Source organism: Chionomys nivalis, chromosome 7 (assembly GCF_950005125.1).
Source record: "Chionomys nivalis chromosome 7, mChiNiv1.1, whole genome shotgun sequence".
NCBI classification, from domain to species: Eukaryota; Metazoa; Chordata; class Mammalia; order Rodentia; family Cricetidae; genus Chionomys; species Chionomys nivalis.
This window is the reverse complement of record NC_080092.1, coordinates 13,542,218-13,609,486: the sequence shown is the minus strand read 5'-3', so window position 1 is coordinate 13,609,486 and position 67,269 is coordinate 13,542,218. Positions and strand designations below refer to the sequence as shown.

Here is a 67,269-nt window from a genome sequence, read left to right as displayed (position 1 = left end):
GCCTGGTACAGCAGGAAGAGCAGAGTCCTGACGGTCATCTAAACACTGGTGACCCTGAAGACACTACAGGAAGTGGATGTGAATGAAGCCAGTTACAAGAGACCACATGTGTGACATCATTTCAGCAAAATGCCCAGAACAGGCAAACCCATAGACCGAAAGTTGGTCTCGGGTGTTGGGGAGAAAGTTTCTGATCAGGGTGGTAACCGTCTTCAGAAATTGATGCTGCACATTGTGATGTCTTTTGGTTTGTTTATTTTTTTGAGGCAGGGTTTCTCTATGTAACAGCCCTGGTTGTCCTGGAACTCGCTCTGTAGATCAGGCTGGTCTCGAACTCACAGAGATTCACCACCTTCTGCCTTCCCTGTGCTGGGATTAAAGGCATGTGATGCCACGTCTGGCCTTGTGATATCATTAATGTCACCAAAATGTCCATTAGAATGTTTACAATCAGGCTGAGGAGATGACCGTAAAAACAAAAGGAATTATGTTTGACCCCAGTACTAATGTAAAAACTGGGCACAGTGGCATGTGCCTGCAATCCCAGCACTGGGAAGGTAGAGTCAGGGGTTCCTGTGGCTTACAGGCCAGCCAGTAAGTAAAGGCACTGGTTGGCAAGCCTGATAACACAAGTTCAATCCCCAGGAGCCATATGGTGGAACAGAAAACCAACCCTGACCATCACAGGTACCGCACAGCACCAATGCACGCATACATGTATATGTACACACACAGATAAATGCAATTTCACAAAAGAAAACAAAAACCAATGTACTAAAACCCACCAAATTCTACACTTTTTTTCTTTCCTTTCCTAAACAGAGACAGTCACTGAGTAGCCCAGTCTGACTTCAAACTCTTGATCTCCTATTTAGCTTTCTAAACACTGGGGTTACAGGAGAACACCACCACTCATAGTGAATTGTACCCTTTAAATGGGGCAATTGTATCTTTGTGAGTTTGTATCTTAATAAAGCTATTAAAGACAGGATGGTAGCCGGGCGGTGGTGGCACACGCCTTTAATCCCAGCACTCGGGAGGCAGAGGCAGGTGGATCTCTGGGAGTTCGAGGCCAGCCTGGTCTACAAGAGCTAGTTCCAGGACAGGCACCAAAGTGACACAGAGAAACTCTGTCTTGAAAAACCCCCAAAAATAAAAATAAAAAAATAAAGACAGGGTGGAAATACAGCCAGGTATAATGATTTGAGACAGGATGATCCATTTTTAAAAAATTATTTATGAGCTAGGAGATGGTGGCACACACCTTTAATCCCAGTATTTGGAAGGTAGAGGGAGGTGGTTCTCTGAGTCCAAGGACAGCCTGGTCTACAGACTGAGTTCCAGGACAGCCAGAACTACACAGAGAAACCCTGTTTCAAAAAACAAACAAAAAAATAATTATGTATGAGGCAGGAGAGATGGGTGAACTGTTAAGAGCACTGGCTGCTCTCGCAGAGGACCTGAGCTGGGTTCCTATCACCCACACGGCAACTCAAAACTATCTATAACTCCAGTTCTTGGGAAGCCCATGGCCTCTTCTGACCTCTGTGGATACATAAAGGCAAAATACTCATATACATAAAATAAAAATAAATGAATCTTAGAATAAATGTATCTTGTGTGTGCAAGCATGTATGTGTGTCAAGCCAGGCATTTGCCAGTATGAAGGGTGTTAGCACATGGACGTCAGAGAGCAACTTTGTAGCATTGCTTCTTGTCTTCCCATTCTATGTGGCTTCCAGGAACTGAACTCTGGTTGTCAAGCTGGCAACCTGCTGAGTCATTTTGCCAACCCAATTGCTTCAAGGTTGAGGCCAGCTTGGGTCGCATAGTGAACACAGGCTAGCTAGGACTACCCTGTAAGACTCTTATAAACAAACAAACAACAAAAGAGTGGAGATTGAAAACTCAGTGACCTCAGCTTCTGGAGTGGCCTTGAATCCAGGACATTCAGTCTCAAGCTTACCCATCTGTCTGTCACTTACAAGAGACCAACAGAGTTAAGTTGAAGAGTTTTGTTTTATTTCACTACCTGAGGATGAATTTGGGTTCTTGCATGCTGGGCATGTGATCTCATCAGCTTTGGGGCTAGTTTCTGGTTCGTAAAGTAGGATCACAGTTTCTGATTCTCTTTCTCTCTCCGTCTTAAACACACACACACACACACACACACACACACACGAGGTTATTCTTCTGCTGGGGGCTCACCATCCCCTCAGACATCTTTCATGAACTCATTTCCCTGTGGCACTAGCTCTGTGTAGATGTCAGGCCCCTGGGTCCCCAAGCTCCTATTTTGCAAATTGTTTCATCATCATCATTAGTTGGTATTTGCCATGTGCTTCCCCTGTGCAGGTCCCTAAGCCAGACTCTGCGAGCTGTAGGGTTTACAGACATCAGGGAGGGGAAAAGAGGACATAGGGGCCAACCAGGGACACTGTGAGAAACCAGCTGGGCCTCAGCTGCTGGGACACTGTGCCACAGGGTGGCATTCCTTTCCTTGGACATCCCTGGCTGCCCTGGGTACTCAAGGACCTCATTTGTCCACAGGTACCAACTTGCCACCCAATTGGGGGAAGCAGCCACGTCCTGCTGGCCGTGTGGTGCACACTGAGGCTCGCCCATATGTTGACCGCGGCCAGGCAGATTTGTCAAAGCCTCCGTTTATTAGAATCATTGTACAGCTTATATATCCTCTGGATGAGGAGTTTGTCTTGGGATGGGGGCAGGGGAATGGGATCTTGCCTTGTGGTCCACGCTGGTTATGTAGGCCAAGAGGTTACGATCGGTCAGGTCACGATTCCTCGGCCAGGAGTTCACAGGTTGACACACCTAGTTCTCTGGATAATTAGAGTGTGAGGTGGTTCCGCTAACAGCTAGCTCTCTATTGACAGTTAATTGGGTGCGGGATATGCTCTGCCAATAAAACAATTCTCAATACAATTGGGAAGTGGAGCCCTCTGCAAACTCCTCAGGGCGATGATCCCTATAATAATTTTTTTTTTGGGGGGGAAATGGCTCCTGACACCCATAGCCTAGTCTTTTCCCTGAACTGTGTCAGTTTCACCACCTGTAAAGACGTACCATGTGCCAGTACCCCGAGGCTGCTGTGACGGGTGGCCACGACAGGGTGCTTAGAGCAACGGAAGTTTATTTTCACAGCTCTGGACATGAAAAGTCTGACATCCGGGCTCTGCAGTGCATCCCACCCTCCCCAGGCTGTGGAGCAGAGGTTTTCCTGCCCCGTCCATCTTTCAGGGGTTCCAGGTGGCCAGAGCTTTTGAACACACAGCTCCAGCCCTTGTTTCCACGTGATCACCTCTATGTGTCTCTGAGCTTCTCCTGCCAAACTCCCGTCGCTAGACTTGGGGTCCAGCTTAGCCAAAGATCACCGTGAGACCTTTGATGTCACCGTAACTTGTGGGAACAGATGGCGAACTGGTTTTCCTCAACCTGACAGAAACCAGAGTTACCTGAGAAGAGGGCTCCCCACAGAAGGGTTACCTCCATCAGACGGGCCTGTGGGTTATTTTCTTTATTAATGATTGATGTGGGAAGGCCCGGGCAACTGTGGGCAGTTTCCACTCCTGGCCAGTTAGTCCTGGGTTGTATAAGAAAACAGGCTGAACAAGCCTTGGAAAGAGAACGAGTCAGTAGCACTCATCCACGGTCTCTGCTCCAGTGTCCCCAGGCCTCTGCCCTGAGCTCTTGCTCTGGCTCCCGCGGGTGATGGACTTTAACCTGTAAGGCGCAACAATCCCTTTTCTCCTGAGTTGCTTTTGGTCATGGTGTCTTATCACAGCTATAGAAAAGCAAGCTAGTATGGATGGGAAACAGGGGAGAGCCTAGAGCTGGCCCAGAGTCAGTGTGACTGACTCTGTAATGTGGGTATAAAAGGACCCTGGGGTGGGGCAGGGCTGAGTGGTACAGCCAGAGGTAATCTTAGCACTCTGGTGGCCGAGAAGAAAGGACTGTGAGGTCAGCTTGAGCTACTTAGTCTCAAAAATAAAAATGGGTTAGATAATAGCTCAAGTTGACAGCGCTTCCCAACTGGTATAAAACCTGGGTTTCAATCCCTAGTGCTGCCTAACCTAGACATCTTTCAGCTGCCGTCTTAGCGCTTGGGAGGTGGAGGCAGGGAGGTCAGAAGTTCAAGGCCATGCTCAGCTACTTAGCAAGATTGAGGCCAGACAGGGCTATAATACATGAGACCCTGCCTCAAAGTGAGTGAGTAAATAAATGAAGGGGCTGTGGGGAGAGAGCTGCCGGAAGAGAGATTTCAGCCCTGTGTTCTCCAACAGTCCTTCCTATGCTGGGTTTAAAGATACTGCGCTACAAAATTCAGAAAGGAGAAGTGGGGTTCCCCCTCCTTCAAGCTGCACTTGCCTGTGCTCCCCCAGGCTCAGAGGATACACAGGTGTTTACTGCCACTCTGAGGCCCTGGAGGGATGGGAGGGTGCCTATGCCCACGGAGCCTCCTCAACAAGGTTCTCACTCCCATCTGTCAGGGGCATCATCCAGCTAATGAGTCCAGGTCCCGAGAGCAGCTAGGCAAATAGGTGGGAGGGGTGGAGGACGCCATATCCCATGTGGGCCTAATGCTGGACTGGAGGTTGCCTGCACCTGGGTCAGACCAGTCCAAGTTCAGGGTGGGTGTGTGGCCCTGGACAGCTTTGTGACCTTGGGCCTCTCACCTGCTCTATGAGCTGGCACTCACTATTTTGGTGTGTGTGTGTGTGTGTGTGTGTGTGTGTGTGTGTATCTGATGTGGTTTGGATCTTAAATGTGCCTTTAGGTCCATGTGTAAAGACCTGGCTCCATGGAGCTACGAGAGGCTCCTTCAGGGAATGCTGTCCAGTCGGCAGGGGTAGGGTATGTAGGGGAGTTAGTTGCTCTTGAGGGCCTCTCCCTCGCTCTGCTTCCCAGATGCTATGCGGTGCATACCATGTGATTTTACACACACACACACACACACACACACACACACACACACACACTAGGCCTGAAGGTGACAGGGCCAAGTGATGGTGAACTGAAACCTCCAATACTCGACTCCCTCCCTCCCTCCCTCCCTCTCTCCCTCCCTCCCTCTATCTCTGCTTCCCTCCCTCCCTCCCTCCCTCCCTCCCTCCCTCTCTCCCTCCCTCCCTCTCTTCCTTCCTTCCTTCTGTTTTTTTCTTTAAGAAAAGATTTCATGCAGCTCAAACTAGCCTCAAACTCACTGTAGCTGAGGCTAGCCTTGAACTTGCGACACTACTGCCTTTACCTCTGCGTGCCGAGGCTACAGACTAGCACCATCACCCCCAGTTTATACAGGCCTCAGACAGAACACAGGGTTCCATGCTTCCAACAACGGAGCTGTAGCCCCAGCCTTTTTTCTCTACCTCTTAAATGTGCATGAGCACCCTTGGAAGATGGAGTCTGATCCTCTGGAGTTGGAGTACAGGCAGTTGTGAACAGCCCGATGTGGGTGCTGGGAACTGAGCTCTGGGCCTCTGAGAGAGCAGCAAGCTCCTTTAACCTCCGAGCCATCCCTTCAGCCCCTCTTTTTTCCCTTTTCTTCTGTGTTCTTTACCTCCCTCTTCCTCTTTTTAGTTTATTATTATTATTTCAGGATTTTGTCACAGTGCCAAAGCTGATTGTGACAGTGGCCAGCTGAGATCTCCTCACATTCAGGAAGTTGTGGGTGAATCGGCCTAGGTCCCCGACAGGTATGGGGTCACCACTCTTGTGTGTAGCTGGACATAAGGCCAACATGTTTCATCCTGTCTCTGATGACTTGAATTGTAGGAACTTCCCCATGGGAAAGGCCCCACTGGGGTGCTGGGCTCCTTGCGAGGGGTGGGCTCCCCACCACAAGTGTGTGCTGTATTGTGGGCTCAGGTGGCATCTCTCTCAATATAGAGATAAAGTGGCCTTTTGTAGGAAGACTTTGCAACAGTGCTGGTGGCACTGAGCCTGGACTGCCGTGGCCTTGTGCTCATCCTGTGGAAACCCCACCTACCTCATTAAAGCCCAGCGTGAAGTAAGACTCAGTGACAGAGGCTGAACCGATGAGATTTATTTGTTGAAGGCAACTACTGTTGGGCAATGAGCACATCATTAGGGCATAATCAACTCATGGTTTTGTCCTTCTGGGGCCACTACATCTTGTCAACAGGTGGGATCCCAGCAACAGCCCCGGGGGAGCCCGCACGGGCAGCAATTAGTGGCTAATGAGAGGCCTGAGTGGCTGTTCAACCGGAGCAGTGGTCTGAATGGGATGTGAGCTGGGTGGGCTGTCACGGTGGCGTGTGGACCCTGACCTCAAGTCTCCTTCCAGCTGAAGTGTCTGATGAGGGACAATGGTGGCTGGGGCCTGTGTGTTATTCATGCTTAAGGTTCTTTCGTTGTTATTTTTACATTTATTTATTTCTATTTAAAATGTCTGTTGACTCATTTTCCTATTTATTCATTTGTCTTTATCCACAAAGACATGGAGGTCAGAAGATGATTTTCGATATTGGTTCTTGCTCCACCATGTGAGTTCCAAGGATCAAACACATTCAGATTATGGTTTTCCCTCCTTCTCCCCTCCCTGCTCTTTCCCTATATGGATCCAAACCCTTTCTGTCTCTCCTTAGAAAACAGTCATCTAGTAGGGCGGTGGTGGCGCACGCCTTTAACCTGGAAACTAGCTTCTATCAATAACCACTTACAAATAAAAAAAAAATTAGTTCTCTCCAAAGGAGTCTTACTGGGGAAACAAGCACATTTGAGAGTCAGTCTCATGTGCAAAGACCCAACCTCATCTTTGGAGGTTCTTTGCCTCATAACGGTAAATTGGGGCTTTTTTTTCTTACTTTACAGGTCCCTTGCATATATATTATAGCTTCCAGTCTTGTGTTTTTCTGGAATTTCTGTGGGTGCAAATTGTGTGTGTGTGCAAATGTGTGTGTGTGTTTCTTGTGATTTTTCTTCGGCTCTTTTTCTTGGTTGTCATTTTGTCCTTTTCTGATGTTTGTTCTTGTTTTAATTTTTTTAGGGGGGTCTGATATGGGTGTTTTTGTTTGGTGTTTGGTTTTGTTTCTCAAGACAGTGTTTCTTTGTGTAGTCCTGGCTGTCCTGAAACTCGCTCTATAGACCAGACTGATTTCAAACTCACATAGATCCACTTGTCTCTGCCTCCCGAGTGCTGGGATTACAGGCTCGTACCACTCGACTCAGGCCTCTTGGGTTCATAAACAGAACTCACATTAAGCCCACATTCTTTTTGTTTTTGTTTTTCTAGGCAGGGTTTCTCTGTATAACAGCCTTAGTTGTCCTGGAACTAGCTCTGCAGACCAGGCTGGCCTCGAACTCACTGAAACCCACCTGCCTCTACCTCCCGAGTGCTGGGATTAAAGGCGTGTGCCACCACCGCCTGGCAAGCCCGAGTTCTTGAGCACACAAATGGTGCCTTTTCTGGAAGATGCTCTATGAATGCTGTGGAATGGGATGATGTCGCTTGGGTTGTGTGCAGCTCATCCCTACTGCAGAACTGGGAGGGCAGAGAGTGCCTGGGTTCCTTTTAGCATCATATCTTCTGCACACACTGAGCAGGCTGTGTGGGCCATTGGGAGGGGCACAGGGGACACCTCTGGTACCCACAGTAGCTGATACATCATAGGCCTGCTGGGAGAGTTGCCATGACCTTTCCTTCCGACAATGTATAGTAGGCAGGAGGCCCTGTGGAGGTTTCAGCCACCCTGTCAGCCCCATCTACGACCACATGACTCCTCTGCCTCCCCTGTCCCTGAAGAGGTGTGGCCTCATACCTGGGCACTACTGAGAGTATATAGCAGTAACCTCTGAGGGCACCAGCAGGTCATAGGAGGGCTCTATATTGTCCCCCCCCCCCCGTTGTTTCCCTGCATCTGGACACTCTGTGGCCCCACCTGGATTGTTACTGGATAGCCTGGACCCTTCATTTACCCCTTAATTTCTCAAGGTTCTTTTTGCTGGGACTCAAGGCCTCAACTATGTGAGCCTCAGTGTTATCAGGGCAGGATGGGAAGTGGAGGGAGAGGGTAAGGGGAACCCCACTCTTCTTGTTAATCAAGACAGTCCACCTTGGTCCACATGTCTGTTCTTGGACCCTGAGAGCAGAGAAGAGACAATGGAGGTCATATTCGGTATGCAATAACCAGATGGGAAGCACTCCCTGTGACCCCAAAAGTCAACACAGCAGCTCATCCCTGAAAGAAGGGGATGCCTCCATGGTGCTGGCATGTTCCAGGAACTCCTCAGTAGACAAGAAGACCCCAGAGGCCACCTGAGGCCCACTGCAGGCCAGTAGGACATTCCTGCCACTGTCTTTTCTAATTAATTAATTTATTTATTTTACATACTAACCACAGTTCCCCCCTTCCTCCTTCCTTCTTCTTCCCTCCTACCCCTCCTCCCAATCCACTCCTCCTCCATCTCCATTCAGAAGGGTCAGGCCTCCCATGGGAGTCCACAAAGCATAGCATTATTAAGCCGAGGCAGGACCAAGTTCCTCCATCCTCCATCAAGGTTGGGCAAGTCAACCTACCAAAGGGAATAGGCTCCAAAGAGCCAACTCAAGCACCAGGAACAGGTCCTGGTCTCACTGCCAGGGGCCCCACAAAAGAACCAAGCCACACAGCCGTCACCCAGATACAGTGGGCCTGGGTCGGTCCCATGATGGCTCCCAGCTGTCGGTCCAGAGTTCGTGAACTCGCACAAGCTCAGGTCAGCTGTCTCTATGGGTTTCCTTGTCATGGTCTTGACCCCCCTTGCTCATATAATCCCACCTCCTTCTCTTATTTATTTATTTATTTATTTATTTATTTATTTATTATGTATACAATATTCTGTCTGCAGGCCAGAAGAGGGCACCAGACCTCATTACAGATGGTTGTGACCCACCATGTGGTTGCTGGGATTTGAACTCAGGACCTTTGGAAGAGCAGGCAATGCTCTTAACCGCTGAGCCATCTCTCCAGCCCCCCACCTCCTTCTCTTTAACTGGACTCCTAGAGTGCTTGGCTGTGAATTTCTGCATCTGCCTCCATCAGTTACTGGATGAAGGCTCTACGATGACAATTAGGGTAGTCGTCAATTTGATCACAGGGGAAGGCCAGTTCAGGCATCCTCTCCACTTAGCTGGAGTCATCCTTGTGGGTTCCTGAGAGTTTCCCTGGCACCAGGTTTCTCCCTAACCCCATAATGACCCCCTCTATCAAGATCTTTTTAATTATTCTCCCCCTGCATCCCACCCCCAACTCAACCATCCTGATCCCTCATGTTCCCATCCCCCATCCCTTTCCCTTTATCCCTCCCCTTGCCCCCAGTTTACCCAGGCATCTCATCTATTTCCTCTTCCCAGGGAGATCCATGCATCCCTCTTAGGGTCCTCCTTGTTACTCAGCTTCCCCGGGGCTGAGGTTTGTGGGCTGGGTATCCACTTATGAGTGAGTATATACCATGTTTGTCTTTCTGAGTCTGGGTTACCTCACTTAGGATGTTTCATTTTTCTAGTTTTATTCATTTGCCTACAAATTTCATGATGTCATTTTTTTCCCCAATTAGTAATACTCCATTGTGTAGATATATCACATTTTCTTTATCCATTCTTTGGTTAAGGGGCATCTAGGTTGTTTCAGGGTTCTGGCTATTACAAATAATGCTTCTATGAACATAGCTGGACAAGTGTCCTTTTGGGGAATTCTCCTCCAACTGCTGGTGGGAGCGCAAACTTGTACAGCCACTTTGGAAATCGGTATGGTGATTTCTCAGAAAATTGGGAATCAATTTACCTCAAGACCCAGCGATACCACTCTTGGGCATATCCATGAAAGATGCTCAATCATATCACAGGGCACTTGCTCAGCTATGCTCATAGCATCATTATCCATCATATCCTGCCACTTTTGGAGGACAGTATTGAGAGACCAAGGTATCCAAGCCCAGAATGTGTTCTGCCGCTGCACGCCTGCTGCTGCGCCCTGGAGTCTCCATGGAATCCTTAGATTAGCTCGGATGCACCCAAACCAGCAAAGCAGAATCATCAGCTTGTCTACATCCTCAGATGGGCTAGAGATCACCTGCCAAGGAAGAGGTGAAAAACCATGTAAAAAACCAGTGAGCAAAATAAATGATCTCCAAGCCATTTTATGTCATCAGACAGAGAAGGGCACTTGTGCCCAGGCTGGCAGTTCTCATGCTTTTTCAGGGAACCTTTGTCCTGTGGGCAGAGCTCATGGATCCCCAACCAGAGGGGAAAGAGAGTCAACAGTACCCCACTGTGGGCAGGAGCTGGGAACTGCCCTGTCTGCATCTTCTACGTGTCAAAACATTCCATATTCTTTGCATTTGTATGTGCAAATTTTTTGCTATTGTTTTTTGTTTTTGTTTGTGTGTGTGCGTGCGCGCGCGCGTTTTGAGACAGGGTTTCTATGTGCAGCCCTGGCTGTCCTGGAATTCACTCTGTAGACCAGGTTGACCTCCAACTCATAGAGATCCTCCTGCTTCTGCCTCCTGAGTCTGGGATTAAAGGTGTGCACTACCACTGTCCAACCGTATATGTGAAAATTTTAATTTAAAGTTCTGTGTCTACCAGGCAAAGCCCTGCCCATAAACCTACCAGTTGTGTAACCTTCTGTCAAGAGCTACCTGGTGCCTTCGGGTCTGTTTGCGTCTCTTGCTCAGGTCCTGTTAAATACTGGGCTTTGGCCATTCAGATGGTGAGAACATTTCTCCTATTTGATACCTGTCACTGTTGCCAGTTTATCTACCAAATAACCACATTGGTGAGATTTCAATATGTTGTTTCTGCTGGGGGCCTTCCGTTCTTTCTCTATTCCTTCTCTCCTTTTAATTCCTGAGTTTCATCATGCATGCCTTACAGCCCCACATCTGCGCTGTGCTGAGGTTTGAACCCGGCACCTTGCACATGCTAGACCTGAGCTCTCCCACTGAGGCACCCACCTTCAATGCAGTTGGTACCTGTTTTGCTTATAATGTAAGCCAGGGTCTTGTCTCATTTTTCTTTCCATTTGCCCAATTGGACTTTCCCTCCACAGCTTTGGAGGTCCCCTTCCTGCTGGACGATGTCTCCACATATATGTTTAATCTCTGGTTGGTCCCATCATCTGTTCCTGTCTTAGTCACTGTGGCTCTGCCTTGTAATATCTGGTAGCTTGCTTCTTTTTAGAATATGAATTGAATATTATTTATTCACCATGTGCGTGTGTGCACGCGCGCGTGTGTACATGTAAGTAAGTGTGCACTAGTGTACTTGCACGTGCCTGGGGAGACCAGAAGATGGTGTTGGATCTCCTAGAGCTGGCAGAGTTACAGGTGGTTGTAAGCCACCATGTGGTTGCTGGGAACTGAACTCAGACCCTCTGGAAGAGCAGCCAGTGCTCTCAACCACTGTGCTTCAGGAATGCTTTTTATGTGATAAAGCACTGCTTGGTGGTGTTAAGCACTTTCATTATGTCATGTGATCAGCTCCACCATCCGTTTCCAGAAAATTGTCGTTATCCCACACAGAAACTCTGGACCCAGTAAGCAACAAACCCCCTCCCCCCCTTCATTATTCTCCAGCCTCCAATAACTGATGGAGGAGGGTCTATGTGTTACTTTCATTGGTTAATAAAGAAACTGCCTTGGCCCTGATAGGACAGAAAATTAGGTAGGCCGAGTAGACAAAAAAAAAATGCTGGAAAAAAGAAGCAGATTCAAGCAGTCGCCATAGCTCTCCTCTCTGAGATGGATGCAGGTTAAGAATATTCCCGGTAAGACACCACCTCGTGGTGCTACACTCATTAGAAATGAGTTAATCAAGATGTGAGAGTTAACCAGTAAGAGGCTAGAGCTAATGGGCCAAGGCAGTGTTTAAAAGAATACAAGTGCCGGGCGGTGGTGGCGCACGCCTTTAATCCCAGCACTTGGGAGACAGAGGCAGGTGGATCTCTGTGAGTTCGAGACCAGCGTGGTCTACAAGAGCTAGTTCCAGGACAGGCTCCAAAGCTACAGAGAAACCCTGTCTCGAAAAACAAAACAAAAAAAAAAAAAACAAAACAAACAAAAAAAAGAATACAAGTTGTGTGTTGTTATTTCGGGTATAAAGCTAGCCGTGTGGGAGCTGGGCAGGAGCACAGCCCGCCCGCTCATACTACAAGTAACTTCTGCTGGATTGGTTGTCTCTGGATTATCCATTTTATTTAAGTAGGATCATGGGACATTTGTGCTCTGTGACAGGTGATTTTCTCTGAGCACAATGTTTCTAAGGCATCCACACTGTAGCACGTATAATGTCAGTCATTCTCAGGGCTCAGTAATGGCCTTTTGTATATTGCAGTTGCTTCCCCATGGTGATGGGCGCTCAAATGGTTTCCACATTCAGTGAGAGACAATTCATATGCTGCACAATCCACTCTTTCAGAGTGCTCAACTCGGTGTTATTAATCATGTTGATACTTTCAAATAAGTATATCTCTATCTATTTAACCTATCTATCTATTCATCCATCTATCTATCTGTCACCTACATCTAGCTATCTCTCATTTGTTTGCTTAAGATCGGGGCTCACTATATATCCCTGGATAGCCCCCAAATCACTATGTGACTCAGACTGTGCTTAAACTCACAGAGATCCTCCTGCCTCTACCTTCCATGTGCTAGGATTAAAGGGGTGCACCACCACCCAGCTACTTTCTCCCTCTTCTTGAGGCAGCACCTTAGACCATTGATTTCAGACTTTCCTTTTTGAAATAGGATCTCATGTAGCCCAGGCTAGCCTTGAACTTGCTATGTAGTTGAAGATAGCCTTGAAGTGATCCTCTTGTCTCTACCCCCTAATTGCTAGATTACAGGTGTACACCACCATGAAACTCTTTTTTATAACTTTTATTACTTTATATCGTGTGTGTGTGTGTGTGTGTGTGTTGGGGGGTCATACATGGATTTTGTGTGGAGGTCAGAGGACAACTTTTAGGAGTCAGCTCTCTCCTTCTACCACATGGTTATGGGGCTAAACTCAGGTTTTCAGGTGTGGTGATACACATCTTTAACTGGGAGGCAGAGGCAGCTGGAGCTCTATGAGTTCGAGGCCAGTCTCGTCTACATAGCAAGTTTCAGGCCACAGCCACATAGTAAGACCCTATCTCAAAAACAAAACAAAATAAACAAAATGAAAAACCAGTTTTCCACCAATCTTATTAATGTAATTAGCAGATAAATAATTACATATATTTGAGATATACGTAAGATTTATTTATCAGTTTTGTTTTTTGTTTTTGTTTTTGTTTTTTTGTTTTTTTTTGATTTTTGAGACAGGGTTTCTCTGTAGCTTTGGAGCCTGTCCTGGAACTAGCTCTTCTAGACCAGGCTGGCCTCGAACTCACGGAGATCCGCCTGCCTCTGCCTCCCGAGTGCTGGGATTAAAGGTGTGTGCCACCACTGCCCGGCTATTTATTAGCTTTTGAGTCAGGGTTTCTGTACCTAATCCTGGCTGCCCTGGAACTCACTATATAGACCAGGTTGGCCTCAAACTCATGGAGACTTGTCTGCCTCTGTCTCCCAAGTGCTGGAATGGAAGGTGTGCACCACCATGCTTGGCCACTATATTCTTTTTTTTTTTTTTTTTTTTTTTTTTTTTTTTTTTTTGATACCGGGCCTCTTAGTGTAGTCTTGGCTGTCCTAGAACTATCTTTGTAGATCAGATTGGCCTCAAACTCAGAGATTTACCTGTTTCTACTTCCTAAGTGCTAGGATTAAAGGTGTGAGTTGTCACATCTGGCTTGAGTGATATTTTTAAAGGTTTATTTAAAATAATGTGTATGTGCATGTAATGCCTGTGGAGGCCAGAGATGTTGGGTCACCCTGGGGCTGGAGCTGCAGGTGGTGGTGAACCACCTGGCATGGGTGCTGAAACCAGAAGCAGTCTGTGTTCCTAACCACCGAGCAATCTCTCCAGCTCCTTGAATAAATGTTTTTAAAAATGTATCTATTTGTTGATTTCATATGTATGTTTTGCCCACATGTGTACCTTGTGCATGCCATGTGCACACAGAGGTCAGAAAAGGGTGCTGGATCCCCTGGAACTAGAGTTACAGATGATGGTGAGCCATTATGTGGGTGCTGGGAATTGAACCCAGAACTTCTCCAAGAGCAACCAGTTCTCTAAACCGCTGGGCCATCTCCTCAGCCCTCATAAATATTTTTAACACATATATTTTTTAATGGGTGTCCATCTGGCTGGGGAGATGGCTCAGTGGGTAGAGCACTTGGTGTGTAAGCATGAAGGCCTGAGTACCTGGGAAAGCTGGATGCAGTAATACGACTGTGTAATCCCGGTTCTCCTGTATCGGGGCAGGAGGTGGGGACAGGAGGAAGTTTATGGGCCAGCTGGTCTGGCATGGAAACTGTGAACAACAAAGAGACCCCGTTTCAAGCAAGGGGAAAGGCAGGGACCAATCCCTGAGGTTGTCTGCTGTTCACACGTGTGAACACACATCAGCCACAGGCTGAACTAGGAGATGCATAGAGAGCGTGGTCAGTGTAGCATTCCAATCCCAGTCCACAGTGACCATGGGCCAGCTCAGAGTCTCGCCTGTCACCTCAGACACCGACCATTCTTTGAGTTGAGAACAGTTACAGGCTTCTCTGCTCTTTTGAAATCTATAGTTAACTGCTGTCAATCACAGTTACTACAGGGTGCTACAGATCCATCCTTCCAAGTCATTCCCCTGCCCCATTCTCTCCCTCTACCCTCCCCTCCCCTCCTCTTCCTTCCCCCACCCTCCAACCCCGTTCATGGTCATACAGCTTTAGCTGTAGGAAACAACTCGCAGTTGTGTGATGAAATCTAATCCCCCCTCCTGCTTCCTCTTCCCCTACCCAGTACCCACTTGAATAAGCACACGGTATCAACTTACATCAAACAACTTAAAATATTTTATTTTTAATTATGTGTATGTGTCTCAGTGTGGTATTTACACATGAGTTCAGGTTCAAAAAACAACAAAACAAAACAACAACAACAAAAGTTAAAAAAAACCAAAGAGGATCATATTGATGTTCGTGAAAACTATCCCTGAATGTAGTTTAATTGGCACACAGTTGTGTTACCGGTAAGGTTTTATGACTCTGCTTCCGCAACCATGGATTGGAGCCGACGGGATGGGCTCCCTGGTTTTCTTGGCTCCCTGATGCCTGCTGCAGATCACAGCAGCTGCAGAAACACAGCCACATGTTCTCCATGGTGACATCTATGCTCTTTTATTGCTGGGACTCATCGTGTGTGAAGGGGAACCTGACTTTTTGGTGGGCTGGACTGGCAGCGTTGGTCAGAAGTGAGCCTTTGCCCAGCACACAGCAGGCCCCAGGGTTCCATCCGCAGGGACACAAGCAAAAATCAGATGGCGAAGCGCTGTGTGTAGGGTGTAAGGACACTGCAGCTGCTGCTGTCATCAGAGGAAATGTTCCCGCTCCACCGGAAAGCTAGTCAGAAAAATTAGAAAATTTAAAAATAGGACATATTACCATATTAGAATATCTTCACAGAAATAAAAATAAAAAAAAAAGAAAGAAAGAAAGCAAGAAAATGAGGCTACAACCCAATGACATTTATTTGTAAGTCAAGCAAGAAAAGTTAGATTGCAACATTTGAGGAGGTAAATTCAGAACAAATAGTCTTGTTTACGAATATTTACATAAGAGCAGCTGCTCTCAGAGAGAAGGATGCTGGGATCAGCTTCAATAGTTCATTATAAGAAGCTGGGGAGCCAACTTGGAGAAGGTTTTTACAAGTGTGGGGCCCTAAGTTTGAACCCCAGAATCCATATGATCCCAGCACTGGGGAGGCAGAGACAGCCAGCTGAAAAGTGGGCTCCAAGTCAGTGAGAAAACTTGTTCAAAAACAACAACGAAACTAAAAAGGTGGGTCAGCAAGATGGCTCAGCTGGAAAAGGGGTGCAATGAAGACCCGAATGCAATCCCTGGGAGCTCGAGGCTGAAGGAGAAAGCCATACAAGCTGTCCTCTCTCACACATGTACTGCAGACCATGCACACACATGCACAAGCGCACGCGCGCGCACACACACACACAGGCACATGCACACACACACATACACACGCATACACATACAGTCAATTATAAAATAAGCAAGTCTACGTCCATGATCCCAGAACTCAGAATGCTGAAGTAGGAGGGCCACGAGTTCAAGGCCAGGATGAGGGCTACAAAATCAGATACTATTTCCAGAAACAAAGAAACAGACATAAAGTAAACTCAGCATGAGTTTTAAAGCGATTTTTCTTGGCCCATAGGAATCCACAGACATCATGAGACCACTCAGTCCATTTACTGGAAGAGTCATTCATTGTCTCTAGGCTGAGCTGAGAGGTGAGTGGGAAAGAGCCTCTTTGTCCAGTCTGATGTCTGATGAGGAGTGACGACACAGGCAAGAACTGCCCCAGAGCGGGGGGGGGTGGGGGGGGGGGGGGGGGGGGGGGGTCTTCTGTGCTGTGTGGGAGGAGAAAAGACTGAGGGAGACCAAGCTGGGAGTCGGGAGGTGACAGGGTGCCCCTTTGTTTCTGGCTGCCGTTGTCCAGCAGGTTCCCTATGGGAAGTGTTTGAGGGCCCCTGGGTTGTGGAAGTCAACTGAGCATTTCACCTTCACCAGTTCTGAGACCTTTTGTCCGCAGTAGATAGGGCATAATACCCTGACTCGCCCTCCCAGGGAGCAGCTTCACAAAGGGCCAGGTGTGCTGCGTTCTGCCACCGAGGAGCAGGGGAATCTCCAAACAGGAAGGGCCTCCTCAGCTGTGTTATCCAATACTGAATGGTCTTGGGTGTTGACAACTTCAAACTCAGTTTACTGTGTAGTTCGGGCTGTCACTAAACTCACGGCAGTTCTGCCTCCAGCTTCCTGGTGCTGGGGTCTCAAGCGGGAGCCGCCACACCCAGCTTGCGGTGTTCCTTAATGAATTTAGTGTAAAATTACAAGGGAAAATGTACTTCCTCGAGAAGCAGGTACTAATTGTGTGAATTCCTTCTCTAGGGAGATGTAAACATATTTACTCCTTCCTGATAAGGCCTGAAGGGACTCTGGCTGGCCTGGGCATGGAGAAGTGGCTCTGGCAGGCCTTGTCTTTCTCCCTATTCCCTCTGCCTTGCTAAAACCCTTAGATTACATTCCTAAAGTTAGCTGCCAGCACTGTTCCCTTATTTGGCCACTTCCTCCTCCTGAGGCCCTACCAAGGTCCAGCTATCAAAGTATCGAAGTGCAGCCATCAAAAACCCTCTTTAGCTCACCTAACAAATATGCCCAATTAAAATAAACACCTCATGCTAACAGAGGGTTTCCCCTTTTACCTATATAAACTGCCATTTCCCTATGGGCCATGTCTGTGTCCTCTCTATCCACAGGCGGTCCTTGGTTCCACTCTAGGGTAATACCCTTTCCCCCTCTCCCTTGTTCCTTTCCCTTCTCCCTCATCCTCTATCTCCTGTCTTTGTCTACTATTCCCTGCCTTCTGTCCCTCTGCAGTAAATAAATCTCCTTTGTGCTGAGAACCTGGTCTTGGGGTACTGAACCAAGTCCCTTACAAGCTTCCAACCACAAACCAAGTACCATTCTACTATAGATTACATTTTTTTTTCTCTGTGTAGCCCTGACTGGCCTGGAACTCACTCTGTAGATCAGGCTGACCTCAAACTCAGAGATCCATCTGCCTCTGCCTCCCGAGGGCTGGGGCAGCTTTATTAGGCTTTCTTAGAGAACGGAGGAGAGGTTAGGGCAGAAGTTTGGGTGGTCCTAGAGCAGCTACACCCAGCCAGGCTGTAGTGATGGAGCTGGTGTGCTGTTCCCACCACCACCACCACCACCACCATTAACCCATATTAGTCTGAGGCCACATGCAGTGGGAGCAGAACTGCATATAAGGGGAGGGGCAGCCAGATACTCAGGTGAGGTCCAATGTCACTTCTCACACTCTCCTTCTATGAGGGAATGTCAACAGTACACAAGCCCAATTATGATTTCTGTTTGCATGCAGGAACTGCAAATCTGATGACAGTGGCAGATGCTTTATTACTTAGAGGTGTTCTATAACATGGAAACACGTACCGTGAGAGTGTGCACAGAGCAAGTGTGCACTGTGGAAAGCATATCATGTAGTCGCCATCAGTTCAGCAGCCAACAGTGTTGGAATCACAAAGAACATGTTTTATGTCCATCCTGTGTGGTCAAGATTAAAACAAGCGGCGACTTCCATTCCCATGCACACTGCGGCAGGCCTTTCATTTAGGTTCAAACAGGTTCCTCAAGGAGCTGCAAAAGGGTGTCTTCACCACCAACGTGAACATGGGAGAGATGCAAACCTGGGAGAGGCGCATCCCAGTGATGCAGCATGAACTCCCATCACAGATCAGCAAGAGCAAATAGGACGTTTGGAACACATTTGATGACAAAAAACAATAACTTATGCATTATTATTACACTTATCTATGTACTGTGCATATATGTGCCAGCATGTGCATGGAACCTTCTGGAACCAGGGTCTATTTTTTTCCTCCATGTCATTAGGTTTGGTGACAGAAGTTCTTACCCAAGGAGCCATCTCTTTGACCTAAGTAACAAGGACTTTGATATAGGGAACACTTGTAAATCCCAGCGTTTAGGAGTTGGAGGCAGGAGAATCAGAGAATCTTTGGCTATTCACCACACAAACTTGAGGCCCGGCTATGTTACTTGAGGTTCTGTCTCAAAAAATAAAAACAAGAAGCTAAGTGTGATTGAGTAAAACCCTTAACCCCAGGACTTGGGAGGCAGAGGCAGGTGAATTTCTGTGAGTATGAGGCTAGCCTGGTTTACAGAGTGCGTGTCAGGCCAGTCAGGGCTATGTCAGACCCTGTCTGAATAACAGTGTCGCAAGGTGGCTCAGCAGGTAAAGGTCGGATGCCCAAGCTGAGTTTGATCCTAGGTCCGCACGGTAGAAGGAGAGAACTGACTCTCCGATATGACTGTGATTTTAGAAAAATCAAAACAAAACAATAAAACAACCAACATAATTCTTCCTATATTTTGAATTTTAGCAGTAAACAATATGGACATTGTTTCCCACCTTGTGACACAAGTCTGCTCTGGCATTTTTTAGTTGTTACATCTCTGTTGATTCTGTAAGCTGATTCTTCTCCCTGGCAGCCTTGCTGAATTATGGGCAGATTAGGGTTGGGTCCAAGTGCACAGAATAGAAACCCACTCCTGGAAAAAGGTCAGAGGTGGAGCTGTGCAAACTCAGCTCTGCAAACAGAAGGTTTTCTGTAGGAAGGTTTTTGTTTGTGTGTGTGTTGGGGGATCCAGGGCCTCTTGTGAGCATGCTGCACCAGTGGGCCACAGTCTGGCTCTCTCTGTCCATATTAAAAACAGGACAGACTCCATGCTGGGAATTGGCCATTGCTAATTATTGGAAGGGTTGGAGGAGAAGTGAAGAAGTCTTTTAGTTTCAAGGTCACTCCCCGCCCAAGTGGGAGCTGAGGGCTGAGAAGGGCACGGTGGTGTGCACAATGGCTCTGCCTCTGGGTGCCTACCAGGTGGGTTGAGCTCAGTCATCGCAGCTCCATGGACCTAGTGCTGCATTGGGTCTGTGTTTCAAAACCTCTCACCTGCCCCCTGCTTGGCTACCGTGATGTCTGCAGCGTGGCTTGAATCTGGAAGCGCTAAAGGAGCTATGGCCTGGCTGAATTCCGCTCCCAGCTCCTAGAGATGAGTACGGTGTTCTTCTGGGAGGCTATAATCTGTCTTGCCCTGTAGTTCCAACATGCGCTTCTCAGTGTTGCCCCTCACGCCCCAAAAATGGGATAGTAAGAAGAAAGCCCCAATCTGGCTGTTGCCCATAGGTGAAGTCTGAGAGCGCTCCTCTTTCCCCGGGAAACTCAGGCCCAACCCGAGGCTGTCTGGAGCTCTGTACAGGATCCGCACCCACACATTCCCAGGGCATGAGAAGCCTCACTCCTAGATGCCTGTGCCAGGACTCATTTGTTCCTTGCACAGCCAGAAAGGCTGCACGATCTGTCCACACCCACTTCCTAGATGAGGAAACTGAGTCAGAGGAGACCAGCTCAGTACTGTTATCATGGGTAGGGTCGGTGACTGGGGACCTCAGGGGTCTGGGGGCTGTGGTGGGTGCTGGAACTCTGAGCTCAGGCAAACTGAGCTGTAGGCAAAGAAAAGAGCTCAGCCAGCTCCCTCCTGGTCAGCTGCCTTTCCCTCCCTGAACACAGACCATTGGCATTTGCCAGGAATGTAGACTGGCCCACACCCTGCTGCCCCAGTATGCCATACCACACTCTGGCTGACCCCATTCCAGCCTTTGGAGACCTGGACGAGGGACCGCTCTCCCTACTTTCCCTTCCCCCAGGACCTGTAAATCTTGAGCCTACAATGGTGCTATATTGACTGCACAGTCATGGCAAGAACCAAAACTTCTCCCCAGCCAGATTTTTCCTAGGGTGCCAGGGGTAAGGCACTCAAGGAACTCCACATTGAGGGTCAAGCTGCACATGGGTCACACAGGGGTCATGGGGATGCCTACAGTATGAACGAGTCTCCTGTGAGTGACTCCCGGACCATTTCCCATTAGGCAACCCTTTGCTGGCTACCTGGGATGGGAACTCCAGTTCAGCTGGGGCCTTTCATTAACAGTGTGTTGGGACTTTCAATCCCAGGGTCCAGACCCTTAAGGGGCTCACAATGGTCTTAAGGTGGTCACAGGGAGCCTATGCTAACTCAGGGGTCAGGAGTTACACATAGCCAGAGTGCATTGTGGGTAGGGTGAACATTCATCAATGCCACTTGGCACCTCTGGCCCAGCTGGCCAAGGGTCAGGACAGGAATGTCCCAGGTTCTAGGAACTCTCAGGAGAGGGGCCAGACAGTCTCACCCACCATGGGTGTCCTTCTTTGCTGCCCAAGGGAGGGTGGCAAGGACCCACTTCTCCTCCTACCCTCTAGGTTTATTTCTGCCTTCTGCCCCTGGCATGCTGTGTAACACGTTCTGGCCTCAGGACATCTCTGTGCTTTAAACAGAGCCGGCAGCCCTGTGTTGAATGGAGACCCATCCCTGGTTTTGGTCCCACCCACCCTCACCCAAGTCTGACCTTTGCAAGGAATGTGATCTGACATTCAGGGCTGGACCTGGACTGGGCTGGAGGGAGGCCGTGCAGGATGCTGTAGTGATAGCTGGGCAGGTTGTCTTGAGACTCCTCACCTGCCCCATTCTGGAGGGAGCATGGGCATTGCCTTGCTGTATCCTCAACCGCCTCTCCTCATACACCATTCGGAGGAGCTTGTGGTCTGCTCAGAGCCACCTGGGGAATAAAGGGAAATGTTTCCTGGCAACAAGGGAAAGCCAGGGGCAGTTTTTTTCTAGGGCTAGGTCCCATCTTAGAGTCCTGGACGGAGCCTGAGCAAGGCCTAGCAGAGTTGATGCTCAGCAGGTGTGTGTGTGGGGGGGGTTAATGAACAATTGATGCCGATCATGGATGGTGAGGGCTGGGACGCATCTCAACGAATCTCCTGTGTTTCCCATCCCTGGACTCCATAACACAATGCCGATGAAACTATTGTGGGTTTTTCTGTGTCACAGTAAGATGTGTCTTTGGCCCGGCTGAATGGGCACCACCTATGCAGAAACTTGGATCCTTTGTGACTGTAGGACAATGGCCCCCATCTGCCCTTCTTAGGGTGTGGGTGTGAAAGATGCAGATTCCAGGGCCCACAGCTGCCTGCAGAGGCTAGACTCTTAAGGAGCCCCTGCTCGGGATGACAGGTAGGCAGGTCCTGACTCACGTAGGGCTAGGCTGTAAGGTGCGTAGTCTCCTGGGTTGAGGGGAGACACTGAGACTTGTTTCTTGTCAGGGCTCCCCCAAGCTACATATCATCTTCTGGACCACAGCCTGTTCTACCTGCTCTGGGATGTCGCAGCTATGGGGCCTCCTGACCTGTAGGGCTGGGGCTCCCCAGACATTCCCTAGTGCTGGGCTGGCCAAGCAGCTTAAACATGGGAGCACGAGGCAAATTCAGCTAGAATACAGCCCTACACACATCCAGGAAGACATTCTCCGAGAAACAGCTCCCACCCTCCCTGTTCACAGGGCCCCTGAACCCCACTCCAGAGGAGACACTTGCATCTGGTGCCTACTTATCCACCTGCTGCCCTAACCATATCAGCTTGAAAAGTGTTCCAAGAAGCCACGAGACCCCACGGGATTGACACAGAAGAGACGTTGCCTTCCCACACAGCACTGTCTACCTGATGGGGCCCTGCATTTGTGCAGAGCACAGATGCCTTCAACCTCACACCCCATGGAAAAGGGTGGCTCAACATAAGCCCCAGTCTGAGCCACTCAGTCTCCCAGTACAAACGGGGGTACCAGTGACAACCTGAGCAGGAGACATCCCTGCCTCCTGATACTACCCTTACAGTTCTTCCCTGCTCTGTGGGGCTCTGAGGGTAGGCTCAGCTGTCCACTGGGCCTCATAGCCGGGGTGCCTGGCTGACTCAGACCCAGGGCCCCTCCCTGTAGGAGGGCTGATTTTCCTAGGGGCGGGCCTGGCAAGCGGTCAGTGTGGAGAGTCTGCCTGGGAGACACTACTGCAGGTGCCCACAGAGGTTGGACAGGTGCTTTCCCAGGCCCAAAGGCTTCTCATTGTTCCCAAACAGAGTTGGGTGAAGGCTGGCACAGTTGGGAACCTCAAAACTCTTGTTATCTACAGACCATGATGTTGCCAAGAGCTCGGCCCCTGCTGGGGTCCTGTGGGAGCCCCATCTGCTGCGAAAGTCTTCTACTGCTTCTCCTCAGTCTTGGTGAGTAACGGGGTAGGCTGCTCACCAGAGAAAGGTAAGGGAGCCCAGGCCTTCATGGGCAGGGACCTTGGGAGAGGCTCTACCTTCCCTGTGCTTTCTCCTTGGGCCATTGCTGGTGGCCTGAGTTCCAGGAGGGTTAGGGACTGAGATCAATGAAACAGCTGGAAGGTGGTGTCACACCCCTGACAGGGAAGACCCCCGGCCCTGGGGGGTGCAGGAATATGACATAATGGGGTGCAGGGGCCTTAACTCTCTTCTTTCTACACCCACTGGGGTATACAGAGGGCTGGGACCAGGGAACAGCCCGGTTTTGCCCTGCCTCTCCTCTAGCCTTGCGCCCTCTGCCCACAGGGTGGATGCCACTTTTGCAGGTTCAGACTACAAAGACGGGCCAGGTAAGGTCCTCTGGAGGGCACAGGGGGATTTTCTAGTCTTGGGGCTGTGGATGTTGTTTTCTTCACACATGGATACATTCATCTCTGAGCATTCAAAGACGGCCTTTGATCATGGCTGACCGAGAGAGCAGCAGCATCTTGGCTGCAGCTGGGCCCCGAAAGGAGCAGAGTTGGGAAGCAGTGAGGCCCTTGGGAGTTAAGTCACAGGCCCCAGAGGTAGCCATACTCAGGTAGTACCTGAACCTTGAAAGAGTTGAGACCAAACCGAGAGGCAAGGAAGCGCCTATGTGCTTGGGGAAATGTCAGCCTCGCCCTGTCTCCTAGGAGGCTGCATTCCACTGTGCCAAACTGACCAGCACCCCTGACTTTGCCAGGTGGGTTCAGCTGTTTTTTGGGGCCTCGGGAGGCCTTGTTGACTGAATAAGTACATGCCAGGAGCCCAAATGTTCATCCTTTAATGTCCTCTGTGTCTCTACCCACCTCCATCCCCACCTGGCTGGCTCAGGGCTGGGGGAGGAACTGTGCTCCAGGGCATAAGCACTCTGCCCTCCAGGCTGTTACTAGTCCCAGGGAGGGCCATGAGAACCCCAGGGTCCTGAAGGGAGGGGTCTCCGGGCAGGGAAGCACTCCGAGAGGGGCAGTGTCGGGTGCAGACCCCCGTCCCCGTCCCCAGTCTTCCCGCAGGCGTCTTTCTTGGCCTCACGTGTCGTGAAGTATCTGGTCTGAGCATGGAGCATGCCCAGGGGCTGGCTATGGCTGTGAGGAAGAAGAATGTCACATTGCGAGTGAATCAGGTTGGTCCCCCCTAGGGTCCTCGGGTGAGGTGCGGGAGACCAGACACTGTGGCTGGAAAGTTGGTGGTTAGTTTCTTTGGCACCGCCGCTCCCTTTCATCCCCACCCAGGATCTCATCCTGGTTGGTGGTTTCCCTCAGGGCTCTTCTTGCGGCCTAAGTTGACCACTAGGTGTGTGTGTCTCTCTACTGGTGGGGTTCAGCTCTCTGGGTGTCTGAAGGCCTCCCCCCACCCCTCCCCGGGCCTGCTACCCTTTCTCCAGTCTGAGATGACCTTGCTGTCCCTCTCCTGGAGGCCTTGCCTCCTCTTTCAAGGTTCTTTCCTCAAACATGGCCAATGGTGTCAGGACTCAGGCGGGGGAGAGGGAGGCCAGCCTGACTATGGATTCCAGACAAGGCAAGCCTGTCCCTGACTCTCGACGCAGCGGGGTGTTCGCCACAGGCTGCGTGAACAGGGTCAGGGTACAGTGTGTGGCCCATAGGATGGAATAGAACTGGGGTGCCCCAGGCCATCCTTGAGGGCTGTGGCCCAGAACATTCTGAGCTGCATGCCCTGGTCTCCTGGCAGCTGCGCTGTCTGGCACGTCGCCTTCCTAAGCACCTCACCAATGAGGAACTGGATGCCCTCCCGCTGGACCTGCTGCTCTTCCTCAAGTAGGTCTCAAACTGGGGACTTGGTCTTATCTTCCACCCTCTCAACCCCCGCCTTGCCCTGGGCAACAGTGTGCAGTGATTGGGTGGCTTTGCCAGGGAGGCATGCAATGAAGTGTGTGCGTGCATACGTGTGTGTGTTTGTGTGTGTGTGTGTGTGTGCGCGCGCGCGCGCATCTGGGCATCAGAAGACAATCATAGAAACTGAGTATGGTTTAGCCAAGGGTGGGACTGTATTGTGCTGAAGCTGTGAGTTTTCTTCTTTCTTTCTTTTCTTTCTTTTTCTTTTGGTTTTTTGAGACAGTAATTCGCATACTCCCTCTCCACAGTCCAGCCATGTTTCCAGGGCAACAGGCCTGTGCCCATTTCTTCTCCCTCATCTCTAAAGCCAATGTAGATATGCTTCCACAGAGATCTCTGGAGCGCCAGAGGCTGCTGCCCGCAGCTCTGAAATGCCGGGTATGGAATGGTACCATCTACTGGAGGTAGAGACAAAACATGGAGTGGGCTCGGTGGTCCCCCTAAGGTACTGAAGCCGCTGTGTGTGCAGGGCATGTATAGCTTTCAAGTGAGCGAGGCAGACGCGCAGGCTCTCGGAGGCCTGGTCTGTGACCTGCCTGCGAAATTTGTGGTCAATTCTTCGGAAGTCCTTCTCCCCTTGCTGGCAGGCTGCCGAGGACCCCTGAACGTGGGCCAGGAAGAGGCAGTCAAGGAGGCTCTGAGGAGTGGAAGACCCCCGTATGGGTGAGTGGGAATGGTTAGCATATGGGCAGATACATGTGAGGATATCCATAGCCAGAATGGGTTGCCTAGGGCCGCGTGTCCCCTGCTGTATCCTGTCAGGTCTCGTTCCCTAGGAGGCTGCACTCCATGACCTCTCAGCAGAGGCATTGTCTGGTCCAGTTTTTGTCTCCTGATCTCTGTCTGGGGCCACATTCTGGGTCCCTGAGCTGGGCCTCTGTTTCTGGACAGCCCCCCATCGAGGTGGTCAGTCTCCACTCTGGAAGCTCTGCAGGGCCTGCTGACAGTGTTGGATGAGTCCATCACCCATAGGATCCCTGAGGTAAGGTCCAGCTCCCTGAGCTGTCACAGAAGCTGCTGGGCTTTTCCGTTCAACCTACTGTGCTTCGTTTTCAGGACGTCGTAGCTGAATGGCTGCAACACATCTCCCGGGACCCCTCCTGCCTGGAGTCTAAGCTGACTGCCAAGCTCCCAAGGTTCAGGCGGGACACAGAAAGTGAGTCCAGAGTCATGTCTCTTGGGTAGCAGCCTGAGATATGACACTAGGGATACGGGGTCCATTTGCTCCTACCAGTTACCCTTCCAGGCTCCTCAGCTTGGTCAGTCACAGCTTCCCAGGGTGAATAGAATTGCACCATTTTGTCAGTGGGTAAACTGAGGCCACTGTGTCATGGTAGGTGTGGGAGGAGGGAGAGTTGAGAGGAGCATACAGCCTCTGACTCTTGCCCGCCCCTCCAGAGAAAGCCTGCCCTCCAGGGAGGGAGCCCCACGAGGTGGATGAAAACCTCATCTTCTACCAGAATTGGGAGCTAGAGGCCTGTGTTGATGGCACCATGCTGGCCACCCAGATGGACCTTGTGAATGAGATTCCCTTCACCTACGAGCAGCTCAACATCTTCAAGCGCAAACTGGACAAAGTAACTCCTAACGGGCTTATTCCTGTCTGCTGTGCCCGGGATTGCTTTCCCAAGGGCCCCAGGAGTTGTTCTGGCCCTCATGATCCTGTTTCCATAGACCTACCCACAAGGCTATCCTGAGTCCCTGATCCAGCAGCTGGGTCACTTCTTCCGGTACATCAGCCCCGAAGACATCCGCCAGTGGAATGTGACCTCATCAGAGACAGTGAAAACGCTGCTCAAGGTCACCAAAGGACAAAAGATGGATGATCAGGTACCCCAGAAGACATGTAGTTGGACAAGGGGACGCATCTTTTCTTGCCTCAAGGAGTCTCAGTGACTTCTTCCCACAGGTGATCGCCCTGGTTGCCTGCTATCTCCGGGGAGGAGGCAGACTAGATGAGGACATGGTAACGGTCCTGAATGGCATCCCTTTAGCCTACTTATGTGAATTCCACCCCAAGGACCTGCACTCTGTACCCTCCAGTGTTCTGTGGTGAGTTCCTGTGTGTTCCGTAGGGCAGTGGATACCTGAGCCTCCTTAATCACTGCCGTGTCCCACAATGTTCCCTAGGATGGCCGAGCCCCAAAATCTGGACAAGTGCAGCCAGAGGCATCTGAGTGTCCTCTATGCAAAGGCCTCCTTGGCCTTCCAGAATGTGAGCGGGCAGGAATACTTTGAGAAGATCAGGACATTCCTGGGTGAGTCAAGGCACATGTGGGTGGGTACGACAGGACCCACAGACCCCACAGTGATATCCAAGTCCTACCTTCTCCCCGCCCCACCCAGGACTTCCTAGGTACACGAGGGATCTGACACTGATGACTTTGGCTCTCCTATCCATTCTAACTCCAGTGCTCCAGACAGATGGTTGTTGAGCATAGAAGGGCCTGGGCATCAGAAGACAATCATAGAAACTGAGTATGGTTTAGTCAAGGGTGGGACTGTATTGTGCTGAACCTGTGAGTTTTCTTTCTTTTTTTTTTTTTTTTTTTTTTTTGGTTTTTTGAGACAGGGTTTCTCTGTGTTACAGTCCTAGCTGTTCTGGAACTAGCTCTTGTAGATCAGGCTGGCCTCTAACTCAGAGATCTGTCTGCCTCTGCCTCCCGATTGCTGGGATTAAAGGTGTGCACCACCACCGCCTGGCTGTTTTTGTTTTTTTGAGACAGGGTTTTTCTGTGTAACAATCCTGGCTGTCCTGGAACTCACTTTGTAGACCAGGCTGGCCTCGAACTCACTGAGATCCACCTGCCTCTGCCTCCCAAGTACTAGGACTAAAAGTGTGCACCACCACCCTCCAGCTCTACTGCAAGCTTTCAAACTGGGGCCCTGATACCTGCAGGTGGGGCCTCTGTGGAGGACCTGAGGACCCTCAGTCAGCAGAATGTGAGCATGGACTTAGCCACTTTCAAGATGCTGCAGGTGGATGCCCTGGTGGTAAGCGGAGAGGGGAACTCATGAGGGAGGGGCTCAAGAGAGGCACTACAGAAAGTGGCCAGGTCTCCTGAGAGGAGCTTGTGGGTGGGTGGTGGTCATTTGTTGGGTAGAGCCTCATGAGGGCCTAGTGTTAAAGCAGGAGTATAGGAGAGATGAGAAACAGGACTTCATGAGAAGGAATTGGTCCTTATGAGGGAGGAGTTTGGACAGGCTCAGCTGGAAGAGATGTGGCCTCACAAGGGGCCCCTTGTATATAAGGGTTGAGGTATTATGGGCTGCAGTTTTCTCACAGTTGACCCTCCAACCTTCTGGGGACCTAAGAGACCCTGATGGCCATGCCATACTCTGACAGGGGCTGACTGTGGATGAGGTACAGAAACTTCTAGGGCCACACATTGAGGGCCTGAAGACCGAGCAAGATAAAAGTCCTGTCCGGGACTGGCTCTCCCGGCAGCAGCAGGAAGACCTGGACAGGTTGGGTTTGGGACTTCAGGCTGGCATCCCCAATGGCTACCTGGTCCTGGACCTCAAATTCCAAGGTGAGCTGGGCTGCCCAGGGGCAGAGCTGTGGGGTGGAGTCAGGAATCTGAGTGGCCTCTCTTTTTGCAGAGGCCTTCTCCAGCGGAGCCCTGCTCCTCGAACCAGGACTTGTGTTTGCATGGATCCCAGCTCTGCTCCCAGCTTTTATACCGAGTTGAGACTATCACCCCTAAGGTTCCTGGCCCCAACCCTATTGTGAAGTCTCATCTTGACCAGGAGCAGGTCCCCAGGGTTACTGCCAAAATTTGAGGACCCTTGAACTCAATAAACAGTGGCATGCACCCCCTTGAGATGCTCTGTGGTGTTCCCAGGACCAGCCCAGAGAATGACTCTGAAGTTCCTTGTGATCACAGAATCACACAAATACAGCTCCCTGTGTTTGTCCCTCCCATTCTCTTAGAAAGGAGAATGGGGCTGGGTGGCTTAGCAGTTAAGAGCACTGGCTGCTCTTTTAGAGGACCCAATTCTCAGCACCCACATGGCAGCTCACAACTATCTGTAACTCCAGTTCTAGGAATCTGATGCCCTCACACAGACACACATGCAGGTAAAACACCAATGCACATAAAATAAATATTTAAAAAATGTAAAAAAAAAAAAAGGAAAAAACCCCAGAAGGATGAAAAATGGGCACCGCCCCCCTCCAGGCAGGAGATAGCTATTCAAGGCCTTCCTGGTGGGATTGCTGCCATATCCAAGGTAGTGGAACCCCCGAGACCCCAGCTGAGGGGTGTGGGAGGCCACCACAGTTTGGGCCCTGCCAAGAGAGTTCTGTCCTCAACAAGGTCCTAGCAGAGACATGGGCTGTACAGTAGCCGTGTGCTTTATTCAGATCCCCAGTGAGGGCAGTGACATTGAGGTGGCACCAAGTCCCACTTGTCTTGGAATAGGTCAGAAGATCTGGACCCTCATCTCCTCCTATCAGCCTGTTCTTGTGGGTGGGTGGGTTCTAGCTCCTTTTGGGCCCAGGTCCTGGGAGCTGAGGTGTGTGCCAGAGCCAGTCTCCTAGAATGGGGAACAGAGAGGGTCTCCTGAGACCTGGGGCATATACTTCAGCCTAGCTGGGTGTCTTGTTCCATCTGGCAGCTCTGCTGCTTCTGTATCTGATGTTCAGGAGTCCGACAACTCGGGGTCAGCACCAATGGCAGTGTCCAGGGTCCTAGTGTCCTGGGAGCTGTGCCTATTGGTCCCGAAGGTGCCTGGCACAGCAGCAGCCACAAGAGGCTGGAAGGCAGAGCCACAGTGAGTGACAGGTACCCCAGGTGAACTGGAGGGCATCCTGCAGGTGGAACAAGGAAAGGACTCATTAGTCCTGATTAGAAGATACCCCCAGAGTCCCTTCTGTCAGCCTTCCCCTTGTAGTGGTGATAGCTGTGTGGGCCAATGGGTTAAACCCAGGTCCTTGTGCTTGGCTAGGCAAGTTCTTTCTGCTGAGCTATATCCCCAGCTCTCCTCACACCCATGTATGTGTATGTGTATATACATACACATGCACGTACGCGTGCGCACACACACACACACACACACACACACACACACACGAGTTTTCCAGATCAGTCTTAAACTTTCTCTGCAGCTCAGGCAGGTCTTAAACTTACATTCCTCCTCCTGAGTAGCTGGGATTACAACCCTGGGTCACCAGGCTTGGTTCTTGTTTAATGGGTTTGGGAGGAGGCAATTGTATCACTATAGACGGTTCAACAGGCAATGACCTGTGACACGTGGCAGACCCCCTAGGAGGCAAAGGAAAGGCAGGGACAGCCAGGGGTCTGCTAAGGATGGGAACAGGGGTGTGGACCATACCTGAGGTGGGGGCAACACCATCATTCCCTGGCCGATTCAAGGTATGGATCAAGTCGGATGGTGGGTAGGCAGTGTTGGCGAGGGGCCTGCTGGTCCCGTAGGCCAGGGTGGGGCTGGTGTCCAGGCCCATCTCAGACAGGTCTGACATGTTCTGGCTGTGCATCCACAGGATGACGTTTGGATGGCTGCGGGCCTTCTGCAGGTCCCCCACATTCTGACCCAGGAGGTTCCTCACATTGTCCACACTCAGGTTCTGCAAACGAAGCCAGGGTTCTTGGGGGGAGGTGTAAAGATCCATGGGGCTGCCTTCCCCAGTCAAGGACCCAGCAAGGGGAGTGCGGCTCCCAGGACTGAGCGGGAGGACTGTGAGGCACAGAGGTCACATGACATCTGTATCCTTTAGGCTTTGGAACATAGGGGTCTGAGACCTGGGGTTCCCAGCTTGACCAACCCCACCCTGTCTGCCTACTACAGAGACAGACTTCGAGCCAGGCATTGTGGTGTATATCAGTAACCCCAGCACTCAAGACACTGAGGCAGGAGAATTATGAGTGCCAGGCCAGCAGCCTAGGATACAAAGTAAGACCACATCTCAATAAGACAAAAGAGAGGTAGCCCCTGGGCCCACCTTCAACATAAAGGGATTGAGGTTGGTGAACGTATCAATGTCCATGGAGATGTTGGCCTGGGCCAGGTACTGAAGTTCCTTCAAGGGGGCACCCCCTAGAGAGAGCAGAGATGAGGGACAGAGAGGCAGAGGACTTGTGCTGGGGGATGACACACAGGGCAAAGATAGGGGCGTATTAAGGAGAGGCAGAGGACTTAGGGGAGAAGAGGCATGGTTCAGCGCTCACCGAGGTAGGGGCGGATTAAGTAGTAGTATTCTCCCACCGTGCTGGCGTTCCTAAAGACCTCGTGAGCCTTGGCGAAGAGCACATCCTTCCGACTCTGAGGGCAGGGAGAGATGTCTGGAGCCCCGGCCAGCCTGGGGGTAGGATGAGGCAGACGAATAGGCTCAAAGCCCTTGCCCTGAACCACTGAGGAGAGCCTTTACTCCTTGAAACACAATTTCTTCTTGCCCCTTGCACTGGGTGAGAGTATAAAGCCCCAAATTTAAATCCATCTGGTACTTCAGAAAGTGCCTTTATTTGGAAACAAGAAATCAGAGTAGAAGAAGTTCCACTGGGCTAGGTGAGCCTAACTTCCTTGTGCCCTCATGACAAGCAAGGGCTTTTGTATACAGACACACAGGTAAGCGCAAGAAAGGCCTTCCCTGTGAGGGTCCAAGGGACCTGGCCCTGCAGACATCCTGACTTTACACTTCTGGCCTAGAGAATATATTTCTCATTTTAAGTCACTCAGTTTGTGGTACTTCCTTTTCTTCATTTTATACTTTTTGTCATTTTCCAATATTATTTATGTGTGCATGCACACGTGTGTGAGCACCACGGTGTATGTGTGGAGGTCAGAGGACAGCTTGAAGATGCCAGTGCTTGCCTTCACCCGGTGGGACCCAGGGATGGAACTCGGGTCATGGGACTGGCGGCAAGCACTTTACCCTCTGAACTATCTTGTTAACTCTCTTGTGCATGTGAGTGTTCATGTGTGTGTGTTCACACACGTGTGTGCATGTGTGCATGCCGGGAGTTGACTTCAGGTATCTTTCTCAGTAGCAATTAGTTTTGGGGGACATTGGTTTGGTTCATCATTTCCACTAGACTGGTCAGCTAGTCCTGCTGGCCAGCAAGCCCCAGGGATCCTGCTGTCTCTGTTTCTCCATGTTGACATCCTAGGTGTGGCTGCCAGCTCCAGCTTTTTATTCTGTGTGCTGGAGACTGGAATTTGGGTCTGATGGCTTGTACTGCACACACTTTCCTAGCTGTCCCTCTTGCCATTGGTGACATTTTCTTATAGTGGTCCAGAGTGCCTCTGATAGCCTGGCTTGAACCGTTTCACCACCCCTCCGCAGCCTCAGTTTCCCCTATGCCTCATGCTGCGAAGGTGGTTGACAGGGAGGCTCACCGGAACTCTGAGGGCTGGATGATCTGGATTTGCTTGAGGCTCATCCAGCAGAGACGGGAGCCCCCGATGGCCACCAGAAGAGCGCCAGTAAGCTTGCCGTTGTGGTCCAAGAACTTCTGTAGAACTGCCTAGAGGCAGGGCCAAGGTCAATGGGTCTGGGTAAACCTGACCAGCCAGCTTCGGCCCCGTTGCCAGTCTGCCACCCTCACCTCTGTCTGGTTCTCCAGAGCTGCATCCGAGGCTAGCAGGACCATCACTGTGTCTCCAGATGTGATGTTCCACTGGCCTATCTCAGCGAGGGAGTAGAGGTAGACCAGTGAGGCGATGAGGTGCAGCTGGTCCTCGGGGATGCCGTGTGGGTAGATCTGAAGCAGGCGGGCAGTTTAAGATGCAGCTGAGCCCTCCAGCCTCCACCCCGTTATTAACCATCCACACACCTGAGCGAGCTTGGCTTTGACAACGCGCTGGCACTCTGCGGGCAGTGGGTGCTGCAGTAAGGGGTCCAGGTTGGCCCTGAGCACACGTGTCCCCAGGCAGGACTCCAGCTGGGTGCAGTCGTAGTGCACCAGGAAGAGGTCATCACGCAGGGTGGCTGCCGTGATGTTGCCACGCACACAGGAGCTCCCTGCATGGAGTGCTGATGAGCAAGCTGGCAGGTGAAGGCCTGAGCTGACAGCTTGCTGGCTTTGGGACCCATCTTTGATCCTAGCCTTCACTTTCTTCTTGTTTGTTTGCTTTTGAGGGACAGAGTCTTGCTATGTATCTTGAGTTGGCCTCAAACTTAAGATCTACCTGCCTTGGCCCCTTTAGGTGCCACCATGCCCACCCCCTTTACTTCTGATTGTAACCAGACCTTGGCTTGCTCCTCATCCTTGGTCTCCAGTCAAGAGCTTGGCCCAGACTAGGCCAAAATGAGGAATCCAGACTGAGAGAGGCATAGTGTCCCTAATATAGCTGGTCGCACTGACCTGTGCGCCGCTTGAGCCTTGAGGACACCGAGTTGGCCTTGGACTCCAGGAAGTTGGTGACGAAGCGCCGGGCATTGTGCCTGCTCAGCTGGCCTGCCCGGTAAGCAGCCACCACACTGCAGAAGAAGTCCAAGCCTACAGCCTGGCAGGGGCAAGTATGTCCATTCCCAATCTTAGGAAGGGCTGCCCTAGTCCCTCCCTCTGCCCCGTGGGCCATGTGCCACCACTCAAGGCTCAGGGTGGCTGTGTGACGCTCATGGTCCTGGATGGACTGGTGGTGCCCACTGCCAGCCCCACTACAGGTGCCTTCCTACCTCCTGCACCTTCTCCCACAGCTGGGGGCTGATGTAGGTGGCCAGAGGTCCCAGGGCCTGCAGCCCCTCCAGGTTCCAGGATCCAGGAGGCCTGGTGCATGGGAAAGGGTGCTGAGTCAGAGTCTAACACGCCGCCCCATCCCCTAAGCAGGCGGGAAGAGTGTTCGTAGGCTCTTAATTCCCGGACAGTGCCTACGGTCTTGGGGATTGGTACTGCCGTGAACCCCAGATGATGGGACGCACATTAACCCTGTGCCTCCCTCCATGCCTCAACCTGCAATGTCAGAGTTGGGCAGGGCCTTGGGTCAGAATCCAAATAACAAGACTGTAGGAAGTCATCGCTGCCTTCCTGGCTTCAGACCTCAAGCTCCTGCTCATCTCGAGGAAGGAACTCATCCAGCTCCCCTGGTCCCCACTCACCCTGATCCCTGGAACCACCCACCCAATTTGTGTCTTCCCACTGGCCAGCAGGGCGTTGAGGGCTGCAGTCTGCATGACGGTTAGCCTTGGGCATCGAAGCAGGTTCTTCAGCACACGGGGGTCTGCAGTCATGATTTGGGGTGCCTCCATGTCACATACCAGGACTCCGAGAAGCCCCAGGTCTGAGGCGCTGAGCTGCAGGTGGGGTCTCCCCTGCAGGGAGAGTAGATCAGTGTTAAACAGATGGCCTGACTTCACTGCCCAATCCTGTCCTCGCCTGAGGCACCTACCAGACAGGCCAAGGCTGTGTGCTGCAGGGCAACTCTCTGGTTGGGCAAGTTGGCCAGTAGTTCTGTGTCCCCTTGGGCAGCATGGTGAATGAAGGCCCGGCAGTTGGCTTCCCTCACCTGGCTCAGACTTAGGACAAGAGGAGGGATGTCAGGGAGGCAGGATGGGGCCTCCCACCAGCCTTCCCATGTCTCCAGAGGAGGTAAGCCCCACCACAACTAGCAGGCACTTAGGCGATATGGAGGCCAGAGCAGGGCACTCACTTGTAGAAAAGTAGGAGGTTGGGTGGGTGGAACGCAAAGTCGTCCTGGAGGCCTTGCCGGGCAGCGAGGTTGGCCAAGCAGCTGAGCTGAGCAGGGGCAGAAGTTCAACAGCAGGTCACAGTTACAACTGTCTGTCCAGTGTGGACTGGCCCTGGTGGGACACTGCTCAGCCCCTCCCCCCTCAGCGGAAGGCACACTTTAAGAAGGAAATGGAGATTCATGTGAGGAAAAACCCCACAGTAGCATGGATATGAGAAGGCAGATGGAAAAAACAAGGCCGAGACAGACAGTCCTGAGAGAGGCGAATGGCTAGACCGCAGTTAAAAGCCAGAGAGGAGCTGGGTGTGGTAGCATATGCTTTTAACCCCAGCACTCTAGATGCAGAGATGCAGGTGGATCTCTGTGAGCTGGAAGCCAGCCTAGTCTACAGAGTGAGTTCCAGGACAACCAGGACTATGTAGAGACCCTGACTCAAAAAAAAAAAAAAAAAATCAGAAATGTTCAAACTAGATCTGCAGTTACTCAACTGTGTACAGGTTACAAAGCTCATCTAAGATGATGGCCCTACAGATATTAAATGCAGGTCAGTTTTGCCTAGAGAGTGCTGATCCTTCCTTCTGTCCTTCCGTCCTTCTCTCCTTCATAGGGGTTTCACCGTGAAGGCTGTCTGATCATGAACTCAAGACTCTCTTGCATACTGAGATGACAGGCATACAGCATCATGCCTGTTCTGAATACCTGTCTCCATGGCCCCATGTGGGTGTTGACAGATTCTGCCTTTCAGGGACTTGGTTCATTTCATCTAGGTTGTCACACCTGTGTGTACAGACAGACATTTCTTTACAATCCCTTTATTTGCAAGGGGCGTGTAACAAACGGCCCTTGCTTGTTTCCACTATGAGTAATTTGTGTCTGTCTCCTCTCTGTTAGCTCTTCACATTTTCTCAAGGGCAGCTTGTGGCATTGATGGCTTCCTTTAATCCTTTTTCACTCCAGATTTCGTCTTTCCATCTCTTGTTTTAGATTTCTTGTTTTTTCTTTCTTTATTGTTTTTGCTTTTTCAAGACAGGGTTTCTCTGTGGAGCTTTGGAGCCAGTCCTGGAACTCCGTCTGTAGACCAGGCTGGCCTTGAATCACAGAGATAGCCTGCTTCTGCCTCCCGAGCACTGGGATTAGAGGCGCGCGCCACTGCCTGGCTTTTTAGATTTCTATTTCTCTTCCTCCCCTGGCTTCCCGAGAGGAAACTCCACCATTGAGTTCAGATATTTTCTTTTAACTTTTACATTATTTATTGATTGGTTGCGGTGGTGGGGTTGCACACATGCTGTGGTGTGCGTGTGGAGGACAGAGGACACCCCGCAGGAGACGGTTCTCTCTTTCCATCTTCTGGGTCCTGGGATCAAACGCGGGATCACCGGCAAATCCGTTTACCACCTAAGCTATCTTTCAGGACCCACATCCTTCTCTTTCTGACACACATATTCAAAGCTGTAGTCAGCCACCGTTCTCACTGTACCCCACAGGTTCTGATACATTTTCTTCTATCTAGACAGGGCCTCATTCTGTAGCTCAGGTTCAAATTCACACTCCTCTTGCATCAGCTCCCGGAATGCTGGGGTGACGGCATATGCCAGCACAGCAGGCTCTATCTTTATTTTCATTCGGCTGAAATTGTGTTGATGCCAGACGTGGTAGTGCACTCCTGTAAGCCAAGCACTTGGAAGGTGGAGGCAGGAAGATCAAGAGAGGGCCAGGGAGGTGAGAAAGTGGTCAGGAGGACTTGCTGCTCCTGCTGAGAGCCTGAGCTTGGTTCCCAGCACTCACAGGATGGCTAACAACAATCTGTCACTCCAGTTCCAGGCGATCCGACATCCTCTTCTGGCCCCCTTGGGCACTGCACACACACATGGTACAGAGATATATGTGCAGGTAAAACGCCCAAATATATTTCACTTTAAAAGAAAAAGAGTTAGGGTCATTCTTGGCTACAGGGTGAGTTAAAAACCATGTGAGAGGCTCCCACCACTAGAAGAAAATCTTGAGAGTTCTTTGGATCAGGTATTATCTAAAAATTTGTTGTTCATAGACTGAAGAAATGATTTCACATTTAAGAGCACTGATTATTCTTCCAGAGGTCCTGGGTTCAATTCCCAGCATCCACATGATGGCTCACAGCCATCCATAACTCCAGTTCTGGGGCATCTGACAGACTCTTCTGATCTCTTCAGGCACATGGTGTACATACATGCATGGCAGCAAAACAGCCATATGCATAAATCTATTTTAAAAAGAGCATGTGGTTCAATTTCCAAGTATTTGAGAGTTTTCCATCTACCTTTCTGCCACTGATTTCTTGTTCAAGTTCATTGTGCTGAGAGCAGATACTGGATGCTGTCTTCATTGTAAGGTGGGGGAAGGTGGATCTCAGTCAGCGATGCGTCAGTCTTGGTAAGAAGCATGTCTTCTGTTGCCATCCACACATACTGTCTCCATGTACTACTGACTGAGATGCTGAACGAACTCCTGTACCTGTACTGTCCTGACAGGGAGTGGTCATCGCTGGCTGTCACAGCAGATTTACCTGTTTCTCTGCCCATTCTACCATCTGTGTCATGTGCGCGTCTGGACACTTTGGGGTTAGGTGCACACATGCTAAGGGTTATATTAAAAAAAAAAATAGAAAAGCGTTCTACACAGTTCAGACTAATCCAACTTAGTGGTCCTGCCAAAGCCCCTCAAATGCTGAGGTTAAAGGCCTGTGCCATAGTGTCCACCTCTTTCCTTCCGTTAACACTGACAGGTGACGTTGGTCAGGCAGGAGATAGGCCAATGCAAGATCCTCCCTCACGATCCCTGGACTGGACCACCCTAAGGAGCCTAGGGAAGGTCCCGAGGCAGTGGACAAGCTTGCGGTCATTTCAAGTCAAGGCAAAAGCACTCTGTAGACAGATTTGCTGGGACACACTAGAACTTCCCGACGTGGGTGCTCATGTAGATCACCCTGTAAGGGAAGAGTCGCCTCAAAAAGGGCCAGACTTCTTGTCACAGTGTGGCCACCAAAAAGTCACATTTTGGGGACTGGAGAGATGGCCTAGCAGTTAAGAGCACCGGCTGCTCTTCCAGAGGACCCGGGTTCAATTTCCAGTACCCACGCGGCAGCTCACAACTGTCTGTAACTCCAGTTCCAGGGGATCTGACAACCTCACACCAATGCACATAAAATAAATTTTAATAAATTATTCAAAAGCAGCAACAAAAAGTCATATTCTAGGTGGTTTTGAGGTTGGCAGGATGACTTGGAGACAATTCTCTGATTCAGGGAGGCTGTGTGCCAACCCCCAAGTCCTTGTAAAGCTGCCCCTCCACCTGGATACGCTCTAGCATCCTGGGTAGCCTGCAACACCCGTGCTCTCTCTGCCCTGGAAGCACTTACCTGCCAGGCTTTGAGTGGGACCCTCTGCGAAGCCAGGCTTCTTATTAGAGTGGAGAGCTCTTCCCGGGGCAGCTCGCTGGCTGGCAAGCACCAAAAGTTCTGCAGGAGGGAAGTGTTGTCCCTGTATAGATGGAGGGACATGCTGGGTCCAAAGGGGGAAGACCCAGGAAGGAAAGCTTTGACTACTGCAACGGGGACTTGATCACTCAGTGTCTCCACTGCTGAGGGAGTAAGAGGCAGGCAATGCCTGTTACAAGTAAGGTTCTCCTTCCCCTTCCTTCCCTCCCTCCCTCCCTCCCTCCCTCCCTCCCTCCCTCCTTCCTTTTTTCCTTCCTTCCTTCCTCCCTTCCTCCTTCCTTCCATCCTAGAGGACCTTGCTAGGACCAGACTCTCAGCTGGATGAGGCTTTAACATGGGTCCTGCCATCCCTTCTGGGGCTCAGACTTGAACTAGTCCTGATAGTGATAGTTGCTGATGACATGGGGTCACATACTGGATGACCATGGGTGAGGCCATCGTCTGGACCTTTCTCAGGGTGTGACATAAAATCCACCTATCGGGTGGGAGGACGTCTCTGATACTAACCCAGGCTTGATTGATTAGATCCACTTGGGATCCTGGCTGTGTTTGACCAATCATTCATTATATTGACCGACTGGTCCATTGACGGTCATCATTGATGATCAAAAAATGGGAATATCCAAGCCCGAGTCTGAGAGCTCGGGACAGAAGGAAATGACGAAGCTAAAATGATTTGGAGATAGCAATGACCTTGAAGTCCCTGGGCCTGGCACAAGCAGTGAGGGGTGACAGCCTAGAGCTCCAAAGGGGAAGCCTGGGGAGGGGGATACTGGCTGAGGTTGCAAGTCTCTGATGGTTGGTTGAGGCTCCTTGTGAGCATGCCCACACATCTGGCTGGCCAGAGACTTGCCGGCATATAATTGGCACTGAACGCCTAGGTCAGAGCTGGCAAACAGTACCCTGCCTGGGCCTTATATGCAGACTCTGGACACGGTCCCTCCCCTGGGACCAACAGAGGACTCAGGATCAGTTCTCTCCATGTCCTGTCAGAAAACAATTGGCTGGACTTGGGTTTTGCTCACCTGACCCATGTGTTGGCTTCACTAGTATTCAGCCCTCCCTTGGGGAAGCCCTTAGTCTGCAGACCAGAGCAGTGGGCAGTGAGGGACAGGAGGAGGGCGAGGCCCGGACTCGCCAGGGCACCTGCAACAGAGTGGCAGTGAGAGCGTGAACAGGGGCTCCCTGTGACTTCCTCAACCACAGCCCCCCACCCCAAAACGGAGGCCCTAGAGGTGGTTTGCCGAACCAGTCAAGTTTCTGTGTAGACAGTCTGGATCTGCATCTGCACGTGGTATGTGTCTTTTGGTACACACATTGTCCACAAGTGTACATACATTTTCTGGCATGGGCATGTGTGTGAGTGTCTCCCTGGTTGTTACTCTGTGTACTCATAATCTGAGCACCGAGACCCCAAAACTCAGAGACGGGATTGGTTCCACAGTCTTCCAAACCCTTTGTTTCTGTAGTGGGACATGAAAGGGTCTCCCAGCCCGGGAGGAGGGGTTTGTTGCCAGGGATGTTCTCTCAATACTCAGAGAAGACGCTTAGCAAAATCTCTTCTGCAGTAGCAACAGGGCCTATGGAAGATGGCTATACTCTGATGTCCTTTGTGGACCAGTCTCCTCCCTGCATCCTTGGGTCCTGGCCTGGTTTATTCTGGGACTACCAAAGGAGACTTGGGCTATGTCCTGCTGCCTATACCAGTGGTGGCTCCTTCTGGCCACAGCCCTGTCTTGTCCCCACGAGGACCCTCAGGCCTATGTTGGTGGGACTGTATTTCCACACTAGCTGGCTCTGTGTACAGGGGACCTCACTCTCCTCCCTTCCTCCCCTTGAAGCAGGTCCCCAAGTTTGAGCTCATGTAGACGGGACGGCTAGAGCATGAAGAATCCCTACCTCTGCAGCAAAGTGATCCACAGCCACCCAAGGGGCCTAGGGCACCCCCTTCTGTGTAGAAGTGTTTTCTCACCCACTCTGGAGCCCAAGGCTGACTGCCGGAGGCTTCCAATCATCCTGGCTGGAGCGTCTCAGGGCAGGGAAGCCCGAAGGCTGTGGGTTGTAGGTCCAGGTCTAGCTGGAGATGAGGCAGGGAGTGATGCAGGTTAACTTCACAGAAGATAGAGAGAGAGAAAGAGAAAGAGGAAGAGAAAGTCAGCATCAATATCTTGAGGGTGCCTGACCCTGTCTGGGGAGGAAAACAACCCCACAAACAAGCGTCTCAACGACAGGGAGTGGCAGGGGAGGGGAGCTACTGAATCTGGCCTTTCTTATCACAGGCAGGCCCCCGGGGAACCCACGGGCACATTGTCTCCAATTAGCAGATCTCACAAACAGCAGCTCTCCCAGGCGGTGGGGGAGAGGTACCCCCACACCTTGTGGCCTAAACCTCAGACATCAGCTGTCTCTGAGATCCCCATTCTAGAAGAGGGGGCCCAGCCAGAGCTGTTGGGCTGCCCTGTGCCACTGACTGCCCCCTACCCTGCATGTACACTATGATGACTTTGGGGCCCCTCTGACTTTCTGACTCTGAGTAGCCCAAGAGGCACACAGAAAGGCTACTGCCCTGTGTAGGGGCTAAAACAGGCTCAGATGCCGAGCAGCCTGAACACTATGGTCTAGCTGGTGTCTTCTGACCTCACAGGTCTTACCTGAGCAGGAATGTGGTCTCTGGTAGTGGAGCTGATGTTCAGGGGCCAGGGAGGAGGCTGCTCCTGACGTGGCCACAGGATAGGGTAGATCAGTGTTCTAGATGCCAGCGAACCAGGCTCAGGTCCTGTCAATCCTTGCAGCTGAGTCCCTGGACACTGGGCTGATGTGGGTAGAGCTGCCACGGTTTCTGCTCATCTGCAAACCTGGCCCAGTAGACAGCTCGGGACTGCCCTGCCTAGTCAATCCACTCTGGCAGTGATACCTGCCAGGCAGGCCTACGGGGAGGAGACTAGACTGTGCCAGGTGATGCTTGTATCAACCCCTCGGGCCCTAGGCATAGCAAGCACCTGCTCTTCAGCCCCAGGAGAAACTCAGGCTGAGCTTGGGCTGAGCTCAGGGTTGGCAGGCACCCAGTACACACCCTCCCCTTGAGGCCTAGCCTTGCTCAGGGTGTGAAGGGGGGCAGCCTGAAGTCATGTGTGTCTCTGTGCACATAGGTTATCTCATTCTGCATATTTTGTGCATCCACCAAGCTTCCACGTGCAAGCTGTCCCCACACAGGACATAAGGCACACACGGACAAGTGTGGTGGCGGGGCGATGGCCACTCTATGGGTGCTAACGCACAGTGCCATACAGACATGTGGGCTGTGGGCAGAGTGACCGAACAGAGAGGCATATATTAGACACCTAGTCCAGCCTCTGGATCTAGTCAGGGCTTGAAAACTCCTGCCGAAACCTCAGGGACACAATCACCAGCACCAGGGCCAAGACGATAGCTTCACCAGGCAAGTTTTGAAAGTGGCCAGGTATGAGGACATCTGCAAGGGGGATTTCCCAGCCGACTTGCTGGGAAAGCTGCCTCTGGGCTGAAGTGTAGGTCCTAACTGTCCCAGGCTGATCCCTGGCTCCTGGCACTGACCATGGGCCAACTTGAAGCTCTGACTTTGGAAGGGGCTATGAGGTGCAGGAAGGCTCCAGGGCCTTGTGGCCCTGAAGTGTGGTTCTGGAGCTACACAATCACTGTCTGCACTCAAAATTCCAGATGACCAGCAGGCCGGCTTTGCCATCCCATGTGGGGCTGGCAGCTGTAATAACAGCAGACCACGGCCCCTCAGGAGCCCCAGAAGACCTGCCAGGCGGGACCTCCAATAGGTTGGAGCTCAGGTTGCATGGCTGGTTCAGGATGGGTCTCACAGGGCTCCTGGGCTTCCATCTGGACCAGTGAAGCCGACACAATGGTCTCCAGCAGCTACCTTTGGTGGTAGTGAGGGGGCACTGAGGCTCAGGGGTTGTAGCACGATTAATAAAAACCCAGAGACAGATATTGGGGTTCAACCTGAAGGTCAGAAAAGCAAAATAGCCAGCCACTGGCTCTTACCTCTACCTCAGTCCGAAATGGCGATCCTGCCTCCAGGAATCCTTAGAATGAGACTGTGAGCTGTCTCATTCTAAGGAGAGCCTTTTATATTCCCCTCTAGTGCTGGGCACCACTACTGCCCAGTTTCTATGGCAAACTAGCGTGGCTACTGGGAGTAAAGTCATGTGTCACCACTGCCTGGTTTCTAAGGCTGACCAGAGTAGCTGTTTCATTCTCTGATCTCCAAGCAAGATTTATTCATTAAAATACAAATGAAATATCACTACAAGAGGTCCCCATTCTGGAGAGACAAGGTCCTGGGGACAGGTTTGGGAAAGGGTCCCAAGCACAGAGCACAGGCCTACCCTGAGCCCCAGCTTTAACCTGAGGTCAAGGACACACTGCCAATGGCACTCTGACTCCAGTGTTGACCTGGGAACAGGTTTTGGATAAGGAGTTGTTTTTGTGTTTGTATTTGTTCTCCTGGTATTGACTCTATGGCCTTGAGCATGCGAGGCAAATACTCTACTATTGAATTACATGCCTGTTTTGACTTAAAAGGATGCTCTGGACACCGAGATACCTGCCAGGAGGACGTGTCATGTGATGGGGGTCTCCACGTACCTCCAGGGCCCAGGTAGGCTGGAGGAGAGAGACTTCCGACGTTCCAGCTTGGGCAGAGGCTGTCAGCTTGGCCTATAGGGCAGTCATAGGCCCAGGATAAACAAACGATCATACAATAGCGTCATCGCGGATAGAGTCATAGCCCATCCCTTGCTCCTGTTTATGGCTACCCGAATCCTCCCACAGCCTTGGATGAGTTTAAATCCTGCCTTTTCAGATGAGAAGATGGGGACCCAGAGAGGCTAAGTGAATAGGGCACCTAGTAAGAGCTATTGCCAGTGTGCCCTAGGCAAGGCCTGCAGCACCTTGCTTACACCTTGCTTGACTCTGCCAGGAGTTCTGGCCAGGCTGGCCTTGAATTAGGAGGCTCCTCCAGGAAGCCTTGTCTAATCGCTCTGTCCTCTGAACCTTGCCTGCCCTTTGAATCCTGCCCACCCATACCCGCAGGATGAGGGTAGATGTGCAAAGGTGGATGCCCCATTGGGACTCTGGAACCTCAGCTGGAGGAGAGCCCACCTGGGATGGGAGCAGGGGCTAGATCACGTGGGTAGCTCCAACGGATCCTGGGAGACCATGGGTTGGTTGGGATTTTTTTAGGCAGACATAGTTGTAGAGTGTTTTCTGGAGCAAGGCCTTGACCAGGGTTACTTCTCTGCCTTCCCTTTGACTTGTTCTGTCTGTCTGCCTGCCTGTCTGTCTGTCCAATTTCCCATCTATCTCACTCCTTGCTCCATGGCCTCAAGTTTCTACCTTGTGCCAGGCCATTGTGAGTTCAGAGACCTCACCCACCCTGCACGCTGGCCATTGGTGTCCTCCCATGATGGCAACCCATGGCTGGTGTACTGATGCTACCTAGAGCACTTGGCACTCAGCTGAAGTCTGGTAGAGCCTGTGGCATTCTTTTGCTGCCACTGCTGGTTTGTCCTTTGGGAGGTGGGCTGGGTCATGGAGATTGCAGAGGAGCATTGCCCCTGTCTGGTGTTCCATCTGCAGCTCCTGTGTCCTGGAGGGTGCTCCCATGGTGTCGGTCACTGCTCTGCTTCCTGCTCCAGCAGGACCATGCCTGCCATGAGGGAGTTGCTTCTTGTTTATAATCTCTCTCTCTTTCTCTGTGTGTCTGTATTTGTGTGTGTAAGTGTGTGTGTTTGTGTATGTATGATGTAGGCCCATATTTCTCTATGGTGTGGCAGCCAGGCTCTAAAGCCATAGGCCACACCTGAGGTGGTCACGTAACCTTCCAGACAGGCCGTCGCTAACCTAACAAAAGGTCAGGATGTTTTGCTCCTTTCTTTGTAATTTGGAGGATGCCTGATAGAGATGTTGATTCAAGCTTACGTGACAGCTAGCATACACAGCAGACAGGGAGATGTGGATGTGACTAAAAACCATTCACCTAGGAAAGAGAATGCTAATGATTCTATCCTCCAGTTTATGTGTTGATAGATAAGGCTGTTTGGAGAATAAATGTGAGGAATTCTTCAGGATGTGAACTCAGGACTTCATGAGGGATCATGGAGAATCTCCCTCCCGATAAAGCTATGTGAGTTGTGTCTTTATTCCTGTGTCTCCACGCCGATCTAGAGAGAGTTTATGTTGGGGTCTGGTCAAGAGAAATAATTTAGACTCTGGACTAGCACCGGACCCTGACAGTATAAGTGCGTATGTGAGTGTGTGTGTTTGTATGTCTTTGAATGTGAGTGCATGTGTGTTGGTGTGTGTACAGTCCATACTACTATGTGTACTACGGTCCTGTAGCGCCTGTACTACGTGTACTACGGTACTATGCCTTTAGCATACAGCCTGCACTATGAGCCAGGCAAGCCACATGCGCGCACACAGAGAGAGAGAGGGGGGGGTCATCCCTGAAACAAGAATGCCAACTTGAATCAATTGAATCAAGAACGCCCACTTTATTGTGTTCCAGGGCATCTTATATAGGGTCCCCCTGACCAATGGCCACACCCTAACTCTCAGCTGCAAAACCACCAGAAATCACTCCCCTGTCTCGTGCTCAGAGCAGCTGCAAGCACAGGAAAACAAGTTGTTTTGCTCGGAGCAGCTACAAGCTCAGAAAACAAGCTGTTTACAGGAAATTCAGGGTCTGGGGGTCCACAGTCCCCAACAGGTGTGTGTATTTATGTGTGTGTGTGTACGTATGTGAATGTATGCGACTGCATGTGTTTGTTTGTATGTTTGTGTGAGTGCATGTGTTTGTGTATATATATATGTGTGTGTGTGTTTGTGTATGTGCGCACAGGTGTGTGTAGATCAGAAGACAAACAGAAGAGGCAAGGGTTAGTCCTTGCCCTGCCTCTTCCACCTTGCTTGAGATAGTCCTTTACAATCCACTGTTGGGTACACGGCAAACTGGACCATAAACTGAGTGCTCTGTCCCCACCTCCCATGCTACTGTAGGAACTTGGGACTGTGAGCACCATGTCTGGCTTTACGTGGGTTCTGGGGACCAAAACTCAGGTCTTCACATTTCTGCAACACGTAACCCACTGAGCCATCTCTCCAGTCTCTCAAAAAACAAAAAGACAAAAACAAAAACAAAACAAAACAGGGTCTCTTGGTTAGGGCTTGCCTCCAACTTGTTACGTAGCCAAGGATGTCCTTGAACTTGGGATCTTGCTTCCAACTCCTGAGTGCTGGGATTGCAGGTGTGCACCACGCACCACAACGTGATGGTTTTTTGGTTTGTTTGCTTGCTTGAATGTACGGCCGGGATTGGAGCCCGGGGTCCGTGAATGCTAAGTTGAACTGCATCCCCAGCCTTATTTCCTCTTCAAAATGGGAAAACTTGCCTTTGGTGGCTTATGGAAGCTGCTGGCCTGGACTCTCAGAGGCAATGACTCTTTCCTGTATGAAGACTGCACTGAGATCTCTGGCGTGTGCCTGTCAGCGCTGAACTTCTTGAGGGAAGCCTTTTGGGAAGTCTTGATACATCCTGCCTGAGGTCTAGCAGGGAAGGACCCCGAGAACTACAAAGGTTTGAGGTTGTCTCAGCCCCATTCCCTACAGATCACAAGCTACTGAACCCATGCCTTAGGATCCAAGTGCAGACACACTGGTGACAGCACTCAGCAGTGCCCCCGTGTGGTGATAACAGGCATGACAGGTATGGTAATAACAGGCATGACCCAGGGCAGGGACTTGGGAGTTGGCTGCCAGGGGAAGTGAACTTCCAATGCCTGAGTCTGCAGAGTCATCCCTCCAGCCCACCACTATAACTAGGCCTTGCTGAGCGAGGGACATCCTGAGGCTGAGGAAACTGGAAAAGATCTGCATTTCCCCCGGAGAGACAAAGAAGCACGTGAGTAGCCATTGAGGGCTCAGTGGGGGTGGGTATAGCTTCCCAATCAACTCCAAGCTCCTCTTTTGCAGACTGGGAAACTGAGGCACAGGAAGCAGAAAGCAACTGGCTCCAGTGGCTTCTGGTCTGGCCCATCATGGCAGCTGTAGTCCACCCAGACTGCAGGAGCAGTCCAGGAGACATATAGCAATGGGGAGGGACTGAGCAGGAGCCAGGTGACCTGAGAGGGAATGCTGGCTTTGTGACATCCCTCCCATGAGCACTGGGACTCTGGACACTTACGCTATAGCCCAACATGGACAGTGGCTCTTCTATGGACCCTGGTTGAAAGTTGTATATAATAATGCTTTTAACTGGGAAGGGACTTCTGGGGACTGGGTGTATGACCCAACTTCTGGTACTAAGAACCCCCAAGCTACAAGCTTCTCATTGCCTATGGGGTGAGGAAGGGCAGCATCCATGCCCTTAAGGTCTACAGTGGGTCCTGCTAAGTGGTCATGGGATAGAGATCTGCCAGATTCAGCAAGGGCCAAGGGTACCCCATATCAGATACACTCGTGGTCACTCTCAGGGTTGATCACTGAACATTTATTCTTAATCTAGACCCTAGCTGTAGCGAGTGGTGCTAAGACCATGTTGTGGTGGATGGGTGAGGCCCCGAAGGCTCCCAGGAAAGGACCCAAAGGCCGACACTGACACACTATGGCTGTGTAGAAGCCAGGCGGGTGGTGACACAGCAGAAGCTCCAGTCAGGAGCCCCTGGAGCAGAAGCAGCATCCACGCCAGGCTTGGAGAGATGGGCATGAGTGGAGGACGCCTCTGTAGATGCCCAACACACTCCCATGCATTGGGGCCAAACACTGGATGCAGGCAGAGGAGATGAGGCCCTGGCAGAGATCAGCAAAGGCACATGACAGTGGCAGGCAGCAGGAGGCACGTGAGGGGCTGCACGTGACCAACTCCAGCTAGGCTAATGCCAAGATAGGCCTCCTCAGGCACCATCCTGGAGGGGTGGGGCCCAGGAGGATCCTGGCTTTGCCCCTTCGTGGCTAAGAGCTTGGGCAAGCCTGGGGTAAAGCTTAGGAGGCAGGAAGCTGTTCCAGGAGGAAATTCCCTGGAAGAATGTTGAAAGACTTGCTTACTGGACATCTGTCCCACAGACCGAGCGCCCTGTCCTCTAGCAATCTCGGCCTCCTAGCAGTGGAGTCTAGCAGCTCTCAACCCCCAACGCCCAGAGACCCTCAGTCGTCTGGCTCTAGGGTCCACTCTGACAGCCACTGCAGGCACGATGCTCGCTGTGCCTCCGTCTCAGGAGGGGGCCGACCTGGCCTGGGCAGCGGGGTGGAGGGGCTGCAGGGCCTCTGCACTCCATCCATAGGGTTGGGGTCAGGGTCAGTCTGTAGAGCTTGTATGAGCTGTTCAAGGGGCTGAACGCAGGTATGAGGACTCCAGCAGGCATCAAGGGCGGGCACGAAGGGGTCAGGTGTACAGGCCTCCACGCGCTCAGTCTGCGTGGGGATGCGCAGGTAAAAGGCGTGCAGCATCATGCGGAAAGGTTGGTCCTCCTGGTCCTCAGCCTGTCCATAAGTTAGGTCACCCACGATAGGGTGGCCAAGGGCACTGCAGTGTACACGTAGCTGGTGAGTCCGGCCTGTGGGGTCAGGGGACGGGAGGTCAGGCTGGGAGGAACCGTTCTTTGTCGCATTCCCTAGCCCTCTCTCAACAGTATCCAGCAAGTTCTCTGGGGTGGTTTTAGAGTAGCGTGGCAGCCCCTTGCATTTTTGCTCTGCAGTGCTGGGGTTTGAATCCAGAGCCTTGTTCATGGTAGGCAAACATTCTACAGCTAAACTGTACCCCAACTCTTTCTCCACCTAAATTTTTTTAAAGTGCATTTTAACTGTGTGTGTGTGTGTGTGTCTGCATGTGGTTGCATGCTACAGTGTACAAATGAAGAAGACAACTTCTAAGAGCCTCTTCTCTCCTTCCACCATGTTGGCCTAGGGACCAAACTCAGGTTTTCAGGGTTGGTGGGGCAGGCACCTTTACCCGCTGAGCCATCTCCCTGGCCCCCCTCTTTTTCTTGAGACCAAGTCTCATGTAGCCCAGGCTTGTCTTGAACTCTATATGTAGCCAAGGATGGCCATGAACTTCTGGTCTTTCTGCCTCTACCTACAGAGTGCTGGAATTATGTGCATATACCATACCTTGTTTACCTCATCTCCCCCCACCCCCCCAGACAGGGTTTCTCTGTAGCTTTGGAGCCTGTCCTGAAACTAGCTCTTGTAGACCTTGAACTCACAGAGATCCACCTGTCTCTGCCTCCCGAGCGATGGAATTAAAGGCGTGCGCCCAGTTCCCATCTTCTTTTTTAAAGAAAGAATCTCCTAACAGTCAATGGTGGTGCATGCCTTTAATCCCAGCACTCGAGAGGCAGAAGCTGGTGGATTTTTGTGAGTTCAAGACGACACAGAGACACCCTGTTCCAAAAAAAGAAAATAAAGAATCTCGTGAGTAGCCTGTAGATCTGTGCCACCAAGAAGGGTAGGGCAGGGTGGGACAGCCCTCAGTACAGGATCCATCACATCCCTTGCTACCAATTAGATGTTGGGACTCAGGACAAGAGATTGGGCTGGGTGGCCACTTGGTCTAGCTAGTGAGCTTGGTTAAACCGTCAGGGTACATGCAGGCGCCAGCAAGGATCTTGCTCTGCCCACACACCTGGTATAGACCTGGGCAGGCCACAATGGCTACACCTCAAGATCCTTTCTTGTATGACCAGATTCCTGCCCTCCCTCCCCGACCCTGGACACACCTGTGAGTGGCTTCAGCAGCACTTTGGACACAGGGTCACCAGCATACAGTCCATGTTCCAGGACTAACAGCTCTGTGAGACTTGGCTTAGGGTTTTCGCAACCTGGATGCAAAGGCAAACACGGTGGTCAGCTGGGCCAGCCCCAAGCTTGAGTCAACTCCAACCACACTCGTCCGGCTCTTGCCATCCACGTAGGGTTCAGGCTGGAGACACGTCCATGCCCCCTTCCCAACCATTGTACCGTGTGTGCCCTCGATGCACATGGTGTGGGTCCGCCCCTCTGTACTGTTCCTGCCAATGGCATAGCTGATTGTCACCTGGCTTTCCTGGATATGGCCCCGGACCTGCCGAGCAAGGACATCACATACAGCTCACAGGGCCACAGGGCTGATAATGGAGCTTGGCTTAGAGGGAGCTGCTGGTGTAGGCTAGGAGCCTTGGGTCCCCATAACACATCCTAAGAACTAGCTAGGACTTACCAGTGCCAGGTAGGCTTTGGTGACTCGCCGCTCCTTGAAGCATTTATAAGCGCTGCCTGCAGCTGCTTTATTTAGGGCCACGCAAAGCGCCCCACTGGTGGAGAAGTCCAGCTGGTGGCAGAACCTGGGAAGGGGCAGAGGGGCAGCAGTGGCTGGACCCTGCCTTGTTCTGGCTAGCACTTTTGTGGCAGTGTCCAGTGTCCCAGAAACCTCTGGAAGGATGCTGCAGTGGGGTTCTCTGTGTTGGCCGTGTACCTGAACCCATAGCAGGTGTCAGGGTCAGCCAGCTCTGGGAAGTGGTGCCGTAGCTGCTTCTGTAGGGTCAGAGTCTCCCGCCAGGTCTTGCTATCAATGCGCAGATCCCAGTGCTTGTTCACCACCAGGAAATCGCTGCTTTGGTACGCGATGGACAGATTTTCTATGCTGCCAGGCTCCATGGTGGGGCTGCACACAGGTGGGAGTGAACCTGGGGTAGGAGGGTACCTGACCTGGACCTCAAGCACTGTGCACACTTACTGGAACCCTTTAAGCCTTCCAAGTCAGGGGTGTCACCTCGGGAATCGGAGTCTGGACAAGGTCAGGCGATTCTGACTTGTCCTGGACTCAGGATGAGGGAGTTCTCCCTGACCCAAATCTGAATTGACAGCCTGGTTGTCCAGTTCACCCCTACACACTAGGTTATGAACTTTCCCTTAGTAGGCAAGGAAGGGGACAGGGGCTGCTGCGTCCTGATTGGCCCTGGACCACCCAGGACTGCAGGCGGTCCCTAACTTGCCTCCCACCAGCCTGTGACCACAGGCGAACCCTTTAAAACTTACCTGAAAAAGGATCCAGGGGCAGAACGCCACTTCTCAGCCCTGCATCCAACCCGGCTTCTCTGCAAGAGGAACCAGGTCTTGGCCTGGCTGGAGCGCAGCCCCGCCCTCACCCCGCCCACTCCACCTACTGATGGATGGCCATACTGGCCAATGGCATTCCTGGCACGGAACTCCGCCCACTAAGGGTGGAGAGGCCCTCCCGGACGGTCTGCGCACGCACCTTCTTAGCCCCACCTATTTCCCCGCCTCCAGCACGGACGGATGGCTGAGCAGACCAATAAAAATCATTCTTGGCCCTCCGCGTCAATCACTGAACTTCTTATTCCTCTCCTCCCGTCCTTTGCGTGCGAAGACCCGCCCTGCCCCGTTGGCCAATGGTGGGCGCCTCTGGGAACGCCAGCTGTTGATTGGCGGGTACTGGAGGTTCGCGGGGAGTGGCGCGCAGTGGCAGTGGCGCGGGAAGTTCTGAGGACGAGCTAGCCGTGTGAACTGAGGCCATGGAAGACTACGAGGAACATCTGTACGGTGTGGAGGATGACTTCCACAACCAGTTCGCGGCCGAGCTCGAAGTGCTGGCGGAGCTGGAAGGTGGGTGCGGGTCTTGGGTCTCGGCCCGGTCGCGACTGCATCCTGCTGCAATCGTGGAGAGCTGCGTGGATGGGATAGGCAGGGGCTGGGAGTTCACTTCTTGCAGTATGCGGCTGCTTTGAACCTCTGTCTCAACAGGGACACAGGACCTGGCGTCCTCTGGGAACCTCCAGACTCCAGCGAGCCGCCGCCCGTTGACGTTTGAAGAGGCCATCGCTGGTGGGGACACTGCTCCGCGTCCCTGCCCTGTAAGGGCTCCTGGAACTGACTGCCACAATACGAGAAAGAATGTTCGTAGGGACCAGCCTGGGCCCTCCAGTATGTCCAATTGGGTACAGGGCACTCGGAGTCGGGGGATGCTGAGACCCGCTTTCTCTTCTCTGCCTCCTTTTCCTGCCTCTGTCTCCGCAGGCCCCATGAGCAAACGGCCCAGGCTGGAGGTGGTGAAGAGGCTGAACTTTGAGCCAGACATGGAAGAGCTACTGTACCCTGATTCCCCTCCAGGGGACATTACCCCCCCACCGAGTCCTGAGGTCTTCCCTGAGATGTTGGATGCTGGGTGTGTTGTTTGAGGGCATGTAATTTTTACCTCGGAAAGCCGCTTGTCCCTGGATGAGGCTCTGGGAGTGGAAGCCTATGGGAGGACAGAGGGGTGAGTGTGGTCCTGGCACCCCATAGAGGGTGACTAGAGATGCTTGTCTCTCCTAGGCCCTCAGAGGCTAGTGCTGACACATGCACCGTGCAGGCTTTGCCAAGTCCCCGCAACCCTGTCCTGAGACGTCCCCCTGTCTTAGAGGATTACATCAATGTGACGTCCACAGGTGGAGAGCGGGCCTTTTTGGTGCTTCGGGCTGACCTCACAGGCACTGGGGTGCAGGTGGGTGACCACAGCATGGGCTAGCCCTGGCATTGATTCCTTTATGTTGCCAATGGGCTTTCAGCAGGTCCCGATGCCAATTTCACCTGTCTGAATTGTTAGAAATAGGCACACCCAGGTAGTCCAATGTTGGGAACAGCAGTGCTAATTGGGGGGTATGTAGCCTTAGGGTGCCACCTTGTACCCCAGCTGTTAGCTTTCCCCTCCCCCCACCCTACAGCTGACCTCCCTTGGATCTGTCCCCTCTGAGTGAGGCATCGCCTCTCTGATGAGGCATGGTTTTGCATATTTTTATTTGCCAACCTTTGTGGGGAGGGACATTATGGGTGCCACCATGACCTGGGAGGGTTACAGATGACAGATCTGTCTCGCCCAGAACCCTCTTCTGGATGTCCAGTGGCGAGGCCGTGGCCAGCTGGACCTGCTGGGTGTCCCCTTCGCTTCCCTGAAGGAGCAAGTAGACAGCAAGGTGAGTTCAGCAGAGTGTGGGGAGGGGTGTGAGCTGAGTCCGGGTGCTGGCTGGACTTGTCCTGACCCCAGCCTGTCCTGTTTGTACAGCGACGGCAGCAACTGCTTGAGGAGGCCCAGCGGCTCTCAGACACTCTGCATAGGTGACTCGCGTGCTCCCCACTCCAGGGACTCTGTTTATTCTTGGACTGACCTTCTGGCACGTATGGTGGACATGGTGACCCCTGTGTAGTGAATCGGGACTTGATTCTCTGCAGCCTCAGGTCTGAAAGGGAGGAGGCTGTACTTGAGGGGACCTCTGAGGAGGAGCCAGCCCCCGGCCAGGACACGACTCAGCACTGCCTCTGGGTGGATGAGTTCGCACCCCAGCACTACACGGAGCTGCTCAGTGATGACGTGAGCTTTTATTCTTACCTAAGTGTGACTAGCCTGCCTTCTCGGCGTGAGGGAAGGGCTGGATCCAGGTGATACTGTGCTGGGCCACTGGGTGCTAAGGATGATGTGGGGACCCTGAGTGGTAAAGTGGGGAAACCGAGTCAACACATACCTGGTTTACTGCCAGTTGGCTGTGACCTGCTGTGGGCTTTGTTAGAGGTCTAGGTGTCCTAGCCCTGTGGCTGTCAACCTTCCTAATGCTGTGACCCTTTAATACAGTCCCTTATGTTGTGGTGACCCCAACCATAAAATTATTTTTTTGCTGCTACTTCATAACTGTAACTTTGCTACTTTTATGAATCATAATGTAAATATCTGTGTTTTCTAATGGTCTTGGGCGACTCCTATGGAAGGGTTGTTTGACCCACAGGTTGAGAACTGCTCTCCTAACCTGTCCTTTTGCTCACCCTCAGCAATTGGTGCCGGCTTGTCCTGTGGTGAGCATGAGGTCCCAGAGGTGGCCAGGTCTAAGAGATGGAGGCCTTAGTGAGCCTGGGCCTTGCTTCTGAGCCTCAGTGTCCCTGTCTGTGTTGAAAATGTGGACTTGGCTGGGGCCTACCCTTAGACTTCCTTCCTAACAGTTCACCAACCGCTGCCTCCTCAAGTGGCTGAAGCTATGGGACCTTGTGGTGTTCGGCCATGAGAGACCTTCCCGGAAGGCCAGGACCAGTATAGAGCCAACCCGGGCTGGGAAGGAGGCCGCAGCCCCCGGCAAGTGGAAAAGCCATGAGCAGGTGCTGGAAGAGATGCTAGAAGCTGAGCTGGACCCAAGCCGGAGGCCTCGGCAGAAGGTGAGCCCTACCTGAACCTGTGCGGACATAGCCCAGCTTGGTGCTTGGCCCTCTGGGTAGCCAGTGCTATTGGAGTAGTCTTTTTGGGGGGAGGGGGTTCATGAGGCATCTTTAACTCTTCTAGAATCTGTGGGTATGATAACATCAGGATTGGCATCAAGTGTTGATATTGCGAATTTGAAATTGAATCCATTCTCCTAAGGGTTTAGATAAAGTCAGCCTCACCAATAGGATGATGGACAGTGGGGCAGGGGCCTGGGCCCACTGGGTAGGTCTGGTGTCCCTGTCAAGTCCCCACATAACTAGCTTCCTCAGGGTTTTCTCTGACTCTGAGCACTTTGGGCATGCTCTTTGATGGCTGGCTGGAGTGTGGGAGCAGTGATCAGCCTTGTTTCTAGTCCCTGGCTACTGGCCAGGGCTCCTAGGAGGCTCAGAGATCAGAAGTCTATCCTTTAATTTGACTGTAGGTGGCGCTGCTGTGTGGCCCTCCAGGCCTAGGGAAGACCACACTGGCGCATGTGGTCGCACGGCATGCAGGGTATTGCGTGGTTGAGATGAATGCGAGGTGAGTGGAGGAGAAGACCCATGTGTGGGGCTTCTGTGAGGCTGAGACTTTGGTGCAGCTCGGAAACCCTGACTGGTGGGTAGAGCTAGGGTCTTGGAAGTGTAGGCTGGGGTTGGGATATGTCCTTCAGGGCTTATTGAAGTTGGTGGTAGCTACATCCAGTGGGAGCCTCCTAACATCCTGCTGGGATGCTGGCTGCTCCCTGTAACTCTCGTCTTGGCCTTGCTGTTCCAGTGATGACCGTAGTCCTGAGGCCTTCCGTACCCGCATTGAAGCAGCTACGCAAATGGAGTCGGTGCTGGGTGCGGGTGGGAGGCCCAATTGTCTGGTTATTGATGAAATTGATGGGGCCCCCACGGTAGGTCTCCCTGATACTTAGGTGGGTGTGTGGGAAGGCAGGCTGGGTGCACTGGGGCTTTGACTCACTGACCTCTTCTGTGCCATCCTGAAGGCCGCCATCAATGTTCTCTTGAGTATCTTGAATCGCAAGGGTCCCCAGGAGGCAGAGCAAGGAGGCCCAGCTGTGCCTGCAGGGGGCCGGCGGCGCAGGGCCGAGGGGGGCCTCCTCACGAGGCCTATCATCTGCATCTGCAATGACCAGTGAGTGCAGCGTGGGACTGGGCCTGCCTGGGCAGAAGGGCCCCTGGCTTAGCCCCTGGGCCTGTCCCTGGGGTGGTGACTGCAGGTCCCTGTCCTATACAGGTTTGTACCTTCCCTGAGGCAGCTAAAGCAGCAGGCTTTCCTGCTCCATGTTCCGCCAACTCTGCCCTCCAGGCTGGTGCAGCGGCTCCAGGAGGTCAGCAGGGCAGGGAGGAGGACGGCTTCAAGGGCAAGATGCATGCTCTCTCCTGAGCTCCCTTTTCATGTTCCTTCCCCGAGCACCCTGTTCTCACCTCGGCTGTGGCGTTGGGCTGTCAGGTGGTGATCCAGGCCTACTGGAGGAACTGCCCTGCACTCCCTTGCTGCCCCAGCACAGGACTGTTTTCCTGTGTCCAAGGAACCAGGCTGTGGCCACAGGCTTGGCTCTGTGCTAGGCTGGGCATGGGTCCTCTCAGCAGTGGTAGACACTCTAGTGCTCACCCCACCTCTAGATCTCCCTGCAACATGGCATGCGATCTGACCCCGGCGCCCTAGCTGCCCTCTGCGAGAAGACTGACAACGACATCCGTGCCTGTATCAACACCCTGCAGGTGGGGATGTGGCTTGGGTGAGGCCGGGTGGCGTGGGATGGCTGCTGCTTACTCCACCCTTTGTCCAGTTTCTGTATGGGAGGGGCCAACGGGAGCTGAGCGTGAGGGACGTCCAGACCACCCACGTTGGCCTGAAGGACCAGCGCAAAGGGCTTTTCTCTGTGTGGCAAGAGGTCTTCCAGTTGCCCAGGGCACAAAGGTAGGAGTCTAAGAGGTATGAGTGGGCCAGCCTTGTCCTGGATGCTCTTGATGTCTAGAGCCAAGATGCTCTTGGTGCTTCCAGGGCCCCCAGGGACAGCTGTTTGCTCTCAATTGTGTCCTGTGGGTTGGGACCTGACTTGGGTTGGGGGCCCAAGGGGAGTTGCCTCCTAAGTCTATGGTCCAGAGGGTTACTTTCCTTGACCTTCCTTTAGTCAGTCAGAGCAGTCTTTTGCTCCTAGATGGCTCTGTTTAGAGATTTTGTTTTTTTGGTTTTTTGAGACAGGGTTTCTCTGTAGCTTTGGTGTCCGTCCTGGAACTAGCTCTTGTAGACCAGGCTGGCCTCTGACTCCCAGAGATCCGCCTGCCTCTGCCTCCCGAGTGCTGGGATTAAAGGCGTGCGCCACCACCGCCCGGCTGTTTAGAGATTCTTGTTCCTTCAGAGTGCTGTATGGCAGGCCAGCCAAGGCTTCACTCTGAACATACAGGATGTGGCGAGGATGGCTGGTGACATCTTTGCTTTCAGCTGGGCTTGGTCCCAGCCTCAGCACCCTCTACTTGCAGGCGACTCATGGGCCAGGACCTGATCCTTCCCACCCAAGCTCTCCTGCTCGGTGATGGGGACAAGGGCTCCCTGACCTTGGCCTCCCAGCGCTTCTACCATATCCTCCGTGTGACCACCTCCGCAGGCGAGCATGAGAAGGTTGTCCAGGTACTGGTGCTCACCCCAGCTCTTACGATCCTGGTACTAACAGAGGATGCCCTGGGTCTGTTCCAAAATAAGGGTTGTGGGTGGATGAGTGGCAGGCATCCAAGGGATTGGTAGGATCAAGGACAGGGGTCACAAGGAAGCACTCTCAGACCCAGGAAGGGAACTGAAGGAATGCATTTGGAGGTGACAGAAGGCAGAGAGCTTAGGCATCCAAAGGATGAGTTTTGGACCAGTGACTGGGAACCATTTAGAGATCTCCACAAGGTACATATTGGGGTCTGGGACTTTGAGACTAAATTCTAGGTGGAGGGTGCACATGGGGTGGAAAGCAGGTAGGGAGCGGTTTGGACTTGAGCAGATGATATAGCCTCCATTACTCCCCAGAAGCTTGGCTTAAGCTGCTTTCACCTCTAAGCAGCTTTGGATTAGTGGTTGGGAATCCACTGACAGTCTGGAAATCTGCAGTTTGGAGGGGCTGTGTGATGTGGCCAGTGGGAACTGGACTTGCACGGGCCCAGCTGGAGCTGCTGTGCCCTCGATTCTGAGGTTGTAGCTTTCCGCTGTATCAGGTGGGGCTGTGGACTAGACCAAGTGGGTGGGCTGTCTCCCCTTGCCTCAGAGTCTTCTTTAGGCAAGTAGATCCTTCCCTGGATAGGCGGCTAATCCTACACCTTGGACTTCACAGAGCAGGAGCTAGAGAGGATCCTGAGGCTGATGCTCGTGCTGTGGGAAATGAGGGGCCAGAGGCTCTTGGCCTAGCCGCTCCTGCAGAGGCTCATGGCCTTACACTCCTCTTAGGGCCTGTTTGACAACTTTCTACGCCTTCGGCTTCGGGACTCCAGCCTAGGCACCGTGTGCTGTGCCCTTGACTGGCTGGCCTTCGATGACCTGCTGGAGCAGGCTGCCCACCACGGCCAGAGCTTCCAGCTGCTCCGCTACCTGCCCTTCCTGCCCGCGGCCTTCCACGTGCTCTTTGCCTCCAGCCACGTGCCACGCATCACTTTCCCCAGCAGCCAGCAGGAGGTGTGTGTGTCACCTGAGTTTACAATTCGGGTCTGACCCCAGGAGTTTCTGCTCACCTGGCCCCAGCTCACTTCTGTCCTAGGCCCAGACCCGGATGAGCCAGACAAAGAACCAGATCCAGACACTGGTGTCAGGGATGGCACCGGTCACCCGTAGCAGGGCCACACCTCAGGCCCTGGTTCTAGATACCCTCTGCCTGCTCCTGGATGTCCTCGCACCCAAGCTGCGCCCCGTGAGTGTCAGATTTGGCAGAAAGGACGGAGTCTGTGGCTGATGTGGCTCCTAGCGTAGCTCAGTTGCCCAATCTCTGCCTGCTTGACCCTAGGTGAGCACACAGCTATACAGTGCCCGTGAGAAGCAGCAGTTGGCCAGCCTTGTGGGTACCATGCTCGCCTACAGTCTCACCTACCACCAGGAGCGCACACCTGATGGGCAGTACATCTACAGGCTGGAACCGTGAGTGCCCCGGTGCCTAGGGCAGGAGGACACAACACGTGGGGACAACAATGTGGATGCCAAAGCCATTGTGGTCTTGGTGAGGTGTCTAAGTGGTTGTTGGTTGCAGTTGAGGTTTGGCACAGATGTGGCTGGCACTGTGCCCCGCCCCAAGTCATTCCCATGGACACAGTTCTGAGATCCAAATTTCGGTGTAGGAGTCATGTGACCTCTGTCCACACAAAGGTGGACAGTCCTCTGTATCTTTGTGTCTGCCGCCCCCCAGGGCTCCAGAGGGCAGAGTGACGTGAGGCACAGCAGCAGCCACCCGGGCATCCTGCAGTTCCAGTGAAGCCCCCAGTGTCCCTGCCTTCCTTACTTCCTCCCTGCAGCACTGGGCATGTTCTGTGTCACCCCACTTGTAGCTGGGGGGACTGAGGCGTAAAGTAGTCAGTCCCCAGCTGCCAAGGGTTAGGATGTAGTAATGTCAGACTCTTACCCTGCACCTGAGCTCTTGAACTTGGTTTGCGGGGTTGGTGTAATAGGCGGACCTCGGCACTGCTGACTGGTACCCCGTATCTCGTCTCACCCACCTGGTCAGGAATGTGGAGGAGGTCTGCCGCTTCCCTGAGCTGCCTGCCCGCAAGCCCCTCACCTACCAGGCTAAGCAGCTTATTGCCCGGGAGATTGAAATGGAGAAGATGCGGAGGGCAGAAGCTTTGGCCTGTGCTAGAGGTGGCCCCCAGGTAAGCTCGCCTCCAGGCCTCCTGGTGCTGGGACAGCAGGTACTATAAGTGGTTTGGCTCTCGTCACCCTTCCCTTCAGGCGGACCAGGGTCTGCAGATGGACAGTGGGAATAAAGGGATGAGGCAGCCCGCCCCACGTAACCACGAGCAGCGACTGGAACACATCATGAAGAAAGCTGTCATGCAGGAGCAGGTGTGGGGAGTGGGGCTGGGCCAGAATGATGAATGGAGGGTGGGGCTTGCTCCAGGTCCCAAGGACCTACCTGTTGGTCGGTGGGTTAGGAAAGGAACTCCTAGTTGCAAGCCTTGCTCTAAGGCATGGAAGTCTCCTCTCCGATGGGAAAGGCCTGGGTGTGCCCAATTGCCCACCTACCAATCTGGTGACCTCTCTTCTCTACTAGCCCGAGAGGGACTTCTTTGGACGTGTGGTCATCAGGAGAGTGGCAGTCCCAAGCAGAGGTGTGTATGGGTCACAGAAGGAAGGGGGGTGGAGACATTGGTCGGGGTCTGCTGAGGTGCAACCCTTTGGTCCCTGCAGAGGCTGAGGCCCCAGAGAAGGACACAGACCAGTGGCGCATGGGTGTGGCAGTGGGCAGGAGTGAGGTGTGGTTCCGGTTCAACGAGGGTGTCTCCAATGCTGTGCGGCGCAGCCTGTACATCAGGGACCTGCTGTAGCCCCTACTGCCCCAGGACATCAGGTCGCACTGACTCCCACAGGGAGTGTACAAAAGCAGAGACACCTGGAGAAGTCTATTTATAAAGTCACGCCTTACAGAGTGTGGGTCAGGCTCATAGGATGGTACACTTGGCCTTCTCTACCCAAGGGTTGTTCTTCATCAGGTCAGGGTTCAGGAAGGGGTCCTTGGGGATCCCATCCTCGATCCACTTGAGAAGCCTGTGAGCGGGGAGTTTCAGTGAATGTTGGTCATTCCCATGGCACCTGCCCACTGGGGTGTGAGGCTCTGCTTAACACAAGGGGCAGTAGCAGGGCAGGCAAACACAGCATGGGGCACTCACTCGGGAATCGTCTTGGAGGACATCTCCCTTTTGAAGGCCAGTTGGTACTTGAGGCTCTCCACCTCCTTCTTCATCTGGGGCACATCCCACTCCTCCATAGCGTCGGGGGCGTCGGAGGTAGCCAGCCTGAGGCTGGTGGACAAGAGAAGCAAAGGAGCTGGGTCTGCAGCCGTAGCCCCAGGACGCAGATTCCGCCTGCTCCCGGGGACTAGTGCCCATTGGACAATACCACCCACTGGCCCTTCCTGAGGTCTGCGGCGATGAGCCCTGGACCGTGCCACAGGGACCTAGTAACGAGGCCCCCGGGCCTCCTCTACCCAGTGGGACTGATTAGCTGGAGAGCAAACTTTCCGTTCTTGGCAGAGAAAATGAGCCCGACAAGGCCCAGCCCTGGATTTGTAGGACAGCCTCATCCCTGCCCAGGGAGACTACAAGATGGACTCCTGAGTATCCAGAGCAGCCCTCACCCCCATCCTCGCTCTGGTCCCACTTCTAACTCAGACCCTGAGTGGGGTGTAAGAGTGGGCTGAGGGCCCTGGGAGGCAGGGTGCTGCCTGACCCTCCTGGGTGCCTGTTTTGCATGGGTAAAGAGGCCAAGTTAATCGCGGGGCTGGGAGGATTTGGCTGCAATTTGCATGTAGGGTGGGGTGTGTGCAGAAGGTCCGGGGATACAGGCCCTTGAGCAAGCCCAGGACTTGGGAGGTGGGCAGCCTCCTGAGACCACTGTTTCCCGTCACAGTCGGCAGTCACCCAGTCTCCGACCTGACTGGGAAGAACCGTCTGTTTGGGCACAACAATGGGCCTCCCTTTACCCCTCCCTGTCTCGGTGCACTCCTGGAGACCAAGTCCCTGGTTCTCCCGACAATCACAGCTTTCTCGACCTTGAGAGGGGTCTGGCACCGCGTGCCGGGCACTTCCGGGCAAAGCCTCTATCCCAGGATACTGCAGCTGAGCCGGCCTTGGCTTGGGAGAGTCTAGCACCCGGCGATGGTGCTGCCTCTAGAGTTGCCCATCCTAAAGGGGTCTTGGGAGGGCTCGCAAGGGATGGGTGAGAGGTTGGATGGGCTAGTATCTCCGGGTGTATGCGGCAGCCTGCGAGTACCTTTCCCAGAGACCCCAAGTTACAGTGCCCCACCCTGCCAGGTTCTCCCGCGCCACACACGCCGACAGCCACGTGGGCGGAGGACCAGCTGCGGGTCCTTCACAAATGGGAGCACCTGGGCTGGAGGCATGACCCACCACTGGCCCTACCTGCGCTGCTGCCGCCGCCGGAGCCCGGCCGCCGGTGCACCCCGAGACGCCCCCGGCCAGGCGCACGGCGGCGCACACGGGCACTGCGGGCGGCGCGCACGGCGCAGGACAGACGCGCCCCCGCCGCGCAGCAATCGCTCCTGCGCCGCTGGACTCGATCTGTCGGCCGCCCAGCCCCTGAGGCCTGGAGGCAGTTGTCCTAGTCCCAGGAGTTAGGATTAGCTTAGGGAAACCCACTTGGTCAAGTCCTAAAGCTCTGGGGTCTGTATTCCCCCGGATGTGAGGGTTCTGTTCATTGGACTTACTTTTGAAGGAGACAGCAAATGCAGAGATGACAAAGGCCGAGGGATGTGTGGAGTGAGGCTGGGCTGTCCGAGCCAGGGGAGCCCAGTCAGGCGCCCCGCCCACTCTTGCCACCTGGGGCCTTGGCACCGCCTTCACCAGGCTGGGCTGACCCCAAGAGCTCCCTGAGCTGCTCTTACTGCCTCTGCAGGTCTCTCCTGGGGCGGGACATAGAGCAGTGGAGTTAGTCCAGTCTTTCCTGGGTCAGATAGTACTGCGCTGGCTGTCCACTTGGCTGGGTTCTTGGACTGTCCTGTGATGCTGGGACTAGGGCCCTAAAGAGCAAAATTATGCCCCTCCCAACGAAGATACTTTGGTCAAGGTCCTCCTATGCTATCAGCTAGCTGGGAAGAGTGGGGAGGGGGCAAAACACTTCTCCACCGTGGTCTTTGCAGCCCACTGGGTGCAGGTGACCTTCAGTGTTGTCTACTTAGGCTAGGAACCGTCCTGCAGAATCCCTGGCCGGGGCTCAGGCCTCTATAGCATGGCCACCTTCTTGGTGCCTTCTCCCATTCCCAGGCAATAACCTCAAAACCCTTTAATCTGCTCAGAACTGGACGCCAGTGACCCTCCACACTTGAGACCCCCATGCCATAACCGACCATGGTTCTGCAGAGCCTGATGCTTTGGGAAGTGGGTAGGCCAGTTTATTAGCTGATACCGGATGGCCTTTGGGACCCCTGGGGGGGGGGTTACTTCCTTAGCCACAGGACTTTGGGCTCTGTGCCCATCAGCTAGCTCCCTACTCCTCAGAGACTGTAATGGGGTGGCAGTGGGCTAGCCCTGCCTTCATCTTCCCAGGGCAGCTCCTCCCTTTCCATCTCACTCCCAGTGTCGCTCTTGTCATAGTTAAACTTCACAAGCTCTTGGGGGAGCTCTACCCTGGGGCCCTTCACATGACGAATGCTGCAGGCTGCAACCTGGACAGGGGGCCCCAGGCAGCAACAACAGCCCCTGGGGGAGGGGCAGACCAGGCTGGAGCTCTGTAAAGGTGTACCTGTCCTGGGAGGCAGGGCTAGGACTTTGCCAAGTACTCTGGGTTTTCCACAGGCTGGAGGTCTGTTGAATGGCTGTTCTGCCCTTACCTGGGCAAGAAGATAGGTCAGGGTTAAAGGAACTGAAACAGTCAGGAGCCCCCACTGCCTAGGAGATGGCCCGGAACCCTGCAGGTATCAAAGGAGAGGCAAGGTCCCTGTCCCTTGGACTCCCAGGGCCATCGGTCACACAGCATGCTTTCCTGGCATAATCAGTGAAATGGGGGTAACCGTGCTTCCCTCATCCTGATGTGCATTAGGAGGCATCTCTGGAACTGGGGCACACTAGGGAGCAGAGATTTATCATGGATTTGGGGGCTGGGGAGCTTGAGGCTAATGGTGCCAGGCTTCAGGACAGATGGTGGCTCTTCCTGGTAGGGTGGAGGGCAGTGATTGCCCCTGGGACCTGTGTGTACCCTCCCTCCCCAGACCTTTTGTGTGTCCCGTAACTGGGTGAGCACCCTAACATTTAGGCTACTGTGGGTGTCTCCTTGTGGCATTAGAGAGTCTGGGAGAGCTACCAGAGGGCACAGTAACAATGGGGAGAAGGGGACTAACCTAACCACTCCAGAGACTGCAGGACAAGTTGACCTCCAGGAGGCTCCAGGGTGCTTATATTCACTGGGATGAAGTAATGTTTCTGACTGGGATCCAATGGGACCATCTGAACCCTCAGGTGAGTCCCGGGTCTTGGGGGATTTCCTGTTGCTGAGGACTGTAGGCAGTGTGCCCAACCTGCCTTAGTGTCTCCTAACCCAGTCCTAAGGCTCTGGACTCTGGCTTTATGCAATTTATTGGACACAAGGAAGCTGCTAGAGGACGATCAAGGTCAGGAGTCCTGGAGCAACTACAGGTCCTAGAGGTAGTCAGGTCTTGGGCCAGAATTGGGAGGCCTCAAGATACCATCTGTTAGCCAGGTGTGGTGGGTCCTTTAATCCAAGCATTTGGGAGGCAGAGGTAGGAGGATCTCTGTGAGTTCTAGGCCAGCCTGCTCTACAGAGTGAATTCCAAGTCAGCCAAAGTTACGTGGTGAGACTGTCTCAAACACAGCAATCAAGTCAGGTGGTGGTGGTGCACACCTTTAATCCCAGCACTGGGGAGGCAGAGGCAGATGGATCTCTGAGTTCAAGGCCAGTGTGTTCTCCAGAGTTCCAGGACAATCAATACGACACAGAGAAACCCTGTCTTGAAAAAAACAAACAAGCAAACAAAAATCAAAACCCACCATAAAAACACAAAGGGGCTGGAAAGATGGCTCAGAGGTTAAGAGCACTGACTACTCTTCCGGAGGTCCTGAGTTCTATTCCCAGCAACCACATGGTGACTCACAATCATCTGTAATGTGATGTTCTCTTCTGGCCTGCAGGCAGAACACTATCTATATAATAAATAAATAAATAAATAAATAAATAAACAAATAAATCTTTTAAATTCAACAAAAAATCAGACACCATCTGTTTTGAACCTGTGGGTTCCTGTCTGGGATTCAACAGGGACTCCATAGTAAATGTCCAGCCCGGTTCTTTCAGCTAGGGAGCAGCCTGGTGGGGTCTTGATGCTAAGTCACAATAGCGACATGCTACAAAGTTTCGTGAAAGATGCTGGGTGTAGTGGCACAGACCTTCACTCCCAGTACTTAGGAGGCAGGAGGATCTCTCAGTTTGAGGGTTTCGTGGTTTAGATAGTGAATTCCAGGGCACTATACTGAAAATTTCTGTCTCAAAAGAAAAATCCACCCCCCCCCCAAAAAAAAGTCTGGTAGAAGGAGGATTTTCAGGAAAGAATATGGTACCCTCCTGCTCACCCTCAAGTGTGAACAGCTATCCCTTGGGCTCCCTTCTGAAATTAGGGCATTAACTGGGCCGTTGGGCGAGCACACACAGGGTTCCTTCCACTGGCCTAGAAATGGCCTCCCCAGGCTAGAGAGCTCCTCATAGGAGCTGAGATAGCTAATAGGGCCACCTTGTCCTGGCTCAGCCACATCTGGAGCCTGTTATGATGACTCTGGAGTAGTCAGGGCTGATCTGATAGCTTTATCCTTAGCTCTCCAGGGGTGGAGAGTAAACTGGATAGGGGAGCATTTTGGAAGCTCCATGCGGAGGACAGACCCTTACCCCAGCTGGTTTGATTCCCTCAGAAATAAAAGTACCAAGATCAGGGCTGTGCTTGAGCCAAAGAGAAAGGACTCAAGTTGGCCATTCTCTGTCCACTGGTAGTTGAGCCTGAGAAGACTGAGCATGTGACTTGTGACCCTGCAGGCCATGAGGATCCGTGAAGCCCCTTTTCTGGGGGCCGTGGTGACAGAAGCTGAGCCAGGGCCAGGCCTTTTGGCCTTTGAGTTGACTTTGTTCCTATCCCTGCAGGTCCCAGATGGCAGCACAGGGACTGGGAAAATGCCGTTTCGTGTTAAACGGTTCTTAGCAGACGGGATGGCTTTTTATAGCATCTTAGAAAGTGTCGACGTGGGTTTCAAAAATCACCTAGACAACTACAAGAAGCAATGTTATGTCGATGAGATGGCAGTGATTCTGATTCAAACTCTCACCTTGTGTGAGGGTGGCCGTTTGGATCCCCAGTCCCCACATACACCAGGTGGGTATAGTAGCTGTTCAATAACTCCCGTACTAAGGCAGAGACAAAGTGTGGTGGTTTGAATAAGAATGGCCCTCATAGATTCATATTTGCATGCTCAGTTTCCAGTTGATAAACTGGAAAGGATTAGAAAGTGTGGCCTTGGAGAAGGTAGGTCACTGGGAGTGGACTTTTGAAACATCCAGGGCCTCTCTCTCCCCAATCCTTCTCTTTCCTGTCTGTCCATCAGGATGTAAAGCTCTCAGCTACTGCTCCAGCACCACCCCTGTCTACTTTCTGCCATGATGATCATGGACTAACCCTCTGAAAATATAAGCAAAACCAGGGGTGGTCAACAGCCCAACAGTCTTTTTTTTTTTTTTTTTTTTTTTTTTTTTTTTTTTAGAGCTGTTTTGGTCATGGCGTCTCTTCACAGTGATAGGACAGTAACTAAAACACAGAGCATCCCTGGGAGCAAGCTTGCTAGTCAGGCGAGTTGTGTTGGTGAACTCTGGATTCAATCGAGAGACTCTGCCTCAATGAACTATTGGAGAGCCATTGAGGAGACTCCCAGTGTCAACCTTGGGTCTCCATACAAATATGCACACACATGCACGTGTGCACACACACACACTCCAAAATACATATGTGTGTGCATACATACTGACACAGGAGAGGAAAGGGGGTAACGCTATTCGAAGGAAGACACACCTGGGCAGCTCTTACCCAATTCCACCTCTGTAGACAGCTAACAGTAGCTTATAGACACAGACTGCACGCCCGTTCGTGGGATGCATACCTCTTAAGTGGACTGACTGAAGTCGTGGATGCCATGGTAATTATGGTAAACTGAGGATCCCGCTTCAGAGAAAGGCCTGCCAAAGACATGGGGTTCTCTATGCTAACAACTCTGCGAGTTGGGTGTGGCAGTACCTGTGTGCACTCTGGCACTTGGGAGACTGAGGCACAATCACCTGAAGCTCAAGGCCAGCATAAGCTACATTGTGAGACCCTGGAGAGAGAGAGAGAGAGAGAGAGAGAGAGAGAGAGAGAGAGAGAGAAATTCTAATGTGAGGGCAAGAGTAGGCATTGGGAGGTTGCAATGACAAAACCCACACCCAGTGGTGGCATCAAATGGATCTCTCTGACACTGCGGTGTCTGCCTGGACCTGGACTGGAGTCACTATCCCCAGAAGAGCAGCAGCTGCCACTCCATGTACTTGCTCTTTGTGGAGCCAGGCAGCAGGTTATGTCAGGGCACTAATCCCCAAACCTCCCACCCAGGGAAATGGCAGACAAGAGCACCCACTAAGATAATCTTCCCAAATGGGCAGTGTTGCTCAACTGAAAGCCGTGCAATTTGGGGAGCAGGGAGGATGTTTCTGTGTTTTGCACCTCCCCTGACACCCAGCCACTGAGCCTGGATGGGGTCCGTTGGCAAGGTCTCTCCCTGAAGATATAGTGTCTAGCAGCTGTGTTGTGGCCGGGGCAGCATAGGGCATGCAGGTGAGGTCATGTGTGGAGCCATATGAATAGGAATGGACCACAGGACATCCTGTGGTGAGGTGACAGGTGAGACACTGTACCTGCAGTGTCCAGGACATCCTTGTTTCCAGCTGGGCTGTTTATAAAGGTGCCTGTGGAGCTGTTCCGGGACTCGGGCAGAGTGGGCAGCTGCAACATTTGCCTGCATGACAGCACCCAGCTGGCCATCGGTCACCTGCCGCTGTCACAAGAGGAGTGATGTGTGGCCACACCCTGGCGCAGAAATCTGGAGCCCGGTCTGGGAATTACAGGGCCCCTTTCCTGCTGTCATATTAAGGTTGCTCCTTTTACCACCAGGAGTGTTCTCGGGATACTCTGCACATCCATCTTCCGTGACTTCTGGAAGTCCACCCTACTCCAGAGGGAGGTGTCTCTACCGTTACCCTCAGGTGTCCCCCTAACCCTGGCCTGTGTCTGCCCCAGGGATGAGGCTGACGAGATGTCTCTCATGTTCACTTGCTGGTGAGTGTGGGAAGAAGGTCCCGGCCCCAGATCCCTGGGTGGCCAGAGCGTCTTCAGCAGTGGCCGTACCTCTGTGTTTGTCACCTGGCTTGTTTACTTTTTAACCTTGAACTCTCTGATGCTCCTCCACAGGGGCCCTGTCTTGTTCCTGGAGCCAGATCTGGCCAGTGACTGCTCAGACATGGCCAGACACTAACCCTAGAACCCGGCCCTGTCCATGGCCTCTCCTCATGTCTGCCCTCTCTCATAGACATTGGTGGCTTAGGTATCATGAGAACTCATCTTCCTCTCTCATGTGCAGACATAACTTGTCTGCTACGTGAAAGCTTCAATGTGGAAACACAGCCAGGGGAGGGGAGCTGACCGACCATGCCATGTGGCCATGACTGAGACCAGGGGCAGTTGTGTGATCATTCCTAATTTTGCAAATGAAAGGTTTGTGGCTCCCAGCTCGTATCGGAAGATAAGATGTGTGGAATGCAAGAGCATTCTGTGTGTGGTGCAAGTGTGGTCTGTGTGAGATCCGGGGCAGGATCCCCCGCTTACATGAGCTTTGGGGTCTTCTCAGTGGCACCAACGTACTGCTGATCTGCAGATTGCCCGACCTGCCGTCCCATCTGTTGGTTCATGCTAGTCACTCCCAGAGCTACTGCGAGCGGACAGGCGGGTATGCAGCCCAGGAGAGAGGATCCCGGGGCATCATGCATGTCATAGAGTGTTATTTTAAGATGGGCTACATTTGTTTATGCTGTAGAATATTTGTTTAATGATGCAAAGTTGTGTTGCCTTCTTTTATGATGCATCTGTTTAACTCTGTGAGGCTGTGGTTACTTTGCCTGTCTAAAACACCTGATTGGTCTAATAAAGAGCTGAACGGTCAACAGCAAGGCAGGAGAAAGGATAGGCGGGGCTGGCAGGCAGAGAGAATAAATAGGAGAAGCATGAAGGAGAGAGAAAAGAAGGGGCTAGACACAGAATAAGAAGGAAAGAAAGGGCCGGGCGGTGGTGGCGCACGCCTTTAATCCCAGCACTCGGGAGGCAGAGGCAGGTGAAT

At 52.4% G+C, this 67,269-nt stretch overlaps 5 protein-coding genes across 8 annotated transcripts; 2 read left to right on the top strand and 3 right to left on the bottom strand.

The window, feature by feature from the left end:
- Positions 1–22,631: 22,631 nt before the first annotated feature.
- Positions 22,632–28,588, top strand: LOC130877845 (mesothelin-like). The gene is made up of 17 exons (XM_057775469.1): positions 22,632–22,677; positions 22,773–22,863; positions 23,215–23,258; positions 23,583–23,632; positions 23,932–24,052; positions 24,619–24,704; positions 25,031–25,160; positions 25,252–25,445; positions 25,674–25,764; positions 25,839–25,938; positions 26,181–26,359; positions 26,457–26,612; positions 26,692–26,834; positions 26,913–27,040; positions 27,682–27,776; positions 28,129–28,315; positions 28,386–28,588. Exons 2-17 carry the CDS (start codon positions 22,776–22,778, stop codon positions 28,472–28,474), a joined length of 1,881 nt encoding a protein of 626 aa, XP_057631452.1. The 5' UTR covers positions 22,632–22,677; positions 22,773–22,775; the 3' UTR covers positions 28,475–28,588.
- Positions 28,589–29,368: 780 nt separating this feature from the next.
- On the bottom strand, positions 29,369–39,920 carry LOC130876727 (mesothelin-like protein). The gene is made up of 15 exons (XM_057773293.1): positions 39,878–39,920; positions 38,931–39,051; positions 37,828–37,948; positions 34,395–34,480; positions 34,134–34,260; positions 33,866–34,056; positions 33,424–33,514; positions 33,106–33,251; positions 32,579–32,762; positions 32,351–32,506; positions 32,142–32,269; positions 30,974–31,104; positions 30,748–30,842; positions 30,120–30,372; positions 29,369–29,595 (listed from the first exon to the last, which is right to left on the bottom strand). Exons 1-15 carry the CDS (start codon positions 39,918–39,920, stop codon positions 29,369–29,371), a joined length of 2,100 nt encoding a protein of 699 aa, XP_057629276.1.
- A 6,547-nt stretch (positions 39,921–46,467) lies between these two features.
- Positions 46,468–50,064, bottom strand: Rpusd1 (RNA pseudouridine synthase domain containing 1). Of its 3 annotated transcripts, none has more exons than XM_057775401.1 (6): positions 49,966–50,064; positions 49,403–49,591; positions 49,148–49,271; positions 48,910–49,012; positions 48,669–48,770; positions 46,468–47,507 (listed from the first exon to the last, which is right to left on the bottom strand). In XM_057775401.1, the coding sequence occupies exons 2-6, from the start codon at positions 49,582–49,584 to the stop codon at positions 47,098–47,100; spliced, it is 921 nt and encodes a 306-aa protein (XP_057631384.1). In that variant the 5' UTR covers positions 49,585–49,591; positions 49,966–50,064; the 3' UTR covers positions 46,468–47,097. The 3 variants fall into 3 exon arrangements, with proteins under 3 accessions (XP_057631384.1, XP_057631385.1, XP_057631383.1); XM_057775402.1 differs by having other exon boundaries at positions 49,403–49,540; positions 49,966–50,042; XM_057775400.1 differs by having other exon boundaries at positions 49,403–49,613; positions 49,966–50,041.
- A 363-nt stretch (positions 50,065–50,427) lies between these two features.
- Positions 50,428–58,785, top strand: Chtf18 (chromosome transmission fidelity factor 18). Its single transcript, XM_057774982.1, has 22 exons — positions 50,428–50,553; positions 50,692–50,871; positions 50,965–51,112; positions 51,262–51,430; positions 51,807–51,899; positions 51,989–52,041; positions 52,156–52,294; positions 52,915–53,124; positions 53,592–53,689; positions 53,924–54,047; positions 54,141–54,289; positions 54,392–54,485; positions 54,781–54,879; positions 54,948–55,078; positions 55,642–55,789; positions 56,588–56,812; positions 56,895–57,044; positions 57,138–57,268; positions 57,849–57,993; positions 58,073–58,186; positions 58,395–58,452; positions 58,532–58,785. The coding sequence occupies exons 1-22, from the start codon at positions 50,463–50,465 to the stop codon at positions 58,666–58,668; spliced, it is 2,886 nt and encodes a 961-aa protein (XP_057630965.1). The 5' UTR covers positions 50,428–50,462; the 3' UTR covers positions 58,669–58,785.
- Gng13 (G protein subunit gamma 13) lies at positions 58,735–60,686 on the bottom strand. 2 transcript variants are annotated; one of them, XM_057774984.1, is made up of 3 exons: positions 60,567–60,686; positions 59,011–59,142; positions 58,735–58,888 (listed from the first exon to the last, which is right to left on the bottom strand). In XM_057774984.1, exons 2-3 carry the CDS (start codon positions 59,106–59,108, stop codon positions 58,783–58,785), a joined length of 204 nt encoding a protein of 67 aa, XP_057630967.1. In that variant the 5' UTR covers positions 59,109–59,142; positions 60,567–60,686; the 3' UTR covers positions 58,735–58,782. The 2 variants fall into 2 exon arrangements, with proteins under 2 accessions (XP_057630967.1, XP_057630966.1); XM_057774983.1 differs by lacking the exon at positions 60,567–60,686 and adding an exon at positions 60,262–60,499.
- Between the last annotated feature and the right edge of the window lie 6,583 nt (positions 60,687–67,269).

Coding starts and splice junctions, on each gene's coding strand:
- LOC130877845 (XM_057775469.1), top strand. CDS start 22,776: ATGATGTTGCCAAGAGCTCGGCCCCTGCTGGGGTCCTGTGGGAGCCCC. Junction 25,765..25,838: donor TCACCCATAGGATCCCTGAG/GTAAGGTCCAGC, acceptor CTTCGTTTTCAG/GACGTCGTAGCTGAATGGCT. Junction 26,835..26,912: donor GTACCCTCCAGTGTTCTGTG/GTGAGTTCCTGT, acceptor AATGTTCCCTAG/GATGGCCGAGCCCCAAAATC.
- LOC130876727 (XM_057773293.1), bottom strand. CDS start 39,920: ATGATTGGAAGCCTCCGGCAGTCAGCCTTGGGCTCCAGAGTGG. Junction 33,252..33,423: donor TGTGGGAGAAGGTGCAGGAG/GTAGGAAGGCAC, acceptor TGCCCCTGCCAG/GCTGTAGGCTTGGACTTCTT. Junction 29,596..30,119: donor TGGTGTTGCCCCCACCTCAG/GTATGGTCCACA, acceptor TTCCACCTGCAG/GATGCCCTCCAGTTCACCTG.
- Rpusd1 (XM_057775401.1), bottom strand. CDS start 49,584: ATGGAGCCTGGCAGCATAGAAAATCTGTCCATCGCGTACCAAAGCAGC. Junction 49,013..49,147: donor CCAAAGCCTACCTGGCACTG/GTAAGTCCTAGC, acceptor CTTGCTCGGCAG/GTCCGGGGCCATATCCAGGA. Junction 47,508..48,668: donor GCTGCTGAAGCCACTCACAG/GTGTGTCCAGGG, acceptor CTGACCCCACAG/GCCGGACTCACCAGCTACGT.
- Chtf18 (XM_057774982.1), top strand. CDS start 50,463: ATGGAAGACTACGAGGAACATCTGTACGGTGTGGAGGATGACTTCCAC. Junction 53,125..53,591: donor GCCGGAGGCCTCGGCAGAAG/GTGAGCCCTACC, acceptor ATTTGACTGTAG/GTGGCGCTGCTGTGTGGCCC. Junction 57,045..57,137: donor TCGCACCCAAGCTGCGCCCC/GTGAGTGTCAGA, acceptor GCTTGACCCTAG/GTGAGCACACAGCTATACAG.
- Gng13 (XM_057774984.1), bottom strand. CDS start 59,108: ATGGAGGAGTGGGATGTGCCCCAGATGAAGAAGGAGGTGGAGAGCCTC. Junction 58,889..59,010: donor TCCTCCAAGACGATTCCCGA/GTGAGTGCCCCA, acceptor CCCCGCTCACAG/GCTTCTCAAGTGGATCGAGG.